Source organism: Mustela putorius, unplaced genomic scaffold, assembly GCF_011764305.1.
Source record: "Mustela putorius furo isolate JIRA1106 unplaced genomic scaffold, ASM1176430v1.1 tig00003987_pilon_pilon_pilon, whole genome shotgun sequence".
NCBI classification, from domain to species: domain Eukaryota; kingdom Metazoa; phylum Chordata; class Mammalia; order Carnivora; family Mustelidae; genus Mustela; species Mustela putorius.
In genome coordinates, this window is record NW_025422126.1 from 1,426,713 (window position 1) to 1,498,801 (window position 72,089).

At 36.2% G+C, this 72,089-nt stretch overlaps 5 protein-coding genes and 1 pseudogene across 5 annotated transcripts; 1 reads left to right on the plus strand and 5 right to left on the minus strand.

Annotated features, from left to right (window-relative positions):
• Positions 1 to 14,705: 14,705 nt before the first annotated feature.
• LOC101682169 (olfactory receptor 52E4-like) lies at positions 14,706 to 15,650 on the minus strand. Its single transcript, XM_004768212.2, has one exon. It carries the CDS (start codon positions 15,642 to 15,644, stop codon positions 14,706 to 14,708), a length of 939 nt encoding a protein of 312 aa, XP_004768269.1. The 5' UTR covers positions 15,645 to 15,650.
• A 5,152-nt stretch (positions 15,651 to 20,802) lies between these two features.
• On the minus strand, positions 20,803 to 21,743 carry LOC101681876 (annotated as a pseudogene).
• Positions 21,744 to 42,674: 20,931 nt separating this feature from the next.
• LOC101672671 (olfactory receptor 52J3-like) lies at positions 42,675 to 43,725 on the minus strand. Its single transcript, XM_045071490.1, has 2 exons — positions 42,808 to 43,725; positions 42,675 to 42,683 (listed from the first exon to the last, which is right to left on the minus strand). The coding sequence occupies exons 1-2, from the start codon at positions 43,723 to 43,725 to the stop codon at positions 42,675 to 42,677; spliced, it is 927 nt and encodes a 308-aa protein (XP_044927425.1).
• A 7,848-nt stretch (positions 43,726 to 51,573) lies between these two features.
• On the minus strand, positions 51,574 to 52,515 carry LOC101672386 (olfactory receptor 52E2-like). Its single transcript, XM_004768247.3, has one exon. The coding sequence runs from the start codon at positions 52,507 to 52,509 to the stop codon at positions 51,574 to 51,576; it is 936 nt and encodes a 311-aa protein (XP_004768304.2). The 5' UTR covers positions 52,510 to 52,515.
• Positions 52,516 to 63,450: 10,935 nt separating this feature from the next.
• Positions 63,451 to 64,401, plus strand: LOC101672081 (olfactory receptor 52D1-like). The gene has a single exon (XM_013064266.2). The coding sequence runs from the start codon at positions 63,457 to 63,459 to the stop codon at positions 64,399 to 64,401; it is 945 nt and encodes a 314-aa protein (XP_012919720.1). The 5' UTR covers positions 63,451 to 63,456.
• A 6,214-nt stretch (positions 64,402 to 70,615) lies between these two features.
• LOC101671787 (olfactory receptor 52E1-like) lies at positions 70,616 to 71,557 on the minus strand. Its single transcript, XM_004768245.2, has one exon. The coding sequence runs from the start codon at positions 71,555 to 71,557 to the stop codon at positions 70,616 to 70,618; it is 942 nt and encodes a 313-aa protein (XP_004768302.2).
• Positions 71,558 to 72,089: the final 532 nt, after the last annotated feature.

Consider the following 72,089-nt stretch of genomic DNA (forward strand, 5'->3'; position numbering starts at 1 on the left):
TCTGTAGCCAAGTAATACTTTGATGTGAAGATTGTTCTGTGTACTGTAGGATGTTTAGCAGCTTCTCTGGTCTATGGCTGCTAGATACCAGGAACAAAAAGTGGTATCTCTAAAAACTGTCAAATGTTTTATTGGGAGCAAATGGGACTGCAAACCGTGGATGTACAGATTGCAATATACAAACCTAAACACTCACAATTGGCTTACAGTTAATATTTTACCACTTTAAGTGAAATGTAAATTGAACCTTCCCATTATAGGATCCTGTATGTCCCTACATGCTGCAGTCTGTGGTCATATGTATATCTGCATGCATGAAAACCCCACAAAAGCTAATTAAAAGTTCTTTTAAACAACAAGAACAAGTGAGTCTCACATTTAACCAAATAATTATAAATTCTGTTGCTCTTCCTTTACTACTGACCTCCTAACTTTCTTGTTTGTATAATTTCTCTTTAACCAGAACTTCTTTCAGGATTTCATTTTGAGAAAGTTTGCTGGTGATGGATTCTTTCAGAGTTTTCTCATCTAGCAAAGCCTTTATTTAATCTGCATTCCTGAAATATATTTTCTCTGTATATAGCATTCTGGGTTAACTGGTATTTTAAAAATAAATATCAGCACTTAAAAATATTACACCACTGTCTTCTGGACTTTAAGCTTCCTTATGAGGAATTAGTCATTCAAATTGTTGTTCATCTATGTATAATATCATATATTTTTCTGACTTTTTGCAGTAGTTTTTATTTTATCTTTGGTTTTTATCAATTCAACATGTTTCTTTCAATATATATGCTTTTCTTTGAGTTTAGTTGTAAGGATCATGGAGTCTTAAAAATCTAAATTTGTGTCCTTTACCAAGTTTGAAAATGATTTCCCATTGTTTCATTAAATATATTTCTCTGTCCAATATTTTTTTCTTCTCCTTCTGGGATCCCAGTGACATGAATATTAGAGATTTTTATATGTGTTCCACATGCCTGAGGCTCTGTTCATGATTTCAATGTTTTTCTCTATACTTCAAATTGAATCATTTTTTCTTAATTGCTTTCAAGTTTACACTTTCCTTTCTCATATTCATTCTGGTATTGTGTTCATCTAATGAATTTCAGATGTTAAGACTTTTACTTGTAAAATTATGATGTTGTTCTTTTTTAATACTTTCTGTTCTCTCTGCTGAAGACCTCTAACATACTTCAACAGTACTTACTTTTAAGTCATGAAGAATACTTAAAATAACTGCTTTAGATTCTTTGTATAACAATTTCAGCACCTGAAATTGAGTTGGATTGAAATTGAGTGGATCATCCTTTCTCGTGACAGTCACATGTTTTGTTTTTTCATATGTTTAATATTTTTAAAATTTTATCCTGGACATTTTGCAAATGGATCATCTAAAAATTCTTTGTAAAGGGTTGATGTTGTTTTCCTTTGTTTTGTTTTACCAGGAAATCAATTTGGTTATGTTCAGATTGCAAGTCCAACCTTGCCTCCTGTGGTGGTTCTAATGGATGTTTTTTGTCTATCCAATGGATGCTTTTTGTCTATCTATCCTGAGATTTGGAGATGTTTTATATTGTAGTTCAGTTCTCAGAGCCTTTGTTGTGTTTTGTTGGGTCTGTTCTATGCATGTGCAACTCAGGAGTAAGCTCATGGTTTGTGTTAGTTCGTATACAGAATTAAAGAAGCCACTTATCCAATTCTCTTCTCTCCATGATTCTTTTCATATTCTGCAATTATCAGAGGTCAACTCTCATATCTCCATAATCAAAAAGACAGCATTTCTGATAGAATTCTAGCTACATGTATCACCATGTCATCAAAATGGATACTACCCTTGGGGAAAGAAGAAGGAAGGAAGGAAGGAAAGAGGGAGGGTTGGAGAGGGAGGAAGGAAGGAACGAACGAAGGGACGGAAGGAGATAGAGACAATTATGATAGGAATGTCAGATACATTCTCCAATATCTATTTTTTTCATCTCTTTCCTCTCCTTTCTTTCTTTACTGTCTTCCCTCTCTCCCTCCCTTCTCTTTTTTCTTTCTTTCTTGATTTCTCTTCCTTTCCTTTTCTTTCTTTCTTTCTTTCTTTCTTTCCTGGCCAGAAAAGTAAACCTTCTCTTGGAGTTTTAGCTGCTTTTATTATTCTATGACAGGGATATAACTTTCAGTTGGGTCTAGAAGAAAAACAAAGAAGAAAAAAGAGGATCCTCCTCTTTATCTCCAGCTCACAGACAACGTTCTTCCGATCCTCTGACTAGCAAACAATGAGGTATAGCTTACATTTTTGTTCCCTGTACTACCTGCTGTAGCTCTGTGGGATGCTTGCTCCCTAATCAGTAGAAGGAAACAAATGGTAAAATTTTCTTGAGAAGCTACATGATTTAAGTCACTTCTTCAAAATTTGACTCCCTATTTTAACTTGATTTATTTGCTGACTTCATAGAATTCTGTGGTAACTATTTTGTATTTTGTTCAGATTTTAGTTGTAATCTGTTAGGGAAGCTGGCTATAGTAGACTTATTTTGGCAAGGCTGAAATATCTTCTTAATATAAAGTTTTAAGCATATAGTAAAACAGAAGTAAATGCTGTGGAAAAAATAAAGAAATGGAAATGAGGGAATATTGTATATGTGATGGGAGATATATTTCTATTTAGGATTGTCAGGAAAATATCATTTAGTAGATGATATGTCAGAAAGTATTTGGAGACAGCTGATTTAATCAGGCAGACTGATAGGAAAATTTTAAGCAGAAGAAGTAGGAAGAAAAAAGCACTGAATTTTGCACTGTCCTTGAAATCTGAAAGAAAGGAGGAAACCAATATACTTTGAGAGTGATAAGGAAAATACAAAGATGAGAATACTAGTGGAAAAAGTTCAAGGATATTTCACCCCACATGTAGAACAGCCAGCTAATGCTAATGTCTTTGGCTTATATTATGAGTAATAATGGCAGTCACTGGGAATATTTTTTAAAATGTTTTTACAACTTTATTGATGTCTGGCATACAGTAAAGTGAATTCATTTAAAATATACAATTTAAGATATTTTGTCATATGTATTCAACTGTGAAAGAACTGCAAGATAATAAATGTATCTTTATTCCCTAAAAATTTCTTCATGTGCTATGAAACACATACTTATTGTCTTTTGCTGAAATCCATCCTATTTTCCAAAAAAATGACAGTTCATGTCTATACATTAGGTTAGGGTTTTTGTTTTTTGTTTTTGTTTTATTTTGAATCTATGTAGATCTAATTATACACTATGACTCTTTTCTTCTGGTAATTTTTTTCTTCATTAGGCATGTTATTTTAAGATTTACCCACATGTGGTAGGTATCATACCTTTATAATGCTGAATAGTATTATATTATGTGGAAAAGCCTGAGTTTGCCCATTAAGTCATTATTGATAAATATTTGAATTGGTTCCAGATTTTGGATATTGTGAATAAAGTAGCTTTGAATATTTGTGTATAAAACTTTCTGTGAACATATGCCTACCATTATCAAAGGTAAAATTACTTAGCAGTAATAGGAAATTACAGGAAGGTTGCAGGATACAAGGTTAATACACAAACATCAATTACTTTCCAGACTTCTGGGGAAGATTGTAGAGTAGGATGACCCTAGGCTCACCTCATCCCATAGATACAACTTGATAACACTCACATCAGTATAAATGAGTCAGAAAATGACCTGGAGACTGGCAGAAGAAACTCCACAACTAAATGTAGGGAAGATACCACATTTAAGAGAGTGGATATGTTAGAAATGTAGTCACAAACTAACAAGACTTGTGGTGCTATCCACAAGAGGGAGAGATGCTGCAGGTCTAGAGAGGAGAAAGCAGCAGACCTTCACACCAGGGAGCCCACATGGGAAGATGAATCACCATAACAGCACTATAACACCAAGTTTTTACAACCAGGAGGACTTAAAACCCAGAATTCTTAAAAATTCAGTGTACTAGATTCTGGGAAAGCCTGGAGGGTGAGAGCACACTGAGTCCTTGTCCATAAAGAGACACCACAACAAACAACCCCCGGAAATACAGCATAGAAGCAATACTTTGAAAGGTGTTTGGAACATGCAGGAGGGAGTTTTTTCTTAGTCTCAGAATGTATCCTGGAGGAACAGAATCACTGGGGAACTCCTCCAGGAACAGAAGAACTGATGGATGCCATTTCCGTCCCTGAGGGTAAACACATAACCACCTGTGGACTCCTTACCTAACTTCTAGAAGTTAGGTTACTTGCCATGTCCTCCCACCCCATGCTGTGCTTGCACCCTCTCTCGACATCCTGCCTCAATCTGGGTGAAGCTGGTGCCCCACTGTATATACTTGAACAGATCTGCCTTTACCAATATGTTCTTGGTTAGAGCCCATACAGTGGGTTGCCACAGGTCAGGCAGTGTGCAAGCAGGCACTACAGTGGTCCACATCAGTCAAAAGTGAGTCCTGCCCTGGAAAGCGGGTAAGACAACTGTACACATTAGTTAGAAAGAGATCCAGCTGTGGGTTGGAAGCAGATAACTGATCTGATTGCAGGCTGCACCAACCAAACAAAACAAAACAACAAACAAACAAAAAAAAACAAAATACAAAAACAAAACAAAACTTCTTTGGGGGTAGCACAGAGAAAGCCCCCTACATTTACTGGTGCTGTATCTCTGCAAAATGCTTAGTTTGAGTCAACCCAAGACCAAGGCATACCCATACTGGCCCACTAATACCACAGAGACCAAAGACTGTCCACAACAGGAAGAGGAAAAAGTGGTTCAGTCACAACAGTAGGATACACACATCACACATAAAAGACAAAGTGCCAGGTTCCAGTGAGCAGAGACACTGCATGGTGGGGCACTACAGGACCTCTTTTTCATAAGGCCATTACTTTCAAGTGCAGGAGATGCAGCTGTCTTTCCTAACACACAGAAACACAGAGTTAAAAAAAATGAAGAGACATGGAAATACATATCAAATGAAAGAATAGAACAAAATCACAGAGAGACACTTAAGTGGAATGGAGATAAGTAGTATGCCTGGTAAAGAATTTAAAGTCATGATTATAAAGATATTGGACTTGTGAAAAGAATAGAAGACATTATTAATATCCTTAACAGTGAGATAAAAAAGAACCAATTGAAGATGAACAATGCAATAAATGAAATTAAAAATACACAGATGGAATAAATAATAGACTAGATAAAGCAGAACAAATCAGTGACCTGGAGGACAGAGAAACTGAATGTAATCAAGCTGACCAGGGAAAAAATTATGCAAAATGAGAACAGACAGGGAACTCAGTGACAGTATAAAGCATAATAACATTTGTATTATAAGAATCCTAGGAAAAGAGAAAGAAAAGAGACTGGATTTTATTTGAAGAAGTAATAGCTAAAAACAACCTGAATCTGCAAAAGGAAACAGAAATCCAGATCCAGGATGCATAGAAATCACCAAATGAAATCAATCCAAGGAGGTCCACACCAAGACACACAAAATTAAGATGGCAAAAAGTAGTGACAAAGAGACAATTTTAAAAACAGAAGATAAAAGAAAGAAATTATATAGAAGGGAAACCCCTTAAGGCTCTCAACTGATTTTTCAGCAGAAACTTTGCAGGCCAGAGAAAGTGGCCTAAAATATTCAAAGTCCTAAAAAGAAAAAAATCTATAGCCAAGAATATTCTATCCAGCAAAGTTATCATTAAAAATAGAAGGCGGGACACCTGGGTGGCTCAGTCCTTAAATGTCTACCTTTGGTTCAGGTCATGATTCCAGGGTCCTGAGATCAAGCCCCACATCAGGCTCTCTGCTCAGTGGGAAGCCTGCTTCTCCCTCTCCGACTCCCCCTGCTTGTGTCTCTCTCCCTGTCAAATAAATAAATTAAAAAAAAATTTTTTTTAAATAGGAGAGAGAAAGAGTTTCCCAGACAAACAAATTTAAAGGAATTCATGACTCCTATATCAACCTTACAAGATAGGTTAAAGGGGACTCTGAGTGGAAAGACTATAAGCAAAAGTAAGGAAAATAGGAAGCACAAAGCAGAAAAATAAGTATATCTGTTATAATCAGTCAAAGGACCCATAAAATAAAAGGATGTAAAGTCTGACAGTATATTACGAAAACATGGGGAAGAGAGGAGTAAGAATGCATTCAAACTAAAGCTACCATCAACTTAATATAGATTGCTATATACAGAAGACCATATATAAGACAGAATTACAACAAATCAAAAACTAACATAGATATGCAAAAAATAAAGATAAGGGAATCCAAGTATATATCACTACAGAAAGCCAACTTATCATGAGAGAAGGCAGCAAGGGAAGAGAGAAGAACTACAAAAACAACCATAAAACAAAATGCCAATATATACACTCCTATCAATAATTACTTTGAATGTAAATGGACTAAGCACTCCAATTAAAAGACACAGGGTGATAGAATGGATAAAAAAATCCAGGACCCATTTTTATATACTACCTACAAGGGACTCATTTCAGACCTGAAGACACATACACATTGAAAGTGAAAGGATGTAAAGGATGTATCACCCAAATACATATGCAAAAAAATTAAAATTAAAAAAAAAGGCAAGGACAGCAGAATCTTATCTCAAACAAAATAGAGACTTAAAGACTATAACAAGAGACAAAGAAGGATATATGCAACCACTCAGAGGACAGCCCAACAAGAAGGTCTAACAATTATAAATATTTAGGCACCCAACATGGGAGCACCCAAATACTTAAAGCTTACTACTTAATTCTTAATACTTAATGTTAAAAACAAACATAAAGGAAATAATTGGTAATAATATAATAATAGTAGGGCATTTTAACATGCTATATACATCGATGAACAGATCATCTAAACAAAAAACCAGCAAGGAAACAGTGGCTTTGAATGTCTCAAAGGACCAGACTATTTAGCAGATATGTTCAAAATATTCTACCCTAAACCAACAAATACACATTCTTCTCAAGTGAACATGGAACATTCTTGAGAATAGATCATATATTAGGCCACAACACAAGCCTCAACAAATTCAAAAATATTGATGTCATACCATGCGTCTTTAAAGATTTTATTTAGTTATTTATCAGACAGAGAAAGAGAGAGAAGAGCACAAGCAAGGGGAGCAGCAGGGAGAAGGAAAGAGAGAAGCAGGTCCGCTGCTGAACAGGGAGTCCACACGGGGCTCAATCCCAGGACCCTGCAATCATGACCTGAGCTGCAGCAGATGCTTAACCAATTGAGCCACCTAGGAGCCCTGACATGCATCTTTTCTGAGCACAATGCTATGAAACTAGAAATCAACCTCCAGAAAAAAATCTGGAAAAACCACAAATACATCAGAGGTTAAACAACATGCTACTAAACAATGAATGGGTGAGTGAAGAAATCAAAGATGAAATTAAAAAGTACATAGAAACAAATAAAAATGAAAACACAACAGTCCCAAATCTTTGGGATACAGCAAAAGCAATTTTAAGAAGGAAGTTTAGAGCAAGTTTATAGGCAAGAAAAATCTCAAATAAACAACCTAACCTTACACCTAAAGGAGTAAGAAAAGAAGGAGGGGAAAAAAAAAACCCAAAGCCAGCAAAAGGAAGGAAATAAATAAAGATTAAAGCAAAAATAAATTACATAGAAACAAAAAAGGAGATATTTCTTTGAAAATATCAACAAAATTGATAAAAATTTAGCCAGATTCATTGGAAAATGAAATAAATTAAATAAACAAAACCACAAATTAAAGAGGAGAATAAAAACCAATGTTATAGAAATACAAATGATTGTAAGAGAATATTTTGAGAATCTATATGCCAACAAATTAGGCAACTAAGAAGAAAAGGATAAATTCCTAGAAACATAGAACCTACAAAAACTGAAGCAGGAAGAAAGAAAATTTGAACAGATTACCAGCAAAGATTGAAACTAATAAAAAACACACTCAACAAACAAAAGTCCAGACCAGATGGCTTCACAGGCAAATTCTACCAAACACTTAAAGAAAAGTTAATACCTATTCTTCTCAACTATTCAAAAACAAACAAACAAACAAACAAACAAGAAGAAGAAGAACTTCCAAATGCAAACTATGAGGCTGGTAGCACCATTATATTAAAATCAGATAAAGGCCCCATGAAAAAGAGAACTTAGACCAATATCTCTGATGAACATAGACACAAAAATCCTCAAAAAATATTAGCAAACTAAAAGTAACAACATTAAAAGAAGGTATTCACCATGATCCAGTGGGATTTATCTCCAGGACCAATGGTCCAATAATCACAAATCAATCAATGTGATATGTTACATCAATAAGAGAAAGAACAAAAACCATAATATCATTTCAGTAGATGCCAGAAAAGCATTTAAATGAGTTAAACATCCATTCATGATAAAAACCCTCAACAACATAAGTTTAGAAGGAACTTACCTCAACATAATAAAGGCCTTATATTGAAGAATACCGGTGGAATTTTGATCGGAATGGCATTAAAAGTATAGATTGCTCTAGGCAGTATAGACATTTTAACAATGTTTATTCTTCTGATCCAAGAGCATGGAATGGTCTTCCATCTTTTTGTGTCTTCTTCAATTTCTTTCATGAGTATTCTGTAGTTCCTCGAGTACAGATCCTTTACCTCTTTGTTTAGGTTTATTCCCAGGTATCTTATGGTTCTTGGTGCTATAGTAAATGGAATCAATTCTCTAATTTCCCTTTCTGTATTTTCATTGTTAGTGTATAAGAAAGCCACTGATTTCTGCACATTGACTTTGTATCCTGCCACATTGCTGAATTGCTGTATGAGTTCTAGTAGTTTGTGGGTGGAGTCTTTTGGGTTTTCCATATAAAGAATCATGTCATCTGTGAAGAGAGAGAGTTTGACTTCTTCATTACCAATTTGGATACCTTTTATTTCTCTTTGTTGTCTGATTGCTGTTGCTAGGACTTCTAATACTATGTTGAACAAGAGTGGTGAAAGTAGGCATCCTTGTCTTGTTCCTGATCTCAACAGGAAGGCTGCAAGCTTTTTCCCATTGAGGATGATACTTACTGTGGGTCTTTCATAGATATATTTGATGAGGTTCAGGAATGTTCCCTCTATCCCTATGCTTTGAAGCATTTTAATCAGGAACGGATGCTGGGTTTTGTCAAATGCTTTTTCTGCATCAATTGAGAGGACCATGTGGTTCTTCTCTCTTCTCATATTAATTTGTTGTATCACATTGATTGATTTGTGAATGTTGAACCATCCTTGTAGCCCAGGGATGAATCCCACCTGGTCATGGTGGATAATCATTTTAATGTGCTGTTGGATCCTGTTGGCTAGGATCTTGTTGGGAATCTTAGCATCCATATTCATCAGTGATATTGGTCTAAAATTCTCCTTTTTGGTAGGGTCTTTGCCTGGTTTGGGGATCAGGATAATGTTGGCTTCATAGAAAGTGTCTGGAAGTTTTCCTTCTGCTTCAATTTTTTGAAACAGCTTCAGGAGAATAGGTGTTATTTCTTCTTTGAAGGTTTGGTAGAATTCCCCAGGGAATCCGTCAGGTCCTGGGCTCTTGTTTTTTGGGAGGTTTTTGATCACTGCTTCAATCTCGTTATTAGATATCAGTCTATTCAGGTTGTCAATTTCTTGCTGGTTCAATTTTGGTAGTTTATATTTTTACAGGAATGCATCCTTTTCGTCTAGGTTGCTAAGTTTATTGGCATATAACTGTTGATAATAACTTCTGATGATTGTTTGGTGTTAGTTGTGATCTCTCCCTTTTCATTCATAATTTTATATTAAAAATCTACAGCCCATATCATACTCAGTGATGAAATACTGAGAGATTTCCACCTAAGATCAAGAACTAGAAAATGATGTCCATTATCACCACTTTCATTCAACATAGTACTGGAAGTTCTAGTCATAACACTCAGATAACATAAAGTAACATAAAGGAGTAAAAGGCATCCAAACTGGTAAGGAAGAACTAAAACTTCCACTATTTGCAGATGACATGATACTCTATATAGAAAACCCTAAAGACTCTACCAAAAAAACTGCTAGAACTGATAAATTAATTTAGTAAAGTTGCGGGTTACAGAAATCTGTTGCATTTCTACACACTAAGAATGAACAAATAGAGAAATTAAGAAAGCAATCCCATTTACAATTACACCAAAAATAATGAAATACCTAGGAATAAACTTAATCAAGGAGGTGAAAGTCCTATATTCTGAAAACTATAAAACATTGATGAAAGAAATTGAAGATGACACAAATAGAACATTATACACCAATGGATTAAAGAATAAATATTGTTAAAATGTCCATACTACCCTAAGAAATCTACAGATTTAATGCAATCCTTAAAAAAACACCAGCATTTTTCACAGAACTAGAATGAATAAGTCTAAAATTTGTATGGAACCACAAGACTCTGAATAGTCAAGAAAATCTTGAAAAAGAAAAACACAACTGGAGGTAGCACAATTCTAGTTTTCAAATTATACTACAAAGCTGTCATAATCAAAACAGTATGGCACTAGCACAAAAATTGACACAAAGATCAATGGATAGAAAACCCAGGAACAAACCAATGATTATATGGTCAATTAATTTCAACATGAGAGGAAAGAACATATCATGGGAGAAAGACAGTCTCTTCAATAAATGGTGTTGGGAAAACTGGAAAGTTACATACAAAGGAATGAAATTGGGCCACTTTCTAAGCCACACACAAAAATTAACTCAAAATGGGTTAAAAACATAAATGTGAGACCTGAAACTCTAAAAATCCTAGAAAAGAACACAGGTGGTATTTCTCAGACATCAGCTGTAGCAACTCTCTTCTAGATATGTCTCCTGAGCCAAGGAAGTAAAAGCAAAAATAAACCATTGGGACTAAATCAATATCAGAAGCTTCTGCACAGTGAAGGAAACAATCAACAAACCTGAAAGACAACCTACTGAATGGGAAAAATATTTGCAAATGACATATCTTACAAAGGATTCATATCAAAAGTATATAAAGAACTTATACAACTCAATACTCAAAAAACAAATAATACAATTTAAAAATGGGCAGAAGATATGAATAGACATTTTTCCAAAGAAGACATCCAGATGGTCAAGAGACATGTGAAAAGATGCTCATCATGACTTATCAGGGAAATGCAAATCAAAACCACAATGAAATATCACCTCACACATCTCAGAACAGCTACAATCAACAACGTGAGAAACAACAGTTGTTGGCAAGAATGTCTGGTACACTACTGGTGAAAATGCAAACTGTTGCAGCCACTGTGGAAAACAGTATGGAGCTTCCTCAAAAAGTTAAAAATAGTACTAAAAATACCCAGTAATTAAATTACTGGGTATTTACACAAAGAATACAAAAACAGTAATTCGAAAGAATATATCCTTCTTTATGTTCTTTGCAGTATTATTTACAATAGCCAAACTATGGAAGCAGCCAAACTGTCTATCTATAGATAAATGGATAAAGAAGATGTGGTATATACATAATCATATATTATTTGGCCATAAAAAAGAATTAAATCTTGTCATTTGCTACACATGGATGGAGATAGAGGATATAATGTTAAGCAAAATAAGTCAGTCAGAGAAAGACAAATACCAGTCATGTATGGATTTAAGAAAAGAAACAAGCAAAAAAAGTCAGATAAAGACAAATTTCACCCATATGTGGAATTAAATAAATGAAACAAGCAAACAAAGGTGGGAGCTGGGGCAGGGGAGAAAGAGACAAACCAAGAAACAGACTCATAACAGTAGAGAACAAACATATGATTACCAGAGGGGAAGTTGGATGGTGGGAGATGGGTGAAATAGGTGAAGGGAATTAAGGAGTGCATTTACCGTGAGAAGTGAGCACTGAGTAATGTATAGAATTGTTGAATCACTAAATTTTACACCTAATATAATATTATATGTTAACTATACTGGAATTAAAATTAAAACTCTAAAAAATGCCAATTACTTTTCTATTTAACAATGAAAAAGTGGAATTTTAAATTTAAAACACCATACAACTTAAATTAGCAATTAAAAAATACTTAGGTACAACTCTTAAAACACATGTATAATCTATGTGAGAAAAACTATAAAATTCTGCAAATAAAAAGATCAAATAAATAAACAGAGGAGTAATAAATGTTCATGGGTAGGATGACAATATTGTCAAGAGGTTAGATCTTTCCAACTTGATGCATAGATTTATTACAATCCAAACCAAAATTCCAGACAGTTACTTATGAATATTGAAAAACTGATTTTACAGTTTATATAATGAGGGAAAGGATGCCCAGAATAGCCAATGCAATATTGAAGGAAAAGAACAAAGTTAGAGAAGATATACGACTTGACCTCAAGACTTAATATAAATATACAGTAATTATGACAGTGTGGTATTGACACAAGAATAAACAAATAGATCGATGAGACAAAATAGAGAGCCCAGAAATAGGTCTCCAAAAATATACTCAATAAGTATTATAGTCAGTTTTTTTAATGTTTGGATATCATAATAATGTGTTGTATGTCACTGAGATTTTAATTACATTTCCTAATTATTAATGGCACAGAAAATGTTTTTCAATCTGTATATACCTTTTGGTGAAAAGTTCATTTTAATATTTTGTCCACATCTATTGAATGGCTAGTTTGCTCTTTATCTACATTTAAAACTGCCTTATGTATACTAAATTCAAGTCCACATATTTAATTTGCTAGATTTTCTTGAAGTCTGCAACTTATGTTTTATTCTGTTAATTGTACTTTGGAAGAGCATAGTTTCTTAAATTTTATGAAATTCAGTTCAATAATTTGAAAATATATGTGATTATTGATTTTCAATGTAATGTTTCCCTAGAGTTTTTTTTATTTTTAATTTTAGGTTTTACATTTACATTTATGATCCACTTTTACTTTATTTTTATAAAGGATGTATAGATTGAGGTGCATATTTTTGCATATAACTAACCAGTTGTTCCACATCTTTCCATTCTATGTTGAATTACCTTGACATTTTGTTGAAAATCAATTAAGATTATATGTATGGGTCTATATTTGGGCTCCCTAGACTAGTTTTTTGATTATCTTATATATCTTTATGTCACTACTTTATGCATACTGTCTTACTAATTAAGTACCCCAACTTCGTTAACATATTTTTTCAAAGTTGTTTGGTTATTTTAGTTACTTTCCATTTCCAAAGAGATTTTAGAATATGCTTTTCAATTTCTACAAGAAAAAAACCTGTTGAAAATTAGATTGGAACATGAGTAAATCTATATATCAACGTGGAGAGAATAGAAATATTCATGATATTGAGACTTGGATACATGACAATCGTCTATCTCTCCTTTTATATATGTTCTCAGCAATGATTTTTAGTTTTTCTCTCTACAAGTCTTACTTTTTTTTTTAATCAAATGTGTCCCTAAATATTCTATTTTTAGGCTTTTGCAAATGATATTTTTACCTAATTTTCTAACAGAATCCTATTAGACTAAGAAATTTAAGTGTTTGTGTAGTAACCGTGCATCTTCTAAACTTGCTAAACTCACATATTAGTTCTAGTAGCTTTTAGTAGGTTATGTAAGATTTTTCTACATAGAAAAACCATATAAAAAGTAAATTTCTTTTTAATATCAGTGATTTTTATTTCCTCTTACTTACCTTAATGCATTGGCTACAAGCCCCAGTACAAAAGCAAGCAGACACTGTAAGAATAATTTTACTTTTTTTTTTTTTTTTGGATGATAGAGAAGAAATAGTCTTTCTTCATTGTGATGTAACCTACCACTTTTCATAGGTTTTCTTTACCCTACTGGTGAGTTCCCTTCTTTTCCTAGTTTTCTGAAATTTTTATCAGAAATTCATGATGGATTTTATCAAATGTTTTTTCTGCATCTATTAACATTATATGCAATTATTTTTGTTTGAAAATATGGTGAAAAACAGTAATAGATTTTTTTAAATGAAAGTTTCCCCCACATTTGTAAGGTAAGTGCTACTTGATTGTGATATAGTATCATGTCATATATTATTAAACTCGATTTTGCATAATTCTTGTTAATACTTTTGTAACTGAGTTTATGAAGGAATTTGATAACAAATTTTATTTCATGAATGCTTTCCTCTGGTTTTAGTATCATTGTAGGACTGGCAACAGAGAATGAGTTTGACTCTTTCAGAGACTGAACTGAGTGATAAATAGCATGCAGATTGCAGTAACTCTCTGAGTGAAATTAAGAAATATCACCTAGATGAAAGTAATATTGGCAGACAAATAGGTAGTTGAAGAACACATTCCAAAATATTAATCCATGAATATTTCCAAACCCTGAAGAATTTTATGCCACTGGAATTTTTTTAATCAAATCTGTACATAAATTTTACTGCTGTACATACTCAAGAATTTCATTATGTCTTTGACTAGGTCCCACAATCTTCTCTCACCTTCAATGAGAAAAAGCAATATATGATCTATTGAAAAAGTGGAGATTACATAAAGGCATGATGGAGCGTGAGTTTAGGAGATTCTAAAAGAGGCTGAAGTAATACCTACCTGGCTTTTACTAATCTCAGTTTGGGCCACACTGAGAGATGTACAGGTTGAAGGTTAGCCTAAAAGAATTTATTAATTTTTAAATACATTTAGGTTACTCTTTCTTTACAAATATTTTCACAACTCGATCCTGAATTTGCTTTGTCCTAACCCCATAAATAACTGGATTTAAACAAGGAGGAACAACCACGTACAGATTGGCCAGGAGGATGTGAATGTAGCGAGGAATATTTCTACCAAATCGGTGAGTCATAAAAGAGAAAAATGCTGGTGTGTAAAAGGCTAAGATGACACAGACATGTGAACCACATGTGCTAAGTGCTTTGAGTCTGGCATCTCTTGAAGGAAGGCGGAAAACAGCTCGTAGGATCTGAACATAGGAGAGGGCAATAAGAATCAAGTCAAAAATCAGAGCAGCAATGGTAAATAAGCCATAGATGATATTGACCCTTATGTTAGCACAGGCAAGACGGGCAATTCCCATGTGTTCACAGTAGGTGTGAGGAATAATGTAGTTTCCACAAAAGGGCAATCGTTTGAGAAGTGGGCAGAAGGGGATGACAAGGAGAACTGGCCTCCCCACTACAATGGACGCCATGATGGCTACCACTCTATTGGTGAGAATAGTGGTATATCTCAGTGGATAACAGATGGCGACAAAGCGGTCAATTGCCATGGCCAGCAGTACAACAGATTCCATGCCAGTGTAGGTGTGGATAAAGAACATTTGGATGAGACAGCCTTCAAATCTTATCTCCCTAGAGTTGAACCAGAAGATAGCTAGCATCTTGGGAATGGTAGAAGTGGAAAGGCCTAGATCAATAAAGGACAGGAGAGCCAGAAAATAGAACATGGGTTGATGAAGACTCTGCTCAGTCTTGATCACAAACAGGATTGTGACATTCCCCAAGAGTGCTATCAGATAAACAACAAAGAAAGGGAAAGCAATCCAGATATGGAAAGCTTCTAAACCAGGGATACCCAACAGAAGGAAGGCAGAGGGATAAGAGTCACTGTCATTGACAGAAGACATCCTGAAGAGAACTCTTGGAAAATACTCTATGATCTTCTTCAGTATTTCTGGGGAGACATAAAGTGATATATGGTGGTTGGGTGTGTATAATAGCATACCAACTAGACACTTAAGAACATAATAGGAATTTGAGGACAACTGACTATTAAATTCAAATTATTGACTATTCCATTTAATATTCCAAGGAGATTGCAGAAGTTAGAAATAGTCTTTTCTGCTGTGGTAGTGATCCATGATCATTTTTAGCTCATTCTTTGGTGAAATTCTCATCCATATTTACTAGTATCAACTGAAAACCCTTCCAGTAACCAAAATTTGTATTATATCTTTAAATCACATTAGTTACTTAGTTGAGTGGATATGTAAGAGAAAACTTTATCAAAATGTTAAAAAAAAAGAATGTAGAATTGGAATGGTGAGAAACTTTGGATATGGTGATCAAGAAGATATCTACTTATAAGGCTTATTTGACTGTCATAGTCCCCTCTTTGTTAATTATTATTTTTCCCCTTACTTGCTTTAATAAGACTGTGTTTATAGCTATCTTTTAATAAAATGTGCTTTTATCACTGTGATTGATAAATGTATTATTAGTATTTTTCTACTTTATTGTCAAAAAATTCACCACATAAATAATGCAAAAAATAGTTTTAATACAGGTTTAAAAAGTTATTAAGTTCAGCATCCATATGTGTTATTAAAGAAACTTTTAGCAAACTAGGCAATACATAAAACTTGTTCAATTTAATGAAAGGAATCTATGGAAAAATGCACAGCTAATATACTGAATGGTAAAACACAGAATGGTTTGTTTCTAGGGTTGGGAATAAGGCAAGCATAGCAACCAGTATCAATTACATTTAATATTTTACTAGAGGTCCAAAAAATGTCAATGTATCAAAAATAAATAAATAAGACATTAAGATTGGAATGAAAGAAATAAACTTTCCTATTCATAAGTGACAAGACAACTTACATAAAACTTAAAGAATATAAAACAAATTCTTTAGCTTATCAATTAATCAGGTAAAAGAATCAATACTTCTCCATATACTGTTAACAACAATTATAAACTAAAATTTTCAGTTAAAATTTTGTGAAAATTCCCACTACCACTTAAAATGACATCAACAGTATGGTGTACTTAGCAATAAGCACTTAAAATTGTAAAACATGACAGAAATTAAAAGGACATAAAAAAGTTTTAAAGTATAACATGTTCATGGTTTGGAAGACTGAAATATGTTATGATGTCAGTTCTTCCTAAAAAGATCAATAGCTTTAAAACGGTTTCAATCAATACCAAGAAATTAAAATAATTATAGGAATACCCTAAATTGTTTGGAAGAAGAGTAACAAAACAGAGGAACTTATAATAAAGGACTTAAGACTTTAAAATGTATAGTAATCAAGGCCATGTGATAGATGAAAAATGATGGACAAATAGATAAGCAGAGAAAGAACAGAATAGACTTATTTTATGTCCTCAGTTAAATTTTATAAAGTGACAAATAAAGTAATTCAGTGAAGATAGGAGAGTTGTTTCTACCAATGATACTGGTGCAACTAAATATACATATATTTTTAAAAAAGAACCTTGCTTCGAACTTCACAACAAAATCAAATATTAATTACATTTCTAAAATATACCTAGATATTTTTTAAAAAGCAACTCAATTTCTAACATGTATGAAGTCAAAGAAAGGAAAGTATCTTTGCAACCCAGTGGAAAGTAATGTTTTTTTAGAACACAAAAAGCAATAACAATTAAAAAAATAGCCTCTTACGTGCTATTAAATTTTATAATTTATTCTTAAGAACGTGAATTTAGAGGGCAAAGACTGAGAGAAAATATTCACAATCCCTTACAATTTCTTTTACAATTTCTGTTAAAGAATTTGTGTTAAAAGCATATGACAGTGCTTAAAATAGCAAATAAGAAAACAAGCAATGGAAAAAGAAAAAAAGAAGAGCCTACACTGTTGCTTAGCAGAAGAAAATATACGAATGACATTAAACTTCTCAAAATCTTTAAAAAAAAATCTTTAGACATCAGGAAATGTACATTAAAATTAAAAATGACATATTATTAAACATCTATTAGAATGGCCAAAAAAACCCCAAAAAAGGCATGATGATACCAAATTTCAACAAGGATGTGGAACAAATTCTCCTAATTACCTCCAACAACTGAATTACTAGCAGTTTACTCAAAACAAGTGAAAGTATATCTGTCCACACAAAGACTGGTACAAGAATGTTGGTAGCAGCTTTATTCACAACTGCTCCAAATGGAAACAACATAAATACTGTGATCAAGAGTAAACAGACAAATCCGTTTCGAAATATTTACCCAGCGAAATTCTACTCAGCAATAAAAATGGATTGACTACTTCTATGTGTGACAACGTAGATGAATCTATGTCATTATCCTGAACTGTCAACTGCCACTAGTTACTGGAGAGTACTAAGTATATGATTTCACTTATATGAAGATAGAGAAAATGGTTACCAGGGACACCTGGCTGGCTCAGTCAGCAGAGCACGTGACTCTGGATCTCAGAGTGGTGAGAGATTACTTAATATTAAAAGCTTTAATAGCAACAAAAAAATGGGTACTGAAGATATCTATTCAGTGGTTGCCCAGGAATTGAAAGGGGTCACGGACAGACTGGGAAGGGACACAAAAGAATTTTTTGAGGTAACAGAAAAATTTTATATTTGTATTGGGGCATAGGATACCTATTTGTTATAGGGGTGTAGGAAAAGTATATACATTTTCCAAGACTGTACAGGTAAGATTTTACATTTAAACAGAATTCAAATTTTACTTAAAAAAATCAAATCCAGGTCTGGAGAGAACAGAATATTTACAGTTGTTGACATTGGATCCTGAGAGCATTACACATCTCTGCTTAGTTTGTAGATGTTTGAAATGCTCCATAATGAATTAGTGTAATATATAAATCTAGTCAAAATAAGTGTCTTCTTTAATATTTTTTTATAAAATACAGTATCACTTTAATAAGTATAAAATACAGTATCACTTTGGGAGCTTATTTTAAACACAAGATTATTTATCTCAATCAATATAGAGATAAAAATCCTAAAATCTAAAATGTTTTACAATCCCACTCAAGAAGCATAAAATAAAATTAAGAACCTATGTTAAGTTTTAGTATTCTCTAATAATTTTTGTTACGAATAGCACCTAGCTTTTATTCCTGATATTTTCCTTTTTATTCACACTCATCAGCTTTTAAGTCAAATGCTCACCATGGTATATTCTTTATGATTATTTGCAACAAGCTCACTGATGATCATCGTCCCCAAGGCTTTACAGCTACCAAAATAGAGCAACCATTTCAAAGAGGTCACTCTACTGACACCACTTTGATTTCCGTAGTTCTGGATTCTGGTCACTCACTCAAGCTAACATCTGCTATGAAAGCAAACCTTACTGTGCCCGGGTGCTCCTTCTCTGAGGGGTAGCTGAGAAAAAGGGCACTTACATCCTTGATATTTCTTTAAGTGTATTACCTGATGTAATTTTCCAAAATGCTCTTCAGTGTCCACTATGCTGAGCTGCCCTGCCTGTCTCAGCCTTTTCACGGAAGGCCTCCCACCATATAAAAATGCAACCTGGACTACCTTCCCAAGGCAATGTTCTGCTTCCTCCTGCAATGTCAGGCTGGCCTTTCTGCCCAGGATCCCTCAAAAGGATGAATTTATGCAGAGGATGTAGCTCCCCTGAGAAGGCCATCCTTGGTCAGTCCCTGCAGGGACCAGATGTCTGGGAGATTGAGCCAAGTTTTATGAAGCATCTTGGTTCAAACCTGCTTCCAGGGAACTGGGATTTTATTTCATATTTGTCTCTTGGGCGTGCTAATTTTTTTTTAATGTAGCTTATTTCCCCTTCCATCTTTTCTATCTATTAATTTTCTCTAATACTTTAATCATAGTCTCTTCATATTTGAAGCATATATATACATATTATAAGATATATATATATATATACTATCATCTTTTATCCACATTTCTGAATTAATAGTAATGCTCAAAGCATTATATAATTCCATTTTAAGCTGTAATATAACATGTTGCCACCTAAAAATCATTTGTTTTCTTAAACTTTGATTACCTGTTTCACAGTCTGTTTCTACATTAAATTATGCCAGAGAGGTTAAGGAAACTTCCCTGGAACTAAACTCATTTAAAATCCTGTTTCATAATAGTTACATGACTATGTGTAAATTACCTAACTTCTGAATCTCCACCTACTCATTATAAAATGTGGATTATCTAAAGAGCCAAATGGAGTTTCTAGAACATTATAAGGGGTCAAGAAATATTAGATGTCACCATTGGTAGCCATAATGCCTCTTGTTTCATAGCATTTATACGATTCTTACATCACAGGGAATTGTGGAGTGCCTCTTCCCATCAGTGTCCTATATAAGGAGTCAGTTTTTCCTACTAATAGTATCTTGTACCCATTTACATGTAAAATTTATGTACTTTTGTTCATAGTTTTTCTTTAATATACTCACATTGTGTGTTTAGGTTACTCATCTGAGAAATGAGAGTGTTTCTGTTCAACTTTGAAAATGCTACTTTCTCTAATATAATGTTAATGTTAATATGCAATATTATTATTGCTTCAGTTCCCTCAGCTTTAGAAAGGGAAAAAACTAGAAACTACTTATTGTAGTTGTAAGAATTTAAAGAATAATACATACTTGTGTTGTCAAGTATTATATAAAGTATTATATAAAGAATAATACTTACTTGTATTGTCATGAAATTACATACTTGTCATGAAAACAGTGCCTAGCTCATAATATATGTCTAATTTTTGGTATTATTATTATTATTATTATTATGCTAATCAATTTTTGTCAACTTCATGGAATTTTTTCATGTAAATGCTATTTTATTTATCACATAGTTGCTGTCATTTGTCATATGTGGTTGGGACTATGCTTATATTAAATAATTATTATTGTTACTTTTGGCTGACATTTTCTAAGATGAATGAAAAACTTCATAAATCTGCACATAGGATACCACCTAGACATTGTAATGTGACAATTTTTAGAGTAGAGAATAAGCTTCATTTTCTCATACTCAAACTTTCTTAATATCTGAAGACCAAATTTCATAATTTATACCTGAACGTTCTAGTTACCCTTTCTTTTATCTGCTTAGTTCTGACCCCATAAATTACAGGGTTGAGAGAAAGTGGGATGACAACATAAAAGTTGGCAAGAAGAATGTGGATGTATTGAAGAACATTTTGGCCAAACCAGTGGGTCATGAAGGAAAAAAAATGCTGGAATGTAAAAGGCCAACATTACACACACATGGGAGCCACAAGTGCTGAGTGCCTTCATTCGGGCATCCCTGGAAGGGAGGCAGAAGACAGCATGGAGGATATAGACATAGGAGATGATAATGGCTATGATGTCATACACCAAAATAGAGATGGCACATAAGCCATATATGATGTTCACCTTTATGCTGGTGCAAGACAGGTGGGCAATGCCCATGTGCTCACAGTATGTGTGGGAGATGATTTGATGCCCACAGAAAAGTAACCTTAAGATGAACAGAACGAAGGGGATTGCAATGGCTAAGGGTCTCAGGAGGATGATCAATGCTATAACAGATACCACTTTGTTTGTCAGCATCAGTGTGTACCGAAGAGGGATACAGATGGCTACATAGCGATCATAGGCCATGGCCACGAGCACAGCTGACTCCATGTCAGTACATAAGTGGATGAAGAACATCCGAATGAGACAGCCCTCAAAAGTGATTTCTCTCAGGTTGAACCAGAAGATTACAAGCATCTTGGGGATGGTGGATGTGGACCAGGACCATGTCAATAGATGACAGAATGGCCAGGAAGTAGAACATAGGATGATGGAGACTATGATCAGTCTGAATCACAGAAAGAATTGTAATGTTTCCCAATAATGCTGTCAAATACACAACACAAAATGGAAAAGCAATCCACATATGCATTTCTTCTAGCCCTGAAATTCCCAGCAGGAGAAATAATTTGGGATGGAATTATGTGTCATTAGATGGGACCATGTTTCCGTTGCACTTGTACTGCTGCATGTAACATAGACCAGATGTCTCATTCACTGAGAGATGCCATCTCTTCTTGTCCAATGTTACTGATTTCCTACAGAATGATACAAAAATATGTTTGAACTTTTCTAAACACCCCACCCATCATTACATAACTGTGGATTTTTTTTTTTGAAAACTGAAGTACATATTGTTATCGTTTGATCTCAACTGATCTGATTCATTACATTTGTTTCCATCCATTTTAATAACATAATTAAACTTTCATCAAGGACCAATAGAATATCATACAAATGGCTAGGTATTTGGTGTTCAGATTGTACATAGTTAACCATCTTCAAGGATGTTCTAGCTTAGGAATTAAAATAATAATACAATGTATGGTTTCTCTGGGATTATGACAAGTATGTTTTTCTTTCTATCTCATAGTCAATTGCTATAGCCTCTGGAGGTAAAATTTGCACGAAACCCTTTTAAAGGTATGAAACCTAATGGAAAAAACCAGTAGGTGAACTCGCGGACCTCAATCAGAAACATCATTGCAGTTAGGGAAGACTGTATGAAATGCAGGAAATCAAGACTCATGGTGGTTATAATTGATGCGGTTGAGATGGCTTCACCATTAGATTTTACAGTTGATTGTTTAAAACAGCAGAAGAGATAAGAATGACACTGCAAGAGCAATTTCGTTCAAAGCAGCACTAGTAATCAAAGGTTGACTTGAGTTATATGTAAAGAACTTAAATTTGAATATTTTATGTAATGTGAACTTTTCCTTATAAAGCTATGGTGGGAGATATTTTTAATACTTGTGTAGAAAGATCCAAAACAGTAGTAACAAAATAGTGCCAGGTTGCATTAAAATAAAGCAAATCTAATATCTATGAATCATTAGCATTGCTTCTATTTCACATCATATGATAAAAAGGTCTGACTTTGAATTTTTGGTTGACCTAAGTGACTGTTCATGGCCACTCATCTTCTGCTATTTTCCCCACAGTTATATCCTCAATCTGTTTGCATATATAAATGCCCTACCTTTCAGTTATTGAACTCCAAGTCACAGTTTGACCACACCTCACATTTTTCCTACCCTCTTAAGGATTTTTCTTGTCACCTCTGTTCCAATGTCACATCAAGTTCTGTAGCCCCTAGTTCAGTCTTTTTCTTCACAGTTATTTATTTCCTGACAGCTTCACTTCTTCAACTCTCCAAACCAGATCCTTCCCATCTCTCTGCATGTTTCTTTCCTTGACTCTGCTATCTCTTCATTCAGCTGTCAATCCATCTTCCCCAGATTCAGCCCTGACCTCTGCAACCACTTCCCATCCAAGAGCTCTGGTTGCTGAGAGTTAATGGAGAAAAGCTACAGAATTATGCAGTTGCAGTATCTGCAGACAGGCCATCCAGGACATGAAAATTTTTCCCGTGTCCTTTAGATGGTTCCTTTTTTAGTTGCCTCAGAGAATATACCATACATGCACTATTCTCACACCGCAAGGTACTGATACATTTATTCTTTAACTTGCAGCACTTTCTCTTGTCTCTCTAGAAAATTAAGATGACCATGCAAGTGATATTTGCATCCCCTTACTCTTCCCTTCCCCAGTTGTACAAGTGTTTTACTCCAGCCTGCTGCTAATAGAAGCACCTCTGCTTTGACCTCATCTTTCAAGTCTGCATATACCACTCTTAACCCTCTTTGTTTTTTCCCATCTCTATCTCTCTTGTGTTTGCACATTCTCCACCTGTTCAGTGTCCCCCCCCCCCAATTTTTAAAAAATAGCAAGAATTTTGAAATAGTATATGTTATTTCTATTTACTCCTATTTCATTCACTTCTCAATGGGCTATAAAGAATGTAAACTGACTTCTACTTATAAATGGAGTTTCTTTCATAAATAGTACCAAATTGTGTCCCTATTTCCAAAAGTTCTTGAATAATTTGAACTTATGCTATTTATATCCTACAGGAAATACACTATTATTGGTCGTTTTTCTTCCCAATATCCCACTAGTCTTAGTGATTTAACAGACTTGTATCATTCCAACAATTTTTGAGTGTATGAAATTACGTTTTTAATAAACATCAAATCAATCTCCGTTTTTTGTTTACTTTCCTAACATTTATTTGGATCACCATTCTTTCTTTCTGGTTTACATTTTCAGGTATTGCTGTTGCTATCGCCTCTCTTTGCTCTATGTTAAAGGAGCCCTAAAGAATGTTGCAAAATAAATCCCATAGAACACCATGTATTTATGTGAAGTCAATGTGTCTCATGTTCCTGCTTTGCTACAAAATATTTTTTCTAATAGCCACATCAAATTGGAAATTTCTGTAGGTTTTTATTTTTCCTCTTAGGTATTTACAATGTACATCAGAACTATGAGATTCTCTCCTAAAGCAACTTTATTTAACTGGTGATTTCACAAATGTGTTTGACCAGCAAAATCTCTAAATAGAATACCTATAAAACCAATGAATGATAATATTTCAGGCTCTTAAGTTACAGAAGTGAACCTATGGTGTGTCAAATTTTAAAAAATTTTCTGTGCTGTCTTGAACTGAGTATCAATTGTTTTGCCTCTGTTCTAGATGAATATATATCAAATAGATAATTTTCTAGGAAAGAGAAGGAGAAAAAGGACACTCTAGACCTTGTTTTCAACACAGTATCTAATGAATTTTTATAATATATTCATTTTCTAGATCTTCACCAGCATGTATTTAAACACAGCTATGTGCCAGTTTGTATCCATTATTTAAGAATCCAGAAAGATTGGGACACCTGGGTGGCTCAGTGGATTAAAGCCTCTGCCTTCAGCTCAGGTCATGATCCCAGGGTCCAGGGATTAAGTTCCACATCAGGCTCTCTGCTCAGCAGGGATCCTGCTTCCTTTCCTCTCTCTCTGCCTGCCTCTCTGCCTACTTGTGATCTCTGTCTGTCAAATAAATAAATAAAATCATTAAAAACAAAAAAAAACCAGAAAGATTGTAATTACTGACAGAGTTAAAATGAAGAGAGAAAGGCTCAGATGAATCACTTACCCCCTTAGTAACCCACCAAAAAAATATTAGAATGATATGTCATGCTGCTTCCTAAGTATTCACAAATTTAGTCAAAGAGATATTTAAAAAATAATAATGAGGAGCGCCTGGGTGGCTCAGTGGGTTAAGCCGCTGCCTTCGGCTCAGGTCATGATCTCAGGGTCCTGGGATCGAGTCCCACGTCAGGCTCTCTGCTTAGCAGGGAGCCTGCTTCCTCCTCTCTCTCTCTCTCTGCCTGCCTCTCTGCCTACTTGTGATCTCTCTCTGTCAAATAAATAAAATCTTTAAAAAAATAATAATAATGAAAATGCCATCAGAATAATGTATATAAATTTAAGTTGAAGAGAGTCAGTCTGATAGAATTTTTCACACAGGAGAGGGAAGGTCTAGATATTAAAAGCCTATGGCTGAGATGGGCACAGTAACTGGATTTTCTGGACCATGTGACAATATGGTGACGCATTCACTATTTTTTTTCATCCTTGTTTCTTCCTTTTTTATGCTCACACTCTACCTCCTTTCTCTGTGTACAGTCTAACCACCTTTCAAAAATATCTGTTATATTCCATTAATATATAACATTATCATTTTTCTCATATTTTCTAGTGAGTATTTACTTTTCAGCGTCCTGAGAATTTGAAAGACGTGACTTCCCGGATTAAAGAACACTTTATATTTGGCTTCATCTTGCCAGGCAGCTTTTTTTAGACAATTGACCTGCTCTCCAAAGCTATCACAAGTTACTGCAGGCAAGAAGTAACCAAAACTCTCCATGGGTTCCATCAAATACACACTGAAAGAGGGTTTACACAGCAGTGATTTCTAATCCTGGCTTTTCATAATAGACTGTGGAGTACTGGATACAAATACAAATTCTAAGTTCTGATCCTGAAGATTCTGAATCATTAGGTATGGATGGGATAGCTCTTTATGACTTTGATAAAGCTCCTCAAGTTAATCTAATTTAATTTATTTGATTTTTGGGAACTGCTGAAAAATAAGTAAGATAGATAATCAATTATAATATGAATTAGAATGTGTTTATATATAATGTTGGGGGCATCTGTGTGGCTCTATCAGTTAAGCTTCTGCCTTTGGCTCAGTCATGATCCTGGGGTCCTGGGATCCAGTCCCCTCTGGGGCTCCATGCTCAGCAGGGAGTCTTCTTGTTCTCCCTCTCCCCTTCCCTCTGCTTCTGTTTTCTCTCTTGTTTATTATCTTTCTAATAAATACTTTTTTAAAAAATACATAACAGTGAATTTTTAAAACAGTGTATAACTTAATATCTGATAACCTTGACTTTGTATAGACTTTTCTTTAAATCCTCAAAACCAAACATAGGCACTGATTCCATTCTGTACTACGATACTCTCAGGTTTTGTAGTGCTCTGTCCCTTCCTTGACTGGAGATACTTGTGAGAGAAGGTGGTAATTTCCAAGCACTTTTTTTAAAAGCACATATTAGGAGCTCCCAAAGAAATATACCTAGGTAGAATGACTAGTTGTGGCAATAATAATAATAACTAACTATTATTATTATTATTATAGTAATAATAGTCAGCTAGCAAAGCTTTCCTCAGGACTTTCCTAGTGTTAACGTTCCCCTATTAGAGGGGAAAGGAGAGGAAAAACGTAAATAGAATTGACATGGACAGGACATTTTCTGTCTTTTTGAGGATCTGAAAGTTCACAATTTCTTAGAATCCTACCTATTCATCAACTCTTATTCAGAAGACTTCCATGAATTTCACAATTATTGTGCAAAACTACCAGCTGCAATAGAAAAGAATATTTTATTTTGCTGACCCTATTTATAGGAAGAATAGTAAGTTACGTGGTCAGATGTTTTTCAGTTGGCTAGATTATGACTGTCTTGGTGACAAGGAGAAAATATAACAAATTTGTATAGAAGAGAGAGTGATTGGTAGTGGGGTTGCATACTCAGGATGATAATTGGAGGCAGAAATACAGAGAGAGCTGTATGTAACTGCAAGTGGGCCCAAATAGGCAAAACTGACTCCATGATATGTGATAATGGAAAGAGTTCAGGATTTGAAGATAAAAAAATTTTGTTTAGATACTAGTTCTGTTTCTTTCAAGCTGCTTAGCAATATTCCATAAACTTATTTCTTTATAAAACATATTCACATAATAATGAAATCATACATATCTTGCAAGCTTAATTCATGAATTATAAATAAATATGATAACATATTAGGAGACCAGCATAAATTAAGAAATTTTAATCATATAATTGCAAAATTATTTGAGTTTTTGTTCTTGGCATCTATTGTCATATTTGTGTTACCTTTCAATTAGGGAAACATTTAAAGCCATTTATAGAAATGAAATTTAGACAGACTATATTGCTTAATCATCCTCATATGGATCTAGAAATGTTTGGAAAACTTTGGAATTTGTTTTGTAAATGATGAATCAATGCTAAAAAAAAAAAACCCACTATTTTGGTAATAGCTTTGGAAATATAAGGATTCTTGATCTGGTATTTTTATCTGTCAGTTATATGAAGGCATGAATTGTGAAATATTTCTCTTGAGAGCTGAATGGAGGACAGAGGAGTACACAAAGTTAGTTAAAGTTCTGCATAATCGATATAGAATGGTGACTGCTATGAGAGGGAAAGACAGACAAGACTGAAGGTTAAGGTACAATCACAGGAAGCAAAGAAAAAAGTGAGTTGAATGACAAAGACTTCAAGAAAGACACAGAAAGCAAGTTAAAAAGGTGTTTGCATAAGCACACACACACATGCACACTCCACTTATCCAGATAAGAATAAGATTAAGAATGAGATTTATAAACCCTTTGTCATAGTATACACCTGAGTCTGTGTAAATTATCTTGTTATACTCTGGGCTCCTTCCATATTCAATCAGCCTTCCTTTTTTCTCCATTCCTCTTGTCTATTTTATCTCTTCAACCTACATCTCAGTGAAATGACCACAATGAAATGGTTTCTGTCTCTTTGTTTCTTAGTTTGAAAATAAAAAAGAGTTACTGTCTTAGTGGATCCTTCTTGAACCCAAGGCCAGATTTACCAGCATAGCTTCTGGCTTTCTTGATAAGCTAGTTCACCCACCTGCCCCAGAATGTTTTCATTTTCATCTGCTCTGACTGAAATGGAAGACTTACACTGTAACCACTGACCTTAAAATGGAGTGTCTCCAAACACTGGTGCTCTCTGGAGAAAACAGAGGCACTGAGCTACATGCTCCATAAATATGAAGCATAACATCATTGGTGATAAAAAAAAAAATTAAAAAAGGAGAATTAGAAAAAGAAGAAGAAGAAGGAGGAGGGGGGGGGAGAGGGAGAGGGAGAAGGAGAAGAAGAAGAAAAAGAAGAAGAAAGAAGAAAAGAAAAAGTCCAGATTCTGAATGCGGTTTCCCAAGTTTAAAATGACTTGTGATAAACTGACTTATCTCTAGGCAGGAACAGCTATGAGGAGGGCTTACCACCCATTCTTTCTCTTCAAGATCCCTCTAGTTCTACATTCCCTCTCATGAGCCCCACATAAAAGGCCAGGTCACAGAAAATCTGGGGTGATTTTATGTAAGGGATTGGCAAGTCATTCTGTTTTTTTCTTTGTTTGTTTTTGTTTTTGTTTTTGTTTTTGTTTTTCCATTACCATTTTATTTATCTTGCTAGGTATCTGGTCAATTTCTCCAAAATTTACCTACCTCTCCCTCCCATCCCCATGATAAACACAATTCAATCTTCAGTACTATCAGGAAAAAAATTGAAGCCCACCTAGTATCTATCATTTCATAGAGTATTCATTAGAACTAGGATGTGAGAGATATTGGGTCCACAGCTCCAGGAATGCAGGAGGAACAATAAAAATGGCCAACGGATCGTTAACTCCCAGGCCACCCTCTTCCTTTACCCATGACTCTCCCGCCGGGAGGACATGTCACCATAAGTAACCCTATATCTACGCAGGAAACAGGAACATCAGGACACCCCCTACCCTCCAGTCACCAAATACTTTATCTTATATGGCTATGAACTATATGCTGTCTTAACCCAAATAAAAGACCCACTCGACCCCCTCCTGGGAGTGACTTCCCCGACTCTCCTCTCCTGAGTCACGAACCTTGCCTAAGGGTGCCTTTAATAAACTTTGCCTTGCACCTATCTCACCTGTAAAACCTTACAAGAGGTAATATAATTTAAAAAAAAAAAAAAAAAAGACTAGTTATTTTGAACACAAATCCTCTCTGCTTCCTGGTTCTTCTTCTTCTTCTTCTTCTTTTTTTTTTTTTTTAAGATATTATTTATTTACTTGACAGAGAGAGAGAGAGAGGGGGGACAAGTAGGCAGAGTGGCCAGCAGAGGGAGAGGGAGAAGCTCTTTCTCCACTGAGCAGGGAGCCCCATGTGGGGCTCAATCCCAGGACCCAGGGATCATGACCTGAGCCGAAGGGAGCTGCCTAACTGACTGAGCCACCCAGGTACTCCCACCTCCTGGTTTGTGTTGATAGTAAAATGAGACAGGGTTTAATTTACTGGTGAGAAGAGGTCTAGGGAAAGAAGTGTGAGATACCGAAAATTAGTTAAATAGATGGACTTTGAGACAGACTATGTGAGTTTGAATCCCACCTTTCCTACTTAATGCACATAAGAGTTTGGGAAAGAAATTTAAACTCTTTATCTCCATTTTCTCCTCTTATAAATGAGTAGGATAATACCTAGTGCAAAGCATTGCTGAGGAGATTAAAAAAGGTAATATTTGTATAACACTTAAAACATTTCCTGATATATAGTAAGAAATTTGTAATGGTTTATTGATAGTAAACTAAACCACTTAACTAACACTTAGTACTTCCAGGCGAGGATATTTTCTGAAAATTGATACTGACAGGAGTTGCCATGAAGAAGTCTCCTAGATTCACTTTTGGAATCTTACGGGAGTTGATAAATGTGATATCATTTTCCTTCCTAGATTTATTGTCAATAAAGAACAAAACATACAGGTAAAAGAAGAACTCAGGATTATTACTGAGTAAAAGCTGTGTATTTCTTGGTTAAGCTATGCATCTAAACTGGTAAATTGGGCTTTTTAACAATCTTTGCCCTCTTAAACCCCCCCCAGTTTAACTTACCTCAAAAGTCAGGTTTTTGTTTGAAGGGCAGAGCCTTGTCAAGAAACCTATGGAACTCCTGGATTTTACTGGGATCTGCAATGTCAACTGTCACGTGACAACTAAGTCTGTGTGTTTCTAGATTCTCTATACAGTGCATTTACCATTTTTGTTTATTCCTTTGTCAGTTATATTCTTTCATAATTTCAACAGTGTATTAAAATTTTGATATTTTGTAGAACATATCCTGTTTCTCTCTCCTAGGCCTGTAAGGTAATTTCTGCCTAATTGATTTTCTATATGCATTTTTTAAAAGATTATTTACAACACTGTAGATTATAGAAAAATGCAAATGGAGTACCGAGAGCTTTGATATAAATGTATACATATCTCCCCCATCAGTAACATTTTACACTATCATGGTCATTTGTTATAATTAATAAAACAGTATTAACTAAAGTTTATGTTATATTAAAATTCATGTTATTCAGATTCCCTTATTTGTACCTAATGTTCTTCTCTAGTGGGATCCCACCCAGAATACCAAATTACACATACAAGTTATATCTACTTAGGGCTCTTAGGTTCTCTTGACTATTACAGTTACTCGGGTTTTTCTTAGTTTTGATGACTTCACAGTGTTTAAAAGTGCTAGTCAGATTTTAGGGGCACCTGGGTGGCTCAGTGGATTGAGCATTCAACTTCTGATTTTGGTTCAGATCGTGACATCATGGATCCTGGAATCCAGCCCCGCTTTGGGCTCCCTGCCTTGCCTGGAACTTGCTTAAATATGCTAATCCTCTGACCTTCCTTCTCCTCCCCCAACCTTTGCCCCATGCACACCCTCTATTTCTCTCAAATATATATATATATATATTTTTTTTTTTAAAGAAGTACTGGTCGAGTTTTTGTAAAATATCCCTTAATTGAGGTTAGTCTGATTATTTCCTCCATGACTAGACCAGAATTATGACTGGGGAAGAAGACCAAGGAGGTAAAATACTAATTATGTCAAAACAGATCAAGGATACATACTATCAACACGGTTTATCACTGTTGTTATTGAGCTTCATCACCTGCTGAGGTCATGTTAGGGTTCTCTTTCTCCTCCATTTCCAAGTTTTCTCTTTGCAAGTAATTTACAATGTGTAGCCCACAAATTAAACAGTGAGTAGTTACGTTCCTCATCCTTGGACATGAAACATCCTCATATATTGTTTGGAGGGTTTTTTCATTTGTTTGTTTGCTTTTGCCTGGAGAGAATCTATTCCCCCATTTGTTTATGTATTCAATCATTTATTTTTATCCATACGGACTCAAATATTTATTTTATACTTTAGGCTGTAATCCAATATTACTTTTGTTTCACATTGCCCAGCTTTGACTATTGGGAGCTCTTACAGTTGGTTCCTGTGTCCCTTTGTCTCACCCTCATAACTGTGTGTTCTTTTGGGGGGGGGGCAGGGTCACTTCTTTACTTTCTGGGACCATGAGATTCTACAGGCATATCTCATATATCACCTGCCCAAATCTTAGAATGTGATATTTCTCCAAGGATTACTGATACCTTTTATTGGATAATGATATTAGAAACAAAGGTTTGGGTGTTGGACGTACTTTGCTACGGGGGTGTCATTGGTTTAAACCATCTCACCTGGTATATCAAGGAAATATAGGAGTAAATATTTATCATCTATTTATCTATCATCTTTCTATCATCTTTCATCTACTAAAACTAAACATGGTAATGTCTCTAACTCTAATCTGTTACCACATGAATTGTTCTAATATCCCCTCATGGTTCTCTGTGAACTCACACTCCAAAAAAATAAGAAACCTAGTCCTCACTATATGTCGTATATTTACATAATTGTTCAATAACACTATGCATATGTAGGTGCATTGGAATTGTTAACCTATAACTCTATGAGGGAAAAATTGCCCAAGAGAGAACGGTGCTTTATTATAGCTCTTTTTGCCTTTGGTGTCACAGACTCCATTCTTTTCCAGAACTACTTGGGTTAAAAAATTTTTTTTCATCCACCCTAGTGAGGTTTTTTTCTTCCCTACATTTTGAATATACAATATTTCTCATACTATGCATTTCATCATGGAATCCCCTGAACTCCTCCATGATTTTTTTTTAAATTTGCAGACATTAAGATCATCTTTTGTGTTTCAAAATTCTAAGGGTTTTTCCAAATGTATATCATACATCCACCTTTACAGAATTATATAGAATAGTTTCACCAACCTAAAAACTTCCATGTGCATCACATATTCAATATCACCCCAGTCCTCCTCCTCCTGGCAACTATGGATATTTTTTTGTGATTTCTTGTTTTGCTTTTTCCAGAATATATTTTCACTAGAGTCACCCAAGGTGAAATCCTTTCAGATTGGCTTCCATTACTTCAGAAAATGCATTTAAGATTCATCTGTGTCACTTAAGATTCATCTGTGTCACTTAATGATTTAGCATCTTATTTCTTATTAATGCTGAATATATCCATGTGTTATGTACACTGGATATACCATAGTTTGGATATTCATTCTCCTATTGAAGGGCATTTTTGCTGCCTCCAGTTCTTTATGAATAAAGTTTAAATGATTGTGCCATTTTGCATCTCCACTAAAAATGAATGAAAAGTTCTATTACTTCCTTTGCATGCTCACCTACCTATGAAATTTCCTTACTGATTTATTTTTAGTTTTAGCCATTTTTAGAGGTGCGAGGTGGAAAATTTTGCATCTTTTAATTAGTAATTCCTTAGTGGAAAAATATACTGAACATCTTTTCATGTGCTTTTTTCAATCTGTATATTTTCTATGTGGTATGCCAGGACAAATCTTTTGCACAAGTTTTAATTGGTTTATTATTACTTTTTAAAGTTACATATGTTTTACTTGAAGGTTTTGATTTTTTAGTCAAACTGAGGGAGATCTCCTCTATTCCTTGTTTGCTGTGTGTTATTTTAAGTATGTGTTGTTGTTGTTGTTTTAAGAAAATATATATTTTTTTTCTTTAAGATTTTATTTATTTATTTGACAGAGAGAGAGAGATCACAAGCAGGCAGAGCAGCAGGCAGAGAGAGAGGGTGAAACAAGCTCCCCGCCAAGCAGAGAGCCTGATGTGGGGCTCGATCCCAGGACCCTGAGATCATGACCCGAGCTGAAGGCAGAGGCTTAACCCACAGAGCCACCCAGGAGCCCCAGAAAATATATATTTTTAACCATTGATATGATCAATATAATTTTTCTTCTTTAGGCTGATGTTCTAGGTTACATTGTTTGTTTTTGAACATTGAATCAATCTTGTATATCAAGAATAAACATCATTTGTCAATGCATACTTACTTATTCTGATAAATTGTTAGTTTTAATTTAATAATATTTCATTGGGGATTTTTACATTTATTCATGAGAGATAATTTTGAGACATGGTATATATAGATAGCTAGGTAGCTAGATAGAATCTCTATGTATGTTTTTGGACATATTTAAATGATTTGTTATTAGGGTATGTCCATCTTCGTAATATAAGTATTTTTTAGCTTCTATAGTCTGGAAGTAGTTTTAAAGAATTGATGTAATTTCTTTCTTTTGTGATTGGTAGAATTTATCAATCAGGTTTCATTCTGAAACCTTCAGAACCTGATTGTTTTGGAAGGTTATTAATTAGTTATGCAACTTATTCAATAAATATGGAGATATTTAGGTATTTGGAACTGCAAATTTTCTCCCGTTGGCCTTATATCATTTGCATATATCTAGCTGGCCATTGAGCAATATGAGTTTGAACTTTGTGGATCCACTTAAATACGGTACAACACTATACATGTGTTCTCTCTCCCTTTACATTTTCTTAACAATATTCTATTTCCACTACCTTATTTATTATAAGAATATGTATATAAAATATATAACTTACAATAATAGGTGTAATTGACTGTTTATATTATCAGTAAAGCTTAAAGTCAACAGCAGGCTATTAGTAGTTAAGCTTTGGGGGTGTCAAAAGTTATAAGTGAAATTTTGGCTGCATTAGGGTGGGGGAACAGTACTCCATTTTCTTTGTTGTTTGGGATCAAGACCCACCAACATAGTATTTGGGAGTGCTGACCCTATATATAGATCTAAAAGATAATTTCATTGCGGTTGTTGCTAAACTCTGCTTGGCTTTTTAATCATATGGAATGTATGGAAAGGAACCTTGGGAGATGGTTGGAGGCAATGAACATTAAGACTATAAAAAACATGGTTAGGACATGAATATATAGTAGCTATTAAAATTTTAGTAGAAAACATCATTACTTACAGATTGGCATATCTGAATCTTATCATTGAGATAACTGGAAATATGTACGAACTTTCCCTCAAAAGGTAGGACACTGAATTTAGTTTCTTTGAGGAATCCTGTTGGTAATCTTGTGTGGCTTTCAAGATAAGGGGCCTCATAATGGATGGAGATTTAAAGCCAACTTATAATAATAATTTATAAATGGAAAGATATCAATCTTTATTTTATGTATTTTATTCTTAAATATTACTAAATTTGAGTTGTGCTTAAAATGAAACACAGCATCCAATTAAGGAAAACACTGGGAAGAACACTGTTGCTATTCTTTTGCAAAAAAGAGGCCATCAAGAGCTTAGAATGTACATCTTTCTGTCTCTAAGAGAAAAGAGCACTTAATTTGCTCAAGATGCTCCAGGAAGTAAATTCTTCAGATAATTATATATAGATATCCTTGAATTCCTTTCAGAAAGTGTTTACCGATGTCTCTAGTCCATGCTCCTTGCTGACAGATAACCTTCCATACTTCTTTTTTTTTTTAAAGATTTTATTTATTTATTCGACAGAGAGAGATCACAAGTAGGCAGAGAGGAAGGCAGAGAGAGAGGAGGAAGCAGGCTCCCCGCCGACCAGAGAGCCTGATGCGGGACTCGATCCTAGGACCCTGAGATCATGACCCGAGCTGAAGGCAGCGGCTTAACCCACTGAGCCACCCAGGCGCCCATAACCTTCCATACTTCTAAACCCTGAAGGTACATGTTCTGGATCAGTCATGTTGCAGAGTTGTACAGTCATTTTTATACCATCAGATGGCAAACATGCCATAGGAAAACTTGTTCCTAGCCTCCTGAGCAGGTGCTTTTATGTTCTGTCTCATGATTTTTTATGTACACATCTGTTTCTGCTCACAACAAATTCAGGAAGATTAATAAAGAGATCCTTGATCCCCAGAAGTCATGGAAGAGATACGTTCCTAAAAGATTACACAAAAGTACTTGTAAGAATATCCAACAAATTCTTGTGAAAGTAGGGGAACTTTGAAAATTTATTTTCTACCTGAACTTGTCTGAGATTCATCTACTTTTGCAAAGCATGGAATCAAAAAGGATGTATGTATGTTGTAGTTCACAAGGAAAGAGGGCTTTGGAGAGGTAGAAATAGTACTATAGATAGAAGTTTGTCTAAATACACTTAACAAACACACACACACACACACACACACACACAACACCACACCCCCTTGTAAGGAAAAAAAAAATGACTAAATATAACTCATATTCACTATTAGAATTCCATACATTCAAGCTTCTCTTAAAAACAAGATTTTCATTCTTTAACACAAGTTTTCATGTACTTGTTTTCAGGTACGTTCGCCTCCTGCTTCTCCAGAAAGGGTGGTGGTGGCACAGTGAGAGCATATAGTGCCTACAGGGTTTTATGAAGAATAAGTAAAAAGATGCTAAAATGAAAGGCAAAAACTGGAGACATTTAAAAAAACAAAAACTGCACTAAATACCCCAGGATTGTCCCCAGTGAAATCAGATATATCTAAGCTTTTCACAGAAATCTATTAACATATTTTTTTTTTAATTTTTTATTTTTGATAAACATATATTTTTATCCCCAGGGGTACAGGTCTGTGAATCACCAGGTTTACACACTTCACAGCACTCACCAAATCACATACCCTCCCCAATGTACATAATCCCACCCCCTTCTCCCAAACCCCCTGCCCCCGGCAACCCTCAGTTTGTTTTGTGAGATTAAGAGTCACTTATGGTTTGTCTCCCTCCCAATCCCATCTTGTTTCATTTATTCTTCTTCTACCCACTTAAGCCTCCATGTTGTATCACCACTTCCTCATATCAGGGAGATCATATGATAGTTGTCTTTCTCTGCTTGACTTATTTCACTAAGCATGATACGCTCTAGTTCCATCCACGTTGTTGCAAATGGCAAGATTTCATTTCTTTTGATGGCTGCATAGTATTCCATTGTGTATATATACCACATCTTCTTGATCCATTCATCTGTTGATGGACATCTAGGTTCTTTCCATAGTTTGGCTATTGTGGACATTGCTGCTATAAACATTCGGGTGCATGTGCCCCTTTGGATCACTACATTTGTATCTTTAGGGTAAATACCCAATAGTGCAATTTCTGGGTCATAGGGCAGTTCTATTTTCAACATTTTGAGGAACCTCCATGCTGTTTTCCAGAGTGGCTGCACCAGCTTGCATTCCCACCAACAGTGTAGGAGGGTTCCCCTTTCTCCGCATCCTCGCCAGCATCTGTCATTTCCTGACTTGTTGATTTTAGCCATTCTGACTGGTGTGAGGTGATATCTCATTGTGGTTTTGATTTGTATTTCCCTGATGCCGAGTGATATGGAGCACTTTTTCATGTGTCTGTTCGCCATCTGGATGTCTTCTTTGCAGAAATGTCTGTTCATGTCCTCTGCCCATTTCTTGATTGGATTATTTATTCTTTGGGTGTTGAGTTTGCTAAGTTCTTTATAGATTCTGGACACTAGTCCTTTATCTGATATGTCGTTTGCAAATATCTTCTCCCATTCTGTCAGTTGTCTTTTGATTTTGTTAATTGTTTCCTTTGCTGTGCAAAAGCTTTTGATCTTGATGAAATCCCAGTAGTTCATTTTTTCCCTTGCTTCCCTTGCCTTTTGCGTTGTTCCTAGGAAGATGTTGCTGCGGCAGAGGTCGAAGAGGTTGCTGCCCGTGTTCTCCTCAAGGATTTTGATGGATTCCTTTCGTACATTGAGGTCCTTCATCCATTTTGAGTCTATTTTTGTGTGTGGTGTAAGGGAATGGTCCAATTTCATTTTTCTGCATGTGGCTGTCCAATTTTCCCAGCACCATTTATTGAAAAGGCTGTCTTTTTTCCATTGGACATTCTTTCCTGCTTTGTCGAAGATTAGTTGACCATAGATTTGAGGGTCTATTTCTGGGCTCTCTATTCTGTTCCATTGATCTATGTGTCTGTTTTTGTGCCAGTACCATGCTGTCTTGATGATGACAGCTTTGTAATAGAGCTTGAAGTCCGGAATTGTGATGCCACCAACGTTGGCTTTCTTTTTCAATATCCCTTTGGCTATTCGAGGTCTTTTCTGGTTCCATATAAATTTTAGAATTATTTGTTCCATTTCTTTGAAAAAGATGGATGGTACTTTGATAGGAATTGCATTAAATGTGTAGATTGCTTTAGGTAGCATAGACATTTTCACAATATTTATTCTTCCAATCCAGGAGCATGGAACATTTTTCCATTTCTTTGTGTCTTCCTCAATTTCTTTCATGAGTACTTTATAGTTTTCTGAGTATAGATTCTGTGTCTCTTTGGTTAGGTTTATTCCTAGGTATCTTATGGTTTTGGATGCAATTGTAAATGGGATTGACTCCTTAATATCTCTTTCTTCTGTCTTGCTGTTGGTGTAGAGAAATGCAACTGATTTCTGTGCATTGATTTTATATCCTGACACTTTACTGAATTCCTGTATAAGTTCTAGCAGTTTTGGAGTGGAGTCTTTTGGGTTTTCCACATATAGTATCATATCATCTGCGAAGAGTGATAATTTGACTTCTTCTTTGCCGATTTGGATGCCTTTAATTTCCTTTTGTTGTCTGATTGCTGAGGCTAGGACCTCTAGTACGATGTTGAATAGCAGTGGTGATAATGGACATCCCTGCCGTGTTCCTGACCTTAGCGGAAAAGCTTTCAGTTTTTTCTCCATTGAGAATGATATTTGCGGTGGGGTTTTTCATAGATGGCTTTGATGATATTGAGGTATGTGCCCTCTATCCCTACACTTTGAAGAGTTTTGATCAGGAAGGGATGTTGTACTTTGTCAAATGCTTTTTCAGCATCTTTTGAGAGTATCATATGGTTCTTGTTCTTTCTTTTATTGATGTGTTGTATCACATTGACTGATTTGCGGATGTTGAACCAACCTTGCAGCCCTGGAATAAATCCCACTTGGTCGTGGTGAATAATCCTTTTAATGTACTGTTGAATCCTATTGGCTAGTATTTTGTTGAGTATTTTCGCATCTGTGTTCATCAAGGATATCGGTCTATAGCTCTCTTTTTTGGTGGGATCCTTGTCTGGTTTTGGGATCAAGGTGATGCTGGCCTCATAAAATGAGTTTGGAAGTTTTCCTTCCATTTCTATTTTTTGGAACAGTTTCAGGAGAATAGGAATTAGTTCTTCTTTAAATGTTTGGTAGAATTCCCCCGGGAAGCCGTCTCGCCCTGGGCTTTTGTTTGTTTGGAGATTTTTAATGACTGTTTCAATCTCCTTACTGGTTATGGGTCTGTTCAGGCTTTCTCTTTCTTCCTGGCTCAGTTGTGGTAGTTTATATGTTTCTAGGAATGCATCCATTTCTTCCAGATTGTCAAATTTATTGCCGTAGAGTTGCTCATAGTATGTTCTTATAATAGTTTGTATTTCTTTGGTGTTAGTTGTGATCTCTCCTCTTTCATTCATGATTTTATTTATTTGGGTCCTTTCTCTTTTCTTTTTGATAAGTCGGGCCAGGGGTTTATCAATTTTATTAATTCTTTCAAAGAACCAGCTCCTAGTTTCGTTGATTTGTTCTATTGTTTTTTTGGTTTCTATTTCATTGATTTCTGCTCTGATCTTTATGACTTCTCTTCTCCTGCTGGGCTTAGGGTTTCTTTCTTGTTCTTTCTCTAGCTCCTTTAGGTGTAGGGTTAGGTTGTGTACCTGAGACCTTTCTTGTTTCTTGAGAAAGGCTTGTAGCGCTATATATTTTCCTCTCAGGACTGCCTTTGTTGTGTCCCACAGATTTTGAACCGTTGTATTTTCATTATCATTTGTTTCCATGATTTTTTTCAATTCTTCTTTAATTTCCCGGTTGACCCATTCATTCTTCAGAAGGATACTGTTTAGTCTCCATGTATTTGGGTTCTTTCCAAACTTCCTTTTGTGGTTGAGTTCTAGCTTTAGAGCATTGTGGTCTGAAAATATGCAGGGAATGATCCCAATCTTTTGATACCGGTTGAGTCCTGATTTAGGACCGAGGATGTGATCTATTCTGGAGAATGTTCCATGTGCACTAGAGAAGAATGTGTATTCTGTTGCTTTGGGATGAAATATTCTGAATATATCTGTGATGTCCATCTGGTCCAGTGTGTCGTTTAAGGCCTTTATTTCCTTGCTGATCTTTTGCTTCGATGACCTGTCCATTTCAGTGAGGGGAGTGTTAAAGTCCCCAACTATTATTGTATTATTGTTGATGTGTTTCTTTGATTTTGTTATTAATTGGTTTATATAGTTGGCTGCTCCCACATTGGGGGCATAGATATTTAAAATTGTTAAATCTTCTTGTTGGACAGGCCCTTTGAGTATGATATAGTGTCCTTCCTCATCTCTTATTATAGTCTTTGGCTTAAAATCTAATTGATCTGATATAAGGATTGCCACTCCTGCTTTCTTCTGATGTCCATTAGCATGGTAAATTCTTTTCCACCCCCTCACTTTAAATCTGGAGGTGTCTTCGGGCTTAAAATGTGTTTCTTGGAGGCAACATATAGATGGGTTTTGTTTTTTTATCCATTCTGATACCCTGTGTCTTTTGACAGGGGCATTTAGCCCATTAACATTCAGGGTAACTATTGAGAGATATGAATTTAGTGCCATTGTATTGCCTGTAAGGTGACTGTTACTGTATATGGTCTCTGTTCCTTTCTGATCTACCACTTGTAGGCTCTCTCTTTGCTTAGAGGACCCCTTTCAATATTTCCTGTAGAGCTGGTTTGGTATTTGCAAATTCTTTCAGTTGTTGTTTGTCCTGGAAGCTTTTAATCTCTCCTTCTATTTTCAATGATAGCCTAGCTGGATATAGTAGTATTCTTGGCTGCATGTTTTTCTCGTTTAGTGCTCTGAAAATATCATGCCAGCTCTTTCTGGCCTGCCAGGTCTCTGTGGATAAGTCAGCTGCCAATCTAATATTTTTACCATTGTATGTTACAGACTTCTTTTCCCGGGCTGCTTTCAGGATTTTCTCTTTGTCATTGAGACTTGTAAATTTTACTATTAGGTGACGGGGGGTGTGGGCCTATTCTTATTGATTTTGAGGGGCATTCTCTGAACCTTCTGTATTTTGATGCTCGTTCCCTTTGCCATATTGGGGAAATTCTCCCCAATAATTCTCTCCAGTATACCTTCTGCTCCCCTCTCACTTTCTTCTTCTTCTGGAATCCCAATTATTCTAATGTTGTTTCGTCTTATGGTGTCACTTATCTCTCGAATTCTCCCCTCGTGGTCCAGTAGCTGTTTGTCCCTCTTTTGCTCAGCTTCTTTATTCTCTGTCATTTGGTCTTCTATATCACTAATTCTTTCTTCTGCCTCATTTATCCTAGCAGTTAGAGCCTCCATTTTTGATTGCACCTCATTAATAGCTTTTTTGATTTCACCTTGGTTAGATTTTAGTTCTTTTATTTCTCCAGAAAGGGCTTTTATATCTCTCGAGAGGGTTTCTCTAATATCTTCCATGCCTTTTTCGAGCCCGGCTAGAACCTTGAGAATTGTCATTCTGAAGTCTAGATCTGACATATTACCGATGTCTGTATTGATTAGGTCCCTAGCCTTCGGTACTGCCTCTTGTTCTTTTTTTTGTGTTGAATTTTTACGTCTTGTCATTTTGTCCAGATAAGACTAAATGAAGGGGCAAGTAAAATACTAAAAGGGTGGCAACAACCCCAGGAAAATATGCTTTAACCAAATTAGAAGAGATCCAAAATCGTGAGTGGGGAGAAAGGGGATAAAAAGAGGTTCAAAAAGGAAGAAAGAAAGAAAAAAAAAAAAAAAGGAAAAGAAAAAAAAAAGAAAAGAAAAAGAAAAGAAAAGAATTTTTAAAAAAAGAATACACCTAAGAAAAATGTAAAAAAGAAAAAATATATATATTAGATAAACTAGTATAAAATCGTTAAAAAAGAAAAAGGTAACAGTTAAAAAAAATTTTACCCGAAGGCGAGAAAAAAAAAAAATGAAAAAGAAAAAATTAAATTAACTGCAAGACTAAAAAAAATCACAGGAAAAAAGCCATGAGTTCCGTGCTTGGCTTTCTCCTCCTCTGGAATTCTGCTGCTCTCCTTGGTATTGAAACCGCACTCCTTGGTAGGTGAACTTGGTCTTGGCTGGATTTCTTGTTGATCTTCTGGGGGAGGGGCCTGTTGTAGTGATTCTCAAGTGTCTTTGCCCCAGGCGGAATTACACCGCCCTTACCTGGGGCCGGGGTGAGTAATCCGCTCGGGTTTGCTTTCAGGAGCTTTTGTTCCCTGAGCGCTTTCCGTAGAGTTCCAGAGGACGGGAATACAAATGGCGGCCTCCTGGTCTCCGGCCCGGAGGAGCCGAGAGCCCAGGGCCGCACTCCTCAGTGCGCGCTCATAGAACCGCGCCCAGTTACTCCCGTCTGCCTGACCTCCGGCCGCGCTCCGAGCTCACCGAGCCTGCGACCGGTTCAAGGTAACACGGAGCTGTGAGCTTACTGTCGGCTCTGTCTCTGTAGCCGGCTTTCCCGTTCCAATACCCGCAAGCTCTGCGACACTCAGACACCCCCGATCCTTCTGTGACCCTGCGGGACCTGAGGCCACGCTGACCCCGCGTGGGCTTCGCCCCGGTTTAGCCTCTGGAGCGATGTCCCTCAGCGGAACAGACTTTTAAAAGTCCTGATTTTGTGCGCGGTTGCTCCGCCGCTTGCCGGGAGCCGGCCCCTCCCCCCGGGGTCTATCTTCCCGTCGCTTTGGATTCACTTCTCTGCAGGTCCTACCTTTCAGAAAGTGGTTGTTTTTCTGTTTCCAGAATTGCTGTTTTTCTTCTCTTCGATCTGCCGATGGATTTTCAGGTGTTTGCAATCTTTAGATAAGCTATCTAGCTGATCTCCGGCTAGCTGAAGCAGTCTCAGCTTGCTACTTCTCCGCCATCTTGACTCCTCCCTCCAACATATTTTTTTATTTTACATTCAAAACTAGTTCTTTGTTTCAGAGAAAACAAGGCAATTGACATAAACTAAGTGTGCCAGCTGGAATACTATCCTATTTTCAAACATAGAGAAATGGAGGTTCACTAAATCTCTATACTTAAAAGGAAAAGGCTCTCGTGGGATTTTCCCCCTACTGTAAGGGAACCCAATATTCAGAAAAACAAGCACTCCACACCAACAGGGAGAAGAAACATTGAGATTTAAGAACAGAAAGCATTCTCAGGGCACCTGGGTGGCTCAGTGGGTTAAAGCCTCTGCCTTCAGCTCAGGTCATGATCTCAGGGTCCTGGGGATCAAGCCCCGCATCGGGCTCTCTGCTTGCAGGAGCCTGCTTCTCCCCCGCACCCCCGCCTGCCTCTCTGCCCACTTCTGGTCTCTATCTGTCAAATAAATAAATAAAATCTTTAAAAAAAAAAAAGAGAGAACAGAAAGCTTTCTCTAAAGTTTGTTCCTTTAGGAGTTACAGGATCTCTTGGTATGAGGAGCACTTAAAAAGATAATTAACCTAGAGTTGGGTCAAAATCAACTTCTTTCAGTTCTGACCACACCTTCAAGAGCTAAGGAAACAAGGGATTTTATGTTGAGGTGAAAACACGGATCACACACTCACGAATCTGCTTTGTCCTCACACCATAGATGATAGGATTGAGGGCAGGTGGAACAACCACATAGAGATTGGCAACCAGGATGTGGACATAATGGGGAATTTTTTTGCCAAATCGGTGGGTGAGGAAGGAAAAGAGAGAAGGAGTATAGAAAACACACATGACCCCAACATGTGACCCACACGTACTCAGAGCTTTGTGACGAGCCTCTTGAGATGGGAGGCGGAAAACTGCACGAAGGATGTAGGCATAAGAGATTCCAATCAATGCCACATCTAAAATAAGAAAAGAAGCCACAAAAAGCCCATAAATGGCATTAACTCGAATGCTGGCACAGGCCAACTTGGCGATGCCCATGTGTTCACAGTAGGAGTGAGCAATAATTCGAGTCTCACAGAAGGGCAGTCGATGGGTTAGGTAGAGAATGGGCAACATAAGCAAGACAGGGCGCATTATAATACCCACACCAATGCCTGCTAGCACTCGGGGTGTCAGGGTGGTTGTGTAATGGAGTGGCACGCAGATAGCCACATAGCGGTCAAAAGCCATAGCCAGCAGAACAGCGGACTCCATTCCTGTAAAGGTGTGTATCAGAAACATCTGAGCCACACAGGCTCCAAAACCAATTTCATGTGCATCAAACCAGAAGATACCCAGCATTCTGGGCACTGAGGTTGTGGAGAGGGCCAGATCTATGGCTGATAAGATGGCTAGGAAGTAGAACATAGGATCCCGCAGAGTATGGTCAGACCAGATGATCAGCAAAATCGTAGCATTGCCCAACAGAGCCATTAAGTAAATGGAGCAAAAAGGCAGGGAGATCCAGCCATGGGAACACTCAAGTCCTGGGATGCCTGTAAGAAAGAAGGTGTCTGGGTGGAAAGTGGAAGTGTTTGTGTGGAACATCTTGCCACGGATGAGATGATAAGTAGTTGACTACTCTAGAAGGAAAAACAAGAGCATATCTCAAAACTTTCCAGTAGGCTTAATTTTTATCTGCAGTTTTCTTATTATAAAAGCTAATGCTGGGAGGCCTGGGTGGCTCAAACATTTAACTGTCCAACTCTTGATTTTAGTTTAGGTCATGATCTCACAGTTGTGAGACTGAGCCCACATTGGGCTCTGATTGGGCATGGAGCCTGCTTAAGCATCTCTCTCCTTCTCTCTCTGCCTTTCTCTTCTTTCTCTCTCTATTATGAAAGGAAAGAAAGAAAGAAAGAAAGAAAGAAAGAAAGAAAGAAAGAAAGGGAGAGAAAGAAAGAAAGATAGATAAGGAAAAGGAAAAAAAAGAAAAGAAAAACTAATGCTAAAATGAGTTATAAAGTAATATGCGGGAACACACTTAGCACTCTTCAAATGGAAGGAACATTAACTTCATAAAAAGTCTCCCTCCCTTTCAAGTTTTGGACAATAATATCATATATTCCTTACTGAAGCCCCAATAAAAACTGGAGGGAATTTTAAAAACAAAATGGCTTATATTTATACTGAAATATCAATCTTCTTTGGAGACAAACTTCACTTTACCTAAACACATCAACACAAAATCACCAAGCAACAGTACAGACAACTGCACACAAAATATGACAATATAAAGGTAATATAAGTGTACCTAGAACTATAGAATGATAGTAAATACAACAAGATTTCATTAACTGTTTTGTTCAGTGTTCAGTATACATTGATACATATTTAGAAAACCAGATCCAAAATGATCTGGTCATTTTGATGACTGCATCTCTCCATATTTACTCAGATTCCCCCACAGATGCGCTGTGCTGAATCTCAGATATAATAAGAGTTGCACAAAGATGGATAAACACACCATACACTGTACTGTGCATCAGATATGAAAAAAAGACACACAAAGATAGTAAAATTCTGCAGCTAGAAATTACCTCCAGGAGAGAAACACATCTCTTTTTTATAACATTCTGATTGGAATTAATAAAGAATCTGAAGATTTCTGTTGGTTGCCAAATTCTTTCCATATATCCAGCAATTCTACCCATCTTTGTAGTGTGTGGGGGGAGGAGGGAGATTTGGGGGAAGAATAGTGAAAATCTATATTGAAAGAAGAAGCTTTGAGAGAAGTAAAGATTTGTTTCCAATTATAATCATGGTGGTCAACATCAGGCTTAAGAAATACACACTCCTGATTTACCACACTGTAGTTGTGATCTCTCTCTGTTTCTCCTTTTCTCCATCTTCCCATCCATCCTTCCTCCTCCTATCTTTCTTTCTTTCTCCTTATAGAAAAAAAAAAAGCAGAGATATCACTATAGGAAAAAAAGGAACGTATAAAAAAGATAGGAAAAGAGGGGAGGAAAAGTGAAAAAAGGAAGACAAGAAAGAAAAACATAAGGAATCATAAGGGAAAGAAGATAGGAACGAATGTAGGAAAGAAGGTCATCTCAGCTCTCATTTACTCCTGAGAAAAGTGACAGAGAAACGTCCAGATTTGGAGAAATATTTTATTAATAACATTTAAAAAACAGAGATCCCCCAACTAGGTAAGTCCTGCAAGCCTGTACATAATGTTCATCTTCAGGCTGCTTATGTCTCTGCTTCCCTCTTTGTAATCAATTTTATAAATCTGCACTTACTCTGGGCCCTTGAAGAGCCTATTTTTATAATTTTTTATTTTTTATAAACATATATTTTTAAATTCGTATTTTGGAAGACCATGCCCTGATACACAATTATCACTGAGAATTGAGATCATTTGTACCACAACTTTAAGTTCCTTCTATAGGGACTTTATAAATTTAAAAAATTTAAATTGTCTCAGTGTAATATAGTAAGACTTCTTTCAGTCAGAAGATCTTTCTACAGGAGTGAGATAAAATATATTAGGTTAATAAATGTAGCTGTAGTCTGTTCCTTAACTTTTAGACAAGAGTCTCTGGTCACTATTCATCTCCATCACACATTTAATAGGAAACTCACCTCCAGCAGGAATAGGGCTAGAGAGCTCCAGTATATCTACTAAAGGGAATAAGGTTTTATACTACCCATATTTAGGGTCCTTGGGGGACTGTCTGAAAACAAAGCCAACTCTAATTCCCTGCATGAACCAGAACTAATACCCAAGAGTCTCCTGAGAAAGATCTCTTTCTCTGCATCTGAGATAAAGAGACTGATAGATTGCAGACATACACCCACCTTCCCCACCTACATCTTGTCAGTAAGAATCAGAGGGGCAAAACGAATGCTACCAAATATATTCATATGAAATATGAAGTGAACAGAATCTCTTACTGGGTAAATTTTGCATCTTGATTTTATTATATATTATAACAGTGCAGATTTAGAACATTAATGACCAATACATGTATCTCCCCTCCCCATACCCGTGTCTTAGGAATCTCAATAATTTATTAATATATCATAGCTAACAAATAAGACAAAATTTCTTCTTTCTTTTCTATGTACTGCTAGTCTTACTGGCTTTCTTCTTTATTTAAATTTAATTAAATAACATATAGTACATCATTAGTTTTTGATGTAGTGTTCAATAAATCATTAATTCTGTGTAACACTCAGTGCTCCTCACATCACATACCCTCATTAATGCCCATCACCTGTTACCAATTCCCTCACCACCTCCCTTTCTGCAACCCTTTTGCTTTGCTGCGCAGTTTTTTATCCTAATGAAGTCCCAAAAGTTCATTTCTGCTTTTGTTTCTCTTGCCTTTAGAGACGTGTCTTGCAAGAAGTTACTGTGGCCAAGGTCAAAGAGGTTACTGCCTGTGTTCTCATCTAGGATTTTGATGGATTCCTGTCTCACATTCAGGTCTTTCATCTATTTTGAGTTGATCTTTGTGTATGGTGTAAGAGAATGGTGGTTTCATTCTTCTGCATGTGGCTGTCCAATTTTCCCAGCATCATTTATTGAAGAGACTGTCTTTTTTCTATTGGATATTCTTTACTGCTTTGTCAAAGATTAGTTGACCACAGAGTTGAGGTTCCATATCTGGGTTCTCTATTCTGTTCCATTGATCTGTCTGTTTTTGTGCCAGTACCATGCTGTCTTGATAATCACAGTCTTGCAATATATCTTGAAGTCAGGCATCATACCCCCAGCTTTGGTTTTCTTTTTCAACATTCCCTTGGTGATTTGGAATCCTTTTTGATTCCATACAAATTTTAGGATTGTTTGTTCATTTCTGTAAAAATGCCAGTGATATTTTGATGGGGATTGCACTGAATGTGTAGATCACTTGGCCAGCATAGACATTTTAACAATGCTTATTCTTCCAATCCATGAGCATAGACTATTTTTCCATCACTTTGTGTCTTCCTCTACATCTTTCATAAGTGTTCTGTAGTTTCTCGCATATAGACCCTTTACCTTTTGGTTAAGTTTATTCCTAAGAAGAATTTTAAAAATTCATGGAAACTAATGATAATGAAAACAAATCAGTTCAAAACCTCTGGGATACAGCAAAGGCTGCCCTAAGAAGGAAGTACATAAGCCTCTCTCAAAAAATTTAAAAAAATTTCCAAATACACAAGGTAACCCTACACCTAACAGAGGTGGAGAAAAAAACAGTTAAAAAAAAAAAAAGCTTAAACCAAGCAGGAGAACAGAGATAATGAATATTAGATCAGAAATCAATGAAATACAAACCAGAAGTAGAATAGATGAATGAATTTAGAAGAGATTCTTTGGAAGACTTACTAAGATCAATAACCCTCTGGCTAGACTTATCTAAAAGAAAAGAGAAAAGACCCAAATTAATAAAATCATGAATTAAAGGGGAGAGGTCATGACCAACACCAAAGAAAGGACCCAAATTAATAAAATCATGAATGGAAGGGGAAAGATCATGATCAACATCAAGACAATTTTAAGACCATATTAGGATCATCTATATGCTAATAAATTAGATAACCTGGAAGAAATGATTGCATTCCTGAAAACTTATTAACTACCAAAACTGAAACAAGAAGAAATAGAAAATCTAAATAGACAAATAACCAGCAGGGAAATGCAAGCAGTAATCCAAAACCCATTCATTCTTTAGCAGGTTGCTTTTTAACCTCCAAGTGTTTGCATTCCTTCCAAATTTTTCCTTTTGGTTGAGTTCTAGTTTCAAAGCATTGTGGTCTGAAAATATGGAAAGAATAATCTCAATCTTTTGTATCACTTGAAACCAGATTTGTGACCCAGTATGTGGTCCATTCTAGAGAAAGTTCCGTGTGCACTCAAAAAGAATGAGTATTCTTCTGTTTTAGGATGGAATGTTCTGTATATATCTTTGAAGTCCATCTGGTCCAGTGTGTCATTCAAAAGCCCTCATTTCTTGTTTGATCTTCAGTTTAATTTGTCCATTGGTGTGAGTGCAATGTTGAAGTCATTCATGTATTCATGAAGCTATTCATGTATTATTATCAATGTGTGTCTTTACTATGGTTATTAATTGGTTTGTATAATTGACTGTTCCCATGTTGGGACAGAAATATTTATAATTGTTTGATATTCTTGCTGAATATACCCCTTAAGTATGATATAATGTCCTGCTTCATTTCTTATTAGTCTTTGGATTGAAGTTATTTTATCTCATATGAGGATTGCTATCCCAGCTTTCTTTTGAGGTCCATTAGCATGGTAAATTGTTCTCCATCCCCTCACTTTCAGTCTGGAAGTGGCTTTAGGTCTAAAATGAGTTTTTTGACAGCATATGGATGGGCCTTGCTTTTCTATCCAATGTGATACCCTGTGTCTTTTGTTTGGAGCACTGAGCCCACTTACATTCAGTGTAACTGTCAAAAGATATTAATCTAGTGCCATTGCATTAGCTGTAAAGTCCCTGTTTATGTAGATTGTCTCTGTTTCATTTTAGCCTATGTTACTCTTGGGGGTCTCTCTTCACTTAAAGGATCCCCCTTAGTATTTCTTGCAGGGCTGGCTTGGTGGTCACATATTCTTTCAGTTTCTGTCTGTCCTAGAAGTTCTATATCTCTCTTTTTATTCTGAATGACAGCCTTGCTGGATAGTAAAAGTCAATAAAAATTAATTCAACATAAAAATAAAATAACATAAAATGTACTTGAAAAGATGAAATACATGGACGTCAAAGAAAGGAAAGATTTTACTCTAATATTATGAAATAACAAGTCAAAATTTATTCTTCAACATCATGAATAAAAAATAGAAGTGAAATTACATTACTTAATCATAGAACAATATAAGAACACTACGTACCATAGTTTCTATTAGGATGGTAATGCACTAGGAAAACCACTGACTGGGAGATGATATTCCCACTGATCATATCAGTTATATCATTTAAAAAAAAAAATTCACAATGGTAGCTTACACCACCACATACATCTAATGGCAGCTTTCTTATATTATGATTAATAGCAAGCACATAAGTTATTTTATTCTTTATTAGATTGATTCATTCAGCATTCATTTATTGAGTAGATGAGTGATTCACCCTGTGAATAACTGAGTGGATACATAAGGTAAGATTAATTTCTTTATGGCCCAGGAGGAGAGAAAATGAAATGCACTCACTACAAGTCATTATAATATCAAGTTGTAAGAGAACAAATCATAAGTGCCAAGAAAACTAAGTAAACCAAGAAAAGTAAGTATTACTTCAACAATGTGAGAGAAGTTTCCTTAAAATTTGCAGACATATAAAAATTCACTCCTGTGTGAACCAATGTTTACCTTTCCCTGAAATAAGGTTTTATTTGAATAGTAGATTTTAAAAATTCAAGTTCAAATACCAGAAAATTGATGTGCCATTACTGTTCAGTGAATGAGGAAGAGAAAGGCACTTAGTGATATATTTGCATCAGAGAGGAGTTTATCAAGCAATAGCCATAGCTCTACAAAACAAAAACCAAGGATGTTGCTTGTGAGAAGGAACCTAAAGTTAGGAGGATGTCTGGCATGGGGAATATAGCAAAATTCCTAAGATCACATGCTCGTCACTAGAAATGCTAAATAAAGATGGTACTATTGGAAACAGAAAATAAAATATCTGAAAGGTATTTATAAAATAAAATTTGCTAGTATGGAAGACTGGAGCTGGCTGGCAATAGAAGTACTTCAGAGAGAAGAGTTATCATGTGGTTGGTGCAAGAGATCAGGATACAGATAGGAAAAGGAACATAAGTGAGATTAATAAATATGAGCTGATATGACACAAGATTGTGGAAATTAGTTCCCTTGTATTATACACAGAGGAAGAGAAGAATAAAAGATGTGAATAATTATTTCCAAATTAAAGATTTCTGCTTTAAAGACTGAGAGGTATTTGCTAAATATATACATGAAAAATGTAAATGTCATTTGTTATGGACTTAGGGGAAATGAGCATTTTTAAAATTTCCCCTAAATAATTTTAAGAAAACCAAGTTTTTATAAAATGTCAGCTAATTAGCTGTGCATTAGTATCTTTTGAGTGTGTGTGTATAATGTACATATATAATGTATATTATTATATTTGATAGTTATTATACTTTATGTCACTTCAGCTTTAGTGTATTTTCTGCAAGGGTGCTATTAAAATAAAACCCATAAACAGCTTTAATAGAAGTACTGTTATCAAGGGTGAGAATAATAAATGAAGCACAGTAATACAAATTATGATGGTAATGCTAACAACTAACAATTATTTTGTGTTTACTGTAACCAACATGCAGGGCACTATGCTGATGACTTAAACATCATATAATTTAAGTCTACATGCTTAGTCCTTTGAAATAAAACTATGACTGTATTTAGATAGTAAAGGAATTGGGAATCATTGAAATATATGTACTAATGTTAGAGCCAGGAATATACTAAAGTTCTGTTTACTGTGAAAATCATATATGCAAAGACAGGACAAGGGAAACATCTACAAAATGAGTCTAAAAGTAAGTTAGGAAACCAATAGAACCAAGGTGACAGTAAGAAGAGTCTCCAGCTGCAGGCAGCTTCTTCCTTTATGTGTACATCAGAGTTGGGTCAATGAAAACTGAAATATATTTGTAACAAACTTTACATAAAAATTTAAGGTGAAGTATTTTGTAGCCCCATTTATTTCTTTTCTCCATCTCTCTGTACAAAATAAGGACTTAATCTACAAAATGTTGGATGTTTACACTATTTATGGTGAAATCACAGGATATCACAATATAGTTCTTATAATGGAATGAAAATGACTAATTTCTGAAGAAAGGGAAAAAGAAAATGAAAGAGAGATAAGAAGGGGATGCAAAATAAGAAGAAAGAAAGAGACAAGGATGCCTAGAGATGAAGAAGGAGGAGGAGGAGGGGGAGGGGGAAGAGGAGGAGGAGGAGAAAAAGAAGAATTATCCAAAAAGCCTGTGAGTGAGGTAGGGTCACTAGCACACAAAAAAGGCAGCACACCCTGTAAATTCTACTTTACCTCTACTGACACCAGAGATTCAAAATCCCATATAAAGATGAATGGCCATAATCCCACGCTTTGGTGAGTGCTGTGAAATGTGTAAACCTGGTGATTCACAGACCTGTACCCCTGGGGATAAAAATATATGTTTATAAAAAATAAAAAATTAAAAAAAAAAAGATGAATGGGCCATCACCTACCATACGAATTGGATAGCCAAGCTTAAGCTTTCACTTTCTGAATTCATCAAACTATTTATAGACCCTCCCTCCCATGAACATTATTGCCAAGCACATTTATTTAATATAACAAGGTGTTTCTCTGCTCAGAAGTTCCATCTCACATACATTAGGTGCTATTCCTTTTTAATTCTTTATGTTTGAGAGAATATTTTCTTCACACGGTCATAGATCTGCTTGGTCCTGACTCCGTATATGACAGGGTTGAGCATTGGTGGCACTATGACGTAGAGATTGGCCAGGAGTATGTGGATATAGCGGGGGACATTTCGGCCAAAGCGATGTGTCATGAAGGAAAAGAGGGCCGGTGTATAGAAGGCAAGGATGACACAAACATGAGAACCACATGTGCTGAGGGACTTGAGTCGGGCTTCACGTGAAGGAAGACGGAAAACAGCACGGAGTATCTGAACATACGACAGGGCAATGGCTATGATGTCAAAGACTAGGATTGAAATAGCACCCAATCCATAGATGATGTTGATCTTGATGCTGGCACAAGAGAGGCGAGCAAGACCCATGTGTTCACAGTAGCTATGGGGAATGGCATAATTCCCACAGAAGGGCAATCGCAAAATAAGAAATACAAATGGTATCACAGAAATGAATGATCTCACTAACACACCCACACCAATCAGAGAAACAGCCTTGTTGGTGAGGATGGTGCTATATCGGAGTGGGTTGCAGATGGCCACATAGCGGTCATAAGCCATTGCCAACAGGACTGCTGACTCCATACCAGTGAAGTTGTGGATAAAAAACATCTGAGTGAGACAAGCATCAAAGAGTATCTCCCTAAGACTAAACCAGAAGATCCCAAGCATCTTAGGGATGGTAGCGGTGGACAGACCCAAATCAATAGTAGCCAACATAGCCAGGAAGTAAAACATAGGTTGGTGTAGGCTGTTTTCAGCCTGGATCACAAACAGAATTGTGAGGTTTCCTAAGAGTGCAATCACATACACAACACAAAAGGGAAAACCAATCCACATGTGAACTCTTTCAAGTCCTGGGATCCCCAGCAATAAGAAGGAGGAAGGATGAAACTGGGTGTCATTGGGAAGGGACATCCTGCTAGGTAATGCGTAAGTCCATGTTCTTATAGATGTGTGTTCACTAATCTGTGGGACCCCGATAAAACTCTGCAATGTTTTAAACCTAAGAAAAACAAAAATATACAATTGTGTACATTTTCTTCCTCAGTTAACCCATACAACTAGAAATGTACAAATAGAAATCCACATAGAAAAATATGAAGTGAATTCTCAGCAAGAAGCTTTTGGAAGAAGTAAATAGTAGATTGCAATAAATATTTTACTTAATATATTCATCTTTGTCAACCCCTCTCTTTTAATTTGCAAGTGTATTACCACTAGAATCATGCTAAGGTTTTGCCTTAATACTTACTTACTTCATTAATTACCTTCTATCATCACCCACACAATTTATTTTCCATTCTGGCATAGAAGGGGTATGACAGCCCCTGTAAAAGTTATTTCTATTGGTTTTATTAGGTTAGATGGTAACATATATGTGTTAAAACACAAGATAGGTAGCAAGTGTTAATGAACACAAACTCATTAAAATTAGTCTACACTATTAAAAATAAGTCTGTGGGATTAAAATCAATCCATTAGTTAGCAGTCATTCATTATTCTTATCACAGAAGAAGAAATTTGATCAAAAAAGCAACGACTGTCATTCATTAAGGTCCTGACTCTTTCCATGTTGTCAGACCTGTGCAAGTTTCAGCTCAGATTTTTATAAACACATGGAGAGAAACAGTTACCATGTTTTCACATACGGGTCTGAACTGAAAATAGTTTAACACACTCACCAAATGCTTCAAGTGCTTATAGTTACAGAAGGACAGAAAGAAAGTAGAGAAGAAATCATAAAGCTGAAATGGAAAGAGTGAATAGTAAGGCAAAGCTAATTCATGCCTCAGTCGTGACAGACACACCCAGCTTCCCTTTGTCCACACACAATCACACAAACATAATTTCTTTTAAACTCACATCCATCAGAATAAAAGATATCAGTGTTTTCATTATGAATCTGAGGGAGTCATAATTTTAAGACTTGAAGATACCTGATAAATATATTGAAGAAAAGACTAGGTGGCATATTTGAGTGAGCTGAACCTATCATTTTCAAAGTTACCCAAACTGTAATATATTTTTATGTACCTTATTTACTTCATTTGTTAGAGTATTTTCAAATCACTTGCTCATTCATTACATGTAATTATTTCGTAGTGAAAGCATCTTTTCTTCATTTTGTTTCATTGGAGGATTCCAGAGGATCACTACTAATGATGATAACACTTTCAGTAAGACAACTAGGCTCTTTCCCAGACACTGTAATATGGGAAAGAAGCCAGGAAGAACAGGGTCATGTCCATGATAAACAAGTACTAGAAGGAGTAATAAAATATGGATGGGGAAAGCTGGAAGTCCTAGGAAGAAATGGCAGATATTAGAAAAGAAAGGAAGTTGAAAACAATAGATATTTTTGGTAGGAGACACTGCAAAATGTCCATAAAAATAAAGTCTTTCTTCTATAATGTTCTGGCCTGGTAGTGGAATATTGAATAGTCTGAAAAGGTGTGATGTGACCTGCCCACGGATAAAAAGTAGAATTCAATTATGGTGGCTTAATTTTCTGTGATTTATCAATATTGGTGAAGTGTCAATGGCAGATTATTTTGTTAAAAAATTTTTGTGCTCCTCAATAACATCTCTGAAGATTAGGAATGTACACAGTAATTGTGGAAAGTGATAAAAACAATGCTGTCCTTTTTTCATCATACATAATAGATTCTCAGTAAAGAAAATTACTTTAGCTCATAGTATAGAGTTCATACTCAAACTGATAGAGAGACAGATGGTATTATGTTCTTTGTTTAAGAATAAAGTAGTGGGATGGGGCACCTGGGTGGCTCAGTGGGTTAAAGCCTCTGCTTTGGGCCTGGGTCATGATCCCAGTGCTCTGGGATCGAGCCCCACATTGGGCTCTTTGCTCAGCAGGGAGCCTGCTTCCCCCTCTCTCTCTGTCTGCCTCTCTGCCTACTGTGATCTCTGTCAAATAAATAAATAAATAGTGAGACAAACAAATTAGTGTTTTTCTCAACTCAGATAATTATAACCTACCATGAGGCCTCAATAGCTAAGTAGACAGGCTGTGATATAAATAGCCTAATAGAAATAGTTAGAAGACATAGACAGCAATGAAATTCTGTAGTTGTCTGGCTTATATCATTACCACTCGGTGAACTCACTAGATCACAAATCTGATTAATGCTGTATGGTGATGGATATTAACCAGACTTACTGTGGTAATCATTTACCAATTATACATGATGTTGTGTAACTGAAACTAATATAATGTTCTATGTCAATTATTTCTAAGATTTAAAAAAAAATGAAAAAAGAGTCTGAAAACCACCCTCCTCCTCTTTCACACATAAAAAACAAAACAAACAAACAAAAAAGCTAATTCTACTTTTTCAATATCTTTAAAATCTTTACATTTATCTCCATCCTAATGGGATCATTTGGGAGGTTGATTACAACACAGTACTTTACATTGCTTTAAAGCAAGAGCTCTCTACAGTCTGACTAACTTTGTTGAAACCCAGCTTCATAACGTACTCACTCTATAATCAAAGGAAAGTAAGTAACAGGTACTTTTCATCATAACATATTCTCATCATAAAATAGAGGTAATATGATAAAAATCTTAAGTATGTTGTTAGATTTAAGCTGGTAATGTTTTAAAGCAATTTGAAGCATGTTCCAAAGAGACTGGATGTCCATCATTCATCAGATATCTTCAAGCAGACTAATTTTTAAAATGTACATTGACTGGATTCAGGCTAAAATCCAAATGCTTTCACTAGAATTGGATGGTTTTTCCTATCATGATCCTACTCCTTCTCTAAGCACCAGTGTTAGTCTTCTTTGTCCCACACTTTTCCCGTGTCTCCTCTCTTCCTCCCCTATCCGACGTCTTTCCTTTCACCCTTCACTGTGAAGTAAGGATGCTCTGTGAGCTGGGAGATGGGGAAGACTCACCAGACTGAGCACCAGCATGGAATCCTGTCTCTGTTTTATCTCACCTGCTCAGTCTTTATGAGGGTGCTGCTCTTTGCCTGGGAGGAGATTGCAACAGGAAATTCCCTGGAGCCAGTTTGGTAAAAAACACAAAGTCTCTGAGGATTCTAGTGTCGAATTCTGATTCAAAAAGAGAGAACCATTAGGGGTCCCTGGCTTGGAAAGAAATGAAGGCAGAGGAGTGAGACTTAGGTCAGCGAGATGACAGGAGGACCCAGTACTCCTCCCAGTACAAAAACACAAATTTAACAAGCACTGATGGATGGAAAGGCCTTTATGAGAGTTCCAGAATTTGGATGAGAGATTACAGAACCCTGGTGGTACATATAAGAAAAGACAAATTGAAAAGGATTCGAAGAAAAGTTTGATTTTACCCACATCCCCTCTACCCGAGCCTGGCAGAGTTCTGCTGCAGAAGAGCTTCCCTCGGTCCCTGAATTTCTCACTACCTTCAGTAGCTGTGTTCTATAAAGTCACCTTGAATGCTGAATTAGGAAATTTGGTGCCTTTGCTCTTAGGGGAAATGCACAACATTTTTGTCAATCAATGAATACATAAATTTTTTAATGTGTGTTTTTCTGTGAGAGACACTTCCTATAATACATAGTTCTTATAGGTTGGTCATGGCTCTTATGATTAATCGTGCAGCCTTTAAATGATCGAAAGCCAGGAGCTTTGGAGGCCACTTGTGTTTCATTCACCAACATCTGTGTACAAGAGAGTCTCATTAGTGTTGAAAACCTGATTTCTACATAATCCTTTTCCTGTACACTTAATAGGCACTTTAAAATCTCTTCTGCAGCCTCCTTATTAGCAGAATCTGCCTTGATTCTAAGATTAATATTGTATATCCCTCCTTGCTTTTTCGAAATGTACTAGCAAACCCAGTGCTATCCAACAAGAGCTTGATTTTTTTTTCTCTGATCCCAAGTGATGTAACTGTAACCATCTTTGACCTCACCACAGTGTTGTCTATTGTCCATTTTTTATTAGTTGTCGTCTCATGACTCCACAAATTTATCCTCTTCTTCATCTTTTTCATATTTATATCACATGCCTCAAATGTTACTTTAGTAATCTCCAGAGTGGCTTCATATAGAGATGAACTTCCTCTTCCTTTGTCTGGGTGTATCTTATTTTTGATTCATTAACTTTGAATCACAAGCAACACTGTTATAACTCACACCTGAATGAAGTTTATCCAACATATTTTATTTTTTCCATAAAGTAAAGCACAACCTTCTTGCACTTAGGAACACTAGAAAAGTATTATTTAACTGCAATACACTCCATGAATAAATAACAAGATAGGTATTTACTGGGTTGCACTTCAACACTATCGTGGAGGGCCATGTCAAACAGTGGAATCAACAAAAAGCAGGAAAAAATAAGAAAAACCTGGCCTTAAATTGAATGTAAAAACGCTTGTTTATAGCTGAAATGGGAAGTCAGAATCTCATTTTGTTCAGCCTCAGCTGAGAATGCAATTGTCTGGCAATTCAAATTTTTCACATCTCTTTGCACTCTGGCAAGTGAGTGCTAAAGTGCCATGAGAATTTATTTAGGATTACAAATAAATCTTAAGGAGTAGGCAAACTAGTAAATATGGAATTCACATATGATAGAGCCCCACTATGTATATATAGTTTATAAGATTCATACTCAAATCATACACAAAGCATATAAATAAATGTAAAAATAATATGATATAATTCCAACTTCTACAATTTAATTATTGGTGAGATTGACAGAAAATGACGTAAAAACTGTTTGAAGCTCTCAAAGGAGGCTGGAATGCATGTAAGAGCACAATAAATCTAGATGGCTGAAAGGATTGCATGTTTAAAGCTGTCACATTTTCCCAGTAATGTTTAGATGCAACTCAACTTTCATCAAAATCCAATTTTGATTAATTTCATATAATTAAATTTTCTGTGAAATTTATTCTGATGAATTATTTAAAAAATGCGGTACATGTCCAACATGAAATTTAGACTATGAGATAAAATGTTAAAATCTGGGGTGCCTGGGTGGCTCAGTGGGTTAAAGCCTCTGCCTTCAGCTCATGTCATGATCTCAGGGTCCTGGGATCGAGCCCCACATCAGGCTCTCTGCTCAGGGGGGAGCCTGCTTCCTCCTCTCTCTCTGCCTGCCTCTCTGCCTACTTGGGATCTCTGTCTATAAAATAAATAAATAAATCTTTAAAAAAAATATTAGGCGTGCCTGGGTGACTCAGTTGGTTAAGTCGCTGCCTTTGGCTCAGATCGTGATCTCAGGGTCCTGGTATTAAGCCCCACACTGGGCTCTCAGCTCAGCACGGAGCCTGCTTCCTCCTCTCTCTCTGCCTACCTGTGATCTCTCTCTATCTCTGCCAAATAAATAAAATATTAAAAAATAATAATAAATAATAAAATTTAAAAATGTTAAAGTCTAATATGATTTGAATATTCTAAACTATATGAATATGAAAATCATGGAATAAAATAAACCAAATATCAAAGTGACGTTATGGTAGTTTGTTTTTTTAATTTATATTTTCCTATATTACAAATAAGGGAGAGGGGTGCCTGGGTGGTTCAGTCAGTTAAGTATCTTCCTTCAGCTCCTGTCATGATCCCAGAATCCTGGGATCAAGCCCCGCATCAGACTCTCTGTTGAGTGGAGAACCAGGTTCTCTCTCTCCCTCTGCCTGTCGCTCCCCTGCTTGTGCTCTCTCTCTCCTTCTCTCTGTCAAATAAATAAATAAAATCTTAAAAAAAATAAAAATAAAGATAAAAAGTCATTGTTTAAAGTGAAGGAACTAGACACTTATCTACCCTTACTTCATACATGCACCTGATATATTTAAGAACAATCAATTCTGAGACTCAAGCAATCCTGCCAAGAGGAAGGCTCCAGAGACAGTTCAGAAAAAACTTTCCTGCCTTCCCCTCACCCTTCTGGGATTCTCCTGTTACTAAAAGGTTAGCTCTAAAGACTTAGAACCTGAGTTATGAACTCAAATTTAACCCCCAGTGGTTTTTTGACAGGTGGGGAGACCGTCCCCTCCCCACCTGTCAAGAAACCACTGGGGGTGGTCTCTATGCCCATGAGAGCCTTAGAAATCGGTAGACAAGTCTGTAACTGAGCTCATCTAGAATCCTTAAAAGTCTTGAGAGAAGGAAAGTATTCCTCAAACAAAGGTGCTCATCCTCATCCTCACAGAACACTTGGTAATGTCTGCATATACTATATGTACCTAATATATGCCAGTTCATGTTGATCTATTGTATTTTTGCAAAGGGATGAATAGGGGTACAGAATTTAGCCCAAAAACATTACAGGATTTTTTTTTCTATTTTATTCCTCCCCAAAAGCTGATGTGAGGTTTTTTTTCCTTCCAATCCCTCCTTTTTTCCATGCTGTGTAGTCAGACAAGGAATCAAATGTTGAGAGAATTTGATTTTGCTGGAAGCTAATCACTGGGTATGTCTTAAAGATTTTATATTAGAATCAGGAAAACTATTAATGCACTGTAGTGTTTGGAGATAGTGTAGACTATAATAAATTTATAGTGATTCCACTGGTTGTTTAAATTTATGCTGAAATTATTTACCAGAAAAATAAGAACACTCCCATGTCTTCTTTCCTCTTTTTATTCATTCATTGGAACAAACGGATATACGGCAATACATGGCTTCTGCCAAGTAAGAACTCACAATATAATAAAGGAGAAAAACATACAGATATATAAAATACAATATGAGAAGATATAGAAGATAGGTAAGTACACATGTCAGTGGAACACTTGAGGATGGATATCCATGATGGTCCAAAGTTCCTAGAAAAATTTTCTCACAGAGGCTGATATGTGAGCAGGATCTTCAATGCTAACTAGGTTACCTAGGGTTTCCATGTGTGAAGAAATGCCATGACAAACAAAGACACAGGTCACTACCTTCATGAATTGAGCAGATGACCAGTTCTCTATATGCAGAGAGATATAGACAACATATTTCAAGAGGTTAGAAATTTGCTAATATTTTATAAGACATGGAAGGCCACATTTTCTTTGTAATTTCTTGGTTTGTATTATTTTCTGGCAAATAACATTTGTAACTGCATTATTTATTTACTTGCCTTAAACTATACATGTAATACATGAATATATAAAATATATTGACACTGTTTAAAAATGTCAAGCTATCAAGATACAGCTCAATTTTACTGTCTATACCTCTTTCCATCCACTCCACATTTTAGTTCTCTCCTCCATTGACTACATATCCTTTTTACGTAGTTCTTATATTTATAAAATTTGCATTATAAATGTGCATGTATGCAAATACAGTATGCTCTTAATTTTTGCATAATTTGTCAATGTTAATGGAAAAATCAAACTTTTGCTTCTTTTTTTTATTTGAATGTCAGTTTATATAAATATACTTTACTTATCCTAAGCATTTCTATAATATAAAGATAACAGATTTGTAAGCTCAGTATTACTTTACTGATGGACATTTTAAATGATTCACTATTAATTCTATCACAGGCACTTTTACAATGAGAATTACTGTATATACTTCCATATGTATTTCTGAACATTATTCCCTAAATGGCAAGTAGTGAAATTGCTCTGCCCAGAACTTTGTTTTTAATAAGAATAATACTATGCAATTTTCCTCTAAGAGTAATTCTCTCTAATCAATTGGGCATAAGAATCACACGTTAACCCAAACCTCATTAATACTTATCATCATCAATCTTGAAATTCTGTTGGTTAAAAATATAATACTGTATGAATTGTATCATATTCATTTAATTTTTAATTTCCTGATTTCCAGTAAGAATAAGCCTATGTGATTGAACATTTGCATTTACTTCAGTGTGAATGTTTGCTCTACATAATCTGTCCATATGTTTTCTTTTTTTATTTTTAAATATTTATTTGTTTGTTTAAAGAAAGAAAGTGAGACAGGAGGTGAAGGAGCAAACGGAGAGGGAGAGAATCTCCAGCACACTCTCCACTGAGCATGGAGCCTGACCTGGGGCTTCATCTCAGGACCCTGAGGTCATGACTTGAGCCGAAATCAAGAGTTAAATGTTCAACTAACTGAGCCACCCAGGCACACCTGTCCACAGGTTTTCTGTCAGTAAAATATATAAATATATTTAAATTGTGTAATGGCATAGAGCAAGTAGAAGAAATGAAGGAAAACTGCATGAGAAAGATGAGAATGTTGATGAAATTACAAATATAGGTAAAAGGACACGAAATTTCGTTTCAGGTTAAAGGAAGGAGAGTATGTGAAAATGTACTAGCTCAATGTGTTACATGTACGTAAACATAAAGGTAAGAGGGTAAGGCTGACAAACCTGTCTGGTGGCAAATGTTAATTTTGTCTCTGAGGTTGAGAGGTTAATTTTCCCTCTGAGAGGCCATCTGTTGAAAGTGCAGGAGGGTTAATTAAGAAGAGAAAGGCTTGGATTTGGACCAGTTCCTTTATGGAATATAATAGTTGGGGACTTCTGAACAGTATTCATAATCAAATTAATGGTGATGGTTTTCTTTATTGTTAGGTACAGAACAAGTCCTCCTCTTCTTCTTATATGCACAATTTCAAATATACTGTCACGTACTTAGGGCAGTTTTTATCACCACAGTTAAGAATAAGGGCTTTAGGGGCACCCAGGAGGCTCAGTTGGTTAAGTGTCTGCCTTTGACTCAGGTCATGATCCCAGGATCCTGGGATCGAGTCCCACATCAGGGTCCCTACCTAGCAGGAAGCCTGCTTCTTCCTCTGCTTGTTATCTCTCTCTCTCTCTCTCTCTCTCTCTCTCAGATAAACAAATAAAATCTTAAACAAACAAACAAACAAAAAAAAAGAATAAGGTCTTTAGAATCAGTGTGTGTGGCTAGAAAAGGGTTTATCATTTACCAGCTATTTAAAATTATAGAAGTTACTTAAATTATTCTCATTTTAAAATGGAGATAAAATTTATTTTTTTAAATTATTGACATATAACATATTATTTGTTTCAGGGGTACAGGTCTGTGATTCATCAGTCTTATGCAATACATAGCACTCACTACAAAATGTACCCTCCCCAACGTCCATCACCCAGGCACCCCATCCTTCCCACTGCCCCTCCACTCTAACAAACACAATAATACTTATGAGTTAATACTTGGAATGTTTTCAGGAAAAGAACTGACTCACATCAAGCATTTAAAAATGTTTAACTATTACATTATTATATAACTTCCCAATGTATTGGTTGTCCTGGATTTATCTTCTGTCCCAACTCATAGCATGCCTCAGACAGAAATGTCATTACATAAATGTTCCATGGTTCCTTGACCCACCTATCCTGCTGTATTTGCATTCCAAAGAGAATATCCACCTCTAGGGATCTGGAAGGCCAAATAACCCCAGCAAGCAGAAACTGTGGGTATGAAACTTCAATAGAGTAAGAGCAAAACATGTGTCATCACTCTCACTCCATATCGATGCCCAGTGTGCTATACATATTCCAATCCCAGTTTCAGTGGACATTGGCTTAAGGATTATTTTTCTTGATCACAACACCCTTTAATCTTCAGCTATCTATAATAGTGGTAAAAAAGGACTGTCTGTGGAACAGTGTCAATTGTGCTTCTAAGAAGAAGAGAGGAAAAGGATCTGTTTATTATGGGACGAGTATGGCTTTCAAAAAGTTCTACTAGTCTTAAGAAATTGAAGAAGTGTCATCAGCAAATCACAACATGGGGTGGGGAAGGGGTCAGCCAATGCAAGAGAAGTGTGCAGAGCAAAGGAAAGGTCATGAGGGGAAGTTTGGATGAATTTGCCTGGAGAGGGAGCCAGTGGAGAGCCAGTCATAGAGTAATTTGACTAACTAGATGTGTGTAAGGAAGTGAAGGAAATTCATGTTAGTGGATATAATCACATTTGTTGTAATTCTTGCCTGTGAAGTCAAAAGTAAACACAAAGGTGTCACCATCGGAGAGTCACAAACAATGCAATGAGCTGTTCACTTCCTGACACAGTGTTATCAACCCCACTCTTGTCATCATGTTGATTGAGTTCCAGGTTGGTGTGAATAACCTCCTTCTGGTCATTCGAAAGCAAGCAACACATCCTCCGAAATTTGGCATTCCATTGTCAATGCCACACCCTATAACCTGGCATCTTTGCATGTCCCAGACTAGGATGACTAAAATATTTTTCTAAAGGTACATTTTCTATTCAAAGCTTCCTGTCATTCCTTCTTTCTGTGTAATCTTTGTCTTACAACTGTTTCTATGTCCACCAAACCCATGACTCTTACACATTTTCCCAAATGATGCTACATATATGTTTACAAATACATGTATCTTAATGAAAGAAGTTAGTTGAAGGAGATATTCATTACATACAGTGAAGTTTCAACAATTACGCATACAGCTATTCCACTGTGCATCTACACTTGTGTTTATCCTATTTCTTAGGTTTTATTTAAATTCCAGTTAGTTAACATACAATGTAATATAGGTGTTGTATGTAAATACTGAATCACTGAATTATACCTGAGAGTCTTACACATTTTTTAGATTTCAGTTGGCATTACTTTCTTCTCAGTGGATAGAAGACTTTGGATTTTCATACATTTAGCTCTGATTTTTGGTACCTGCATATTTTCCCTCATTTGGCATCTACAGATCAGCCATATTACAAATTACAACAGTGAAATAAGATCTGACAGTCAGATATGATGGTGAAATAATTTATAAATGTTCATAGATATTGTAATGACTCCCTGACCTACAATTTCCTGCATTTTGGCTGACTTAACTCATCAAAGGTTTGAAAATTTGTAAGCTATTACTTTTACTTGGTGTAGATAAAATTTCATGAAGAGAAAGCTAAAATTCTGACACCTGTTATGTCAGCATACAATAAGACCAATGTCCATCCATCAGCCTTCATTCTCATTGGCATTCCTGGCCTGGAGACTGCCCACATCTGGATCTCCATCCCCTTTTGTTTGGTCTACATTTTGGCCCTCCTGGGAAACTGTTCTCTTCTGTTTATCATCAAGACAGACACTAGCCTCCATGAGCCAATGTACCTCTTCCTCTGCATGTTGGCTCTGGCTGATCTTATTGTGTGTACCACAGCTGTACCAAAACTTCTTAGTCTTTTCTGGTTCCATGATGGAGAGATTCGTTTTGAAGCCTGCCTCACTCAAGTTTTCCTGATTCACTCTTGTTCCACCATGGAATCTGGCTTCTTCCTGGCCATGGCTTTTGACCGTTATGTAGCCATTTGTAACCCACTAAGACATTCCGCTATTCTGACACATGCTGTGATTGGGGGGATGGGCCTAGGTATAGTACTCCGGGGCATAGTACTTCTCAGTCCTCACCCCTTTCTGTTACGTTGGCTTCCCTACTGCAGAACAAATATCATTTCCCACACCTACTGTGAGTTCATGGCCCTCATCAAGATTGCCTGTGCTGAGACAAGAATCCGTAAAGCCTACAGCCTCATTGTTGCCTTCCTTACTGGTGGGCTAGACTTCATATTAATCATTTGTTCTTATGTTCTCATACTTCACACTGTCTTCCACCTCCCATCCAAGGAGGCCCGACTCAAGACCTTGGGCACCTGTGGTTCCCATATCTGTGTCATCTTAGTGTCTTATACTCCAGCCTTCTTCTCTTTTCTCACCCACAGGTTTGGGCACAATGTGGCTCCCCATGTCCATATATTTGTGGCCAACATCTACCTTCTGGTCCCACCCATGGTGAACCCTATTATCTATGGGGTAAGGACCAAGAAGATAAGGGACAGATTCCTTAAATTTTTCAGTTTTTCAAAGCCTTGAGTTATGTCTTTTGGGTTGATGAATAATATGTGAACAAATATCATCTATCTTAGAATAAATAATTTCTTCATGAAGCTCCTCTTTTAATGGTCAGAGGGCATGGGTTTTTCTGTGGGAAGTAACTCACCCATAAAAATATATTTTATGTTGTAACAATAATTATGTATTATTGAGTATGACTCTTTACTACAATATTAGAATGTTATTTCCTAAAATACAAAAAACAAGCTAACAAAATTTAGAATCATCTGTGGCTAAAAACAAGAGATTTAAAAATTAACATGATATATAATCCTCTATCTTTGGTTTTGCCCGTTAAGACTTACTACCAGATTTACAAATTTTCTTTTTTTTTTTTTGTCCCAGTCATACTTCTTGACTAAATGTCCTTCTTTCTCAAGTACATACCTCACCACTTTCTTTTTTTTTTTAATATTTTATTTATTTATTCGAGAGAGAGACAGTGAGAGAGAGCTTGAGTAAGAAGGACAGAGGGAGAAGCAGACTCCCTGTGGAGCTGGGAGACCAATGCGGGACTCAATCCTGGGACTCCAGGATCATGACCTGAGCTGAAGGCAGTCGCTTAACCAACTGAGCACCCACGCACCCCCTTCACCACTTTCTTAATGAGAGGTTTTTGATGCTAACTTCTGTGTTCTGTGTTTAATGATTTCTTTATGTCTTCATGATAATACCTTTCAGCTACACAGTTCTGTTCTCCAGTTATAACATTTCCTTAGTCTTTTGAAGACATTATCCTACAGTCTTCTAGAATCGATCATTACTTTGAAGAAAACTGTTGTTGACCAAATTGTCATTAATTTGTAGGTAATTATCTTTTCTGTCTGACTGTCATTAGATCCTGTTGATTTCTTGGGTGTTCTGTAGTTTCACATGGGTAAATTTCATAGGTATTATGCAAGTGAGAAAAGATTACATATGCCGTGATTCAGTTTAAATGAAACTCTAGGGAAGGAAAAGTAGTGTGGAGGTAATGTTCAGGCATCCATATTTTAAGGTCCTGTAGGTGATTCTTAAGTGCAGCTAAAACTGAGCTGTGGTTGTGTAAGTTGGGGAACAGAGACATTAGTTGACCACAGGGGTAGTATTAGTCAAGTACTTCATCTTTTAAGCTAAATTGTGAAGAGAATCAACATTTGTTAAGCATTTACTAGATTCTAATCTCTTTATTGTGGATTTTAATACATAACCTTCACAATATATTTTAGAATATATTATCATAAATACTCCCACGATAAGTAACTCAACAAACTCATATTCAATGGCCAGTTTAGAGGTGCTAGGATTAGAAGTCTGTCTAGCACTGATGCCATAATTTTCTTATACTCTCACAATGGTTCCATATACACCCAAATCACTCAATGGGACTCCTAGGAACACAGCTTCTCACAGGTGAGTTGCCATAATTGTTGCTACTGGTCATTGCATTCTTCATAACCACACTCAGTTTAGATCCATTTAGCTAGTGTTTACATGTGGAACCGAATTCACTGGGGATATAGGAATGACTAAGGCAAAATTTATAAACAGTTTCAGAGTCTCAGAGGTGCACAGAATCAATGTATCCATTCTTTCCATCTGATTCCTAAAAAGATCGAGATTGAAGAAAGACATGGAAGATGTGAGTTGAAAATATCCTCTTTCTTAGTAACGAAGTCTATTCTAGAGGACCAAGTGTGGTACAAGAGTCAGCGCCCTAAACCCCAGAGTTAGGCATATAGTTCTAATAAGATCATGAAGACTTACTACATGGAGGAGCACCAGAGAACACAGAACTGCCTTAGAAAGTCTCACTACCAAGAAGTGTGTATGTTGGGGTGGGGGAGACACAGGGAAAAGGGTCTTAATTACACTCACTCAATGCATTCCTACTGAATTTTCAAATGCACAGCTTTTTCCTAGCACACAGTGAATAAGGGTTAAAAAAAAGATGGGCTTTATAATACATGAACATAAAGAATTGGCTAGAAATATTTTGTTGCTATAGTCTGATATAGTTTATTCAGATGTAATAAACATTTACTTTCAGTATAATAATTTATAACACTTTTATAATGTGTGCATTCTCATAGTTGGCCCTGAGTTCTTATATACAGCAACCCATTAATGGGTTGATTCTCATGCAAAATAAAAATGATTTTTAGGATTAATATCTACATTTTACAAATAAGGAAACAGAGAAATCAGTTGACTTTCTCATAGTCATAGAGATGGTTAAAAAATGGAGACAGAATTTGAAACTAGGAAGTTTGACACCAGGTTTATATTCTCAACAACTACTCTATACTTAGTTACATATTAATATTTACACGCTGATATATCAATGTGACAACTGCTAAAATAGAATTAGAAAGGAGATATATAATCAGCCTAGGTTAGGGATTATAAGAAAGTCAAGAAGAGTTCCAGAAGATAGGACATCAAGAACATCAGGTAGGCAACTAAGCAAACTTCCTGTGGATTGGGTCACCTTAAGTAGGCAGTGTGTGGAGTGTGTTTGTGTGTGGAGTATGTGGGGGTGTGTGTGTGTGTGTGTGTGTGTGTTGGACATTAGAGTGGTATCCAGTTTTACATTAGCCAATTCTGCATTCATTTCACTTTCTAAGGTTTATCCCATTTTCTCCATCTAACAACCACCCAATTTGATTATTAACTTTATTTGAAAGTTTCAACTTTCTAGAATGATAGTTTTCAAAATTTAGGCTTGAACCATCTTAAAAATACATATTGTTTAGGCCCTTTCTAAAACTATTAGACTCAAAATGTCTGTGGTGTATCCCATAAAAAAATCTCATTTACTTTTCATCATTCGTTCTGTATATTTTTAATTCAGTGATCCAATGTCTGCCACAATTGTAGGATGTTAGGAATAAACACACAGATATCCTACTCAGAGAATGTGCCATGAGTTAAAATTCCAACACAGTTTTATAGTTCTTACTTCAAATACAAAAGGTTGGAAAGAATGTCACTTAAAATGTTATTAGAAAAAAAAAATATGTGGAGAATAATAAAAAAAATCTCACAATTTTCTTGGACATGTCAGAAAGTTCAAATCACAGTGTGAATAACCCAAAATTTTAAAAAAGATAGGTAACTCCAAAAAGAGATGGAACATGATCCTGTGCTTACTAGGGGCATGTATCAGATACTGTATAAGCCAAGGTAAAGAATTTGTTAATTTTTTTAAAAATTAAATTTTTTTTCAGTGTAACAGAATTCATTGTTTATGCACCACACCCAGTACTCCATGCAATATGTGCCCTCCTTAATACCCACCACCTGGTTCCCCCAACCTCCCACCTCCCACCCCTTCAAACCCTCAGATTGTTTTTCAGAGACCATAGTCTCTCATGGTTTATCTCCCCCTCCAATTTCCCTCAACTCCTTTCTCCTCTCCATCTCCCCATGTCCTCCATGTTATTTCTTATGCTCCACAAATAAATGAAACCATATGATAATTGACTCTCTTGCTTGATTTATTTCACTCAGCATAATCTCTTCCAGTCCCATCCAGGTTGATAAAAAAAGATGGGTATTCATCCTTTCTGGGGGAGGCATAATACTCCACAGTGTATATGGACCACATCTTCCATACATACAAATGGCTATCAGACACATGAAAAAAATGTTTATCATCACTAGCCATCAAGGAGATGCAAATTAAAACCACACGGAGATACCACCTTACACCAGTTAGAATGGCCAAAATTAACAAGACAGGAAACAACATGTGTTGGAGAGGATGTGGAGAAAGGGGAACCCTCTTACACTGTTGGTGGGAGTGCAAGTTGGTGCAGCCAATTTGGAGAACAGTGTGGAGATTCCTCAAGAAATTAAATAGAGCTTCCCTATGACCCTGCAATTGCACTCCTGGGTATTTACCCCAAAGATACATATGTAGTGAAAAGAAGGGCCATCTATACCCCAATGTTTATAGCAGCAATGGCCACGGTGGCCAAACTGTGGAAAGAACCAAGATGCCCTTCAATGGATGAATGAATAAGGAAGAATTTGCTAAAATTTAAACCAAATTATTCACATCTGAGTATAAATTTATATGAAAATACAGAATATCTGGGACTGATGTATATATGACACAAAGAGGAATTCGTACTTACTAGGTTTTCATCCCTATACCTAGACTGGTACTCATAAGAAAGTCTGAGTGCAGGACTAGACCTTCATCATGGACCAGGCCTGGTGGAGGGGAATAGAAATCACTGTAAGATGGGAAGGACCCTTCAACAACGTTCTCTTCCCTAAGGAATAAAAGCCTTCACTTGGAGGAAGAGCGCAAGAGGAGACCCACTGCTGCTGAGCCAAAGGAGCAAAAACAAACTCTAGAACCCAGGGTGAGACAAGTTCCTTAGTGCTACGGTGCTAGGCAAGGGGCAGAATCACTGTGGACATTTCATTTTCAAGACTCGGGAACATACTACCTGCCCAAGACAGGCTAAACCAGCCCAGATGGTATTTAATGTCCTCTGGCTCTTACCACCAGATTAGCAGGGTTTGAGGAACAAGTAAAAGTGCTCTGCACGTGAGGGAGTGTGCAGAACATGGAGGGTGGCCTTATTGCAGCACAGGAACAAAGAGAAGATCTAACATTGACAGTGGGGGTAGACATCAAGAAAACCACAGCCACATCCTGAACACGGGCTATAGTTAGAGGAATGTGATACATTCACTGAAGACATTCAAAACAAAAGCATGAAGAATTAGATGACCTGAATAGTCCTTTACCTATGAAATAAGTTGAATCTGTACTTAGCAACCTTCTAACACAGACTTCAGGCCCAGGTGACTACATTGGTGGATTTAGCTGTTTAAAGACTAAGTACCAATTATCCAAAAACTAGCCTAAACACATATAAACAGACTGAACTCTAACCAAATCATTGAAGATACAATTGAGGACACATCATTAAAATTCACTTCATAAGTAGAATAAATAGATAGGGGATGAGTTCAGGGTCACAACAGGGTTCCAGAAACAGCCACTTGTGCTTATAAATTATACAGCAAAACTGATGGCTTCAAATTCAGGATGTGATGGTAATTAATACAAACTTCCTCTAAGAATATATGACAGCATCTCTTCTATTATAATAAATATAAGTAGGATTTTTTTCTAAAGTTCATGCTATGGAATATTAGTGCCGTATTTTGGTCAAAGGAGCAATCCGAAGCCAATATCATCTTAACTTTCAAATGAATATCTGTTAGTTGAAAGATCAGAGAAATCCTGCAGTAAAAGGATAGCTAAAAATTTAGTTTTATTGGTCAAAATTTACAAACATATATTTCCTGACTTTTTTCTACAAATGAAGTCAATAATACCACTTAGAATTAGAAAAAACTGAGTGATGTCATATGGCACAAGAGTGTCATGTCATGTGCACACTTGGCTAACACTAGACTTGGAACATCACTAAAATTTCCTGCTTTCCATGAGAGAGAAACTCCTCTGTGAAGTGTCGCAAAACACAGAAACATAATTGTTTATTTGAAAAGACAGATCAATAAACTAGACTCTATAAATATTCATCCATCAAAAAAGCAACACAATGCTGCCTTAAAACAAAAAAAGACTATGAATTTTAAAAGATTACAATTTTTTACAATTCGGTTCATGGTAGAAAATCTCTACTTTTCTCACATGATTATCATAGTCACAGGATCAATTTCATGTCTAACAACATTAACATGGTAGAGTCAAGAATAGCATTCTTTCTGAGAGGGAGGTCAAGAATATGGGAAGTGTTTCATCATCTAGTATTTTGGGAACCAACATATTAAGAGCAATGTACTATCTTTGTTTAAATTAGGATATAAGGGAATTTATGGGGTTTATTATAATTATTCGTGTGGGGTTTTCTTTTTGGAGTGTTGGTTTTGCTTCAAAATGATGCTGACTGCAGAATGTGATGTGTTCAGTTCTAACAAAAGCAGAACAAAGTGTTTGTTCTCTTCCACATGCGAAATCTGAATTATCTCCATATAATGAAAAATTATAAGACACTTTTATTCATGCATTTGACATGTTTCTCGCCTTCCATTTTCTGGGTTTGGGAAGGAGGCTCACAGGTCTTCCCTGAGAGGGGTCTGTGTAACTTCCAAAAGTTCTTTTCCCATTCTGAACAAAGACAATCAGTGCTGCTCCTTTCCTTAATTTGATTGTTTACAAGAGTTATGTTGTTTTCTTGGAAAAGAGTTTCAGCACCTGTTCTCTAATCTGCTTAGTTCTGACCCCATAGATTACAGGGTTCAGAGCAGGTGGAATGACTACGTAGAAATTAGCCAAAAGGATGTGGATATAGCGTGGAATATTCCGGCCAAACCTGTGGGTCATAAATGAAAAAAATGCAGGAGTGTAGAAAGCCAACATGACACACACGTGAGAGCCACAGGTGCTCAGTGCTTTGAGCCGGGCATCATGGGAAGGCAGTCGAAAGACAGCACGAAGGATCTGGACATAGGAAATGACAATAGCTATGATGTCCAACACCAGGATAGAGATGGCACATAAACCATAGATGATGTTGACCCTGATGCTGGCACAGGACAGGCGGGCAATGCCCATGTGCTCACAGTAAGTGTGAGGAATAATTTGGTGTCCACAAAATGGTAACCGTAGGATGAGTAGAACAAAGGGTATGGCAAAAGACAAAGTTCTCAGTAAGATTATCACTGCAATGATGACTACCACCTTGTTTGTCAACACCAGTGTATACCGAAGAGGGTTACAGATGGCCACATAGCGATCATAGGCCATGGCCACGAGCACTGCCGACTCCATGCCAGTGCAGAGGTGGATAAAGAACATCTGAATGAGACATCCCTCAAAGGAGATTTCTCTCAGGTTGAACCAGAATATGCCAAGCATCTTGGGGATGGTGGATGTGGACAGGCCCAGGTCGATAGATGACAGAATGGCTAGGAAGTAGAACATGGGCTGGTGGAGGCTGCTCTCAGTCTCAATCACAGAAAGGATGCTGATATTCCCAAGAACAGCTGTCAGGTACACAGCAAAGAAAGGGAAACCAATCCACATATGTATATGTTCCAGACCAGGGATCCCCAGAAGGAAGAAAGAGTAGGGACGAAATACGGTAGTATTAAGTGAGACCATTTTCCTGGTGTATTTTTATAGTGAAAGATATTATAGATCAAGTACCTCCCATTCTCTGAATAAGCCTCCTCCTTGCTTAGCACACAGAGAAAATGAAGGAATTAGTGAAACATTTATTGTACCTACCCATAATTGAGACCTGAAAGTGTACAAAATTGAATGGTAAAATGAATTCATATGATTTCAGTATACATCATCATATCCATTCAATTAAATTGAATATTGTTATTCATCAAAATTTACTGACTACCTAACATAGATACGCCAAGTTCTGTGCCAAAGATGAGTTAGAGGGCGCCTGGGTGGCTCAGTGGGTTAAGCCGCTGCCTTTGGCTCAGGTCATGATCTCAGGGTCCTGGGATGGAGTCCCACATCGGGCTCTCTGCTTGGCGGGGAGCCTGCTTCCTCCTCTCTCTCTCTGCCTGCCTCTCTGCCTACTTGTGATCTCTCTCTGTCAAGTAAATAAATAAAAAAATCTTAAAAAAAAAGAAATTGTTAAAAGATGAGTTAGAGAAGATTCCTTTCATGATGG

Excerpts from the sequence above, each read along its gene's own strand:
- LOC101672386 (XM_004768247.3), bottom strand. The coding sequence starts at position 52,509 with ATGTCCCTTCCCAATGACACCCAGTTTCATCCTTCCTCCTTCTTATTG.
- LOC101672671 (XM_045071490.1), bottom strand. The coding sequence starts at position 43,725 with ATGTTCCACACAAACACTTCCACTTTCCACCCAGACACCTTCTTTCTT.
- LOC101671787 (XM_004768245.2), bottom strand. The coding sequence starts at position 71,557 with ATGGTCTCACTTAATACTACCGTATTTCGTCCCTACTCTTTCTTCCTT.
- LOC101672081 (XM_013064266.2), top strand. The coding sequence starts at position 63,457 with ATGTCAGCATACAATAAGACCAATGTCCATCCATCAGCCTTCATTCTC.
- LOC101682169 (XM_004768212.2), bottom strand. The coding sequence starts at position 15,644 with ATGTCTTCTGTCAATGACAGTGACTCTTATCCCTCTGCCTTCCTTCTG.